Genomic DNA, 72089 nt, shown 5'->3' with positions numbered 1-72089 from the left:
CAGTTATGTACTGTGACAATAAGTCACCCAAGTGTTTGCTGCTTTCCAGTTGACTCAATATATTGCTGGCATTGCTTTCAATGATCTCTATTACACAAACAGTTCTGTAATGCCTTACCCACAGGCATTGTTAGGTGAGTACTGATAAAACAAATGGAATCCCCATTTACAGTGGTACCTCGACTTACGAAGACGATCCGTTCTGCGGCCGTCTTCGCAAGTCGAGGTTTTTGGATGTTGAAGTGCCGCTATGGCGCATGTGCGAAGCGCGATTTTGTGCTTCTGCGCATGCGCCGACTGTGCACATCACTCTGCACAGGCACAGAACATGTGCATCAGGCGCGCAGGGCAAAAGGACTTCCAGGGGTTGTCGACTTCGGAAGTTGAAACCTTCGGAAGTCGAAGCTTTCGGATGACGAGGTATGACTGTATTTTACTACTGCTCCGAGTTTACATCAAAGCCTTGGCATGGGATATTTGTGCTGCCCTAGCAACCCTCACTCTCCAGTGCCTGTCTTCATATTACAACATGTTATCAATATCACCTGGAAGTCAGGACCCAAGGTCCCTCCAAGAAACTGAATTGTGGCTTAAATTGATAGCTCCTAGAGCTGTGCGTCAAGACAACACCAGGGAGGAGAAAATAAACAATCAGAAAACCCCAACATCAGTTTACCAGCCATTTGCATGAGACCTCGGCACTGCTGGAACCTGGAGATGGTGAATTGCACTCATCAGGCAGGTGCAGAAAGAGCCATTTTCAACGCAGGGGGCTCTGCTTTGTTTTCCTCCCAGAGCTCTCATTTTCGAGCCAGAGACCATTTTGCTGCCTAAACAAACATGCTAAAAGAGAGCCTCTCTTGAAGGAGAACACTCGCAGTGAAAGCAGTGACCGCCTTCCCAAAACACTGCAAAATAAGAAGTTTGGAAGAAAGTCGGGATTGTGTTTTCTGAAAGTCACTGCAGCCACAGGAACTAATTTTGGACACCCGGTTGTGGCCTGCATATGCCAAGCCTACAGTGTCAAGACTCAACCTTGGGCAGCTGGAAGAAGAGACTTGAGCTGTGAGTCACAATGATGGAGCATGCCAGAACATGCTCAACCTAGGATGGATGCTGTTGCTCATGAAAACATGCAGCCCAAACAAGAATCCCTTCAGATGCAGAAGGGACACATGGCTAGTCTATGTGCGTGGAACCAGCCCAGACTCTGAGAACATAAGCACATAAGAAGCTGGTATTCAGAAGCTTGTCTTCAGCTCGATAGCCACGTACCCTTCTGAACAAACATCTAGGAGCCATATGGCAATGGTGGGCAGAGCTAGAAAGAAAAATGGGTGGCACAACAAATATAAATGTTGCATTTCTACAGAAGGCTACTTTCATACCTTTCAACATTTCTCTGAGGATAATAATACTAATAATACTAATACTAATACTAATACTACTACTACTACTACTAATAATAATAATAATAATAATAAATCATACGCTGCCCATTTGCCCTAACCACTCTGGGTGGCTCCCAACAGAATTAAAAACATAATAACACAATAAACATTAAAAAAAAACTTCCCTATACAGGGCTGCCTTCAGATGTCTTCTAAATGTTGTATAGTTACATATCTCTTTGGCTCGGAGGTTGCATAACTTCATACCCTCCAACATTTCTCTGATGAAAACAGGGACATCCTAAGAAAAAGCGGGATGTTCTTGGATCAAAGCAAAAACTGGGATGGCTTCTGTAAATCCAGGACTGTCCCTGGAAAATAGGGACACTTGGAGGGTCTGTACTTTCAGCACACACACCACACACACACACACACACACACACACACCTCTCTATCCTTCATTCAGGTGAGCAAGAGATCAAGGACACATTTGGCCAGACAAAAATGTTCAAGGGCTGTGTAAATCATGGCTGGTGAAGGGGACAGCTTGAGGGGAGGTAACCATGGAAAAGTCATACAAAATCTATACAGAGAGGACCAGAGAGCCACATTTGGCTCCCAGGGCTGAGGTTTCCCACTCCTGATTTCCCCTAAAAATGAATGAACATGTTTTCTTAAGTGCCGGCATTCGGGAAGGAGGGCACATGAAACAACTATACACAGGGACGTAGCGAGGCACCGTGACACCCGGGGCGGCAAATTGCCATACCCCTGGGGGGCGCAGCATCACTACGTAATGTAACATGTGTCGCTACGCAGAGGTGGATCGCAACCCCCCCCCCCCGCGAATTCAAAACAGAGCCTAAACGGAGCGTCCAGGCTCCAGGTAGATAGCCCACTGGCGCAGCGCGCCCGCCCCACCAGTAGGCTATCTACCCGCTGCACATGCGTGCTACGCAGATCGGGATCACGCCCTCCCCCGCAACTTCTAAATGGAGCCTAAATGGAGCGCCCAGGCTCAGGCACTGATCGCGGGATGGGGGCGCAGCCTGAGTGCCACCCCCCTCCAGCAGGCACCTGCCTGGCGCCCAATCGCTCAGCCGGCACACCTGCAGCTTCCCCCCCCCCCCGAGGCTGCCGTGCAGAGGTGAGAGGTGAGGGGCGGGGGCACGGCCCCGAGTGACACCCCCTCCAGCGCAGTACCAGGGGCGGACCGCCCCCAGCCCCCGCCCCCTCGCTTGCTCCACCCCTGAATATACATACTCCACTTTGCTATTGTCCTCTTGATCCAGCCCTACATTTTTAGGTAGAAGAGAAAACTCTGCTCTTTATAACATCTGAGCTACCAGTTGTTGTTTTCCCCTCAGTTAGTAATGCAAGTATGTCATTGTTTCATGACTCAGCAGCCAATGTTCTGCAGGAAATTTTAAGGGTGCTGAGAAAAATGCTTTGGAAGAAATTCATAACCTTCCTTATAACAGCTACAATTCTCAGAGAGTCTTGGTGAGGGAATAATTACGAAAGCATTTGAAGCCTGTAGTGTAGATATGCTCCTTAAGGCTCATTCATATGCCACGTGCAAATAACCCTTCAAGACCTCTGTGGTTATTTGAAGATATAAATGCAACCACAAGAAATGCTCATGCAAAATAATAAAAATAAAAATAATAATAATACATTGCTTTGCAATCTAATTTGTATACCAGGGGTCAGCAAACTTTTTCAACAGGGGCTGGTCCATGTCCCTCAGACCTTGTAGGGGGCCGGACTATATTTTTGAAAAAAAATAATGAACGAATTCCTATGCCCTACAAATCACCCAGAGATGCATTTTAAATAAAAGCACACATCCTATTCATGTAAAAATACCAGGCAGGCAGGCCCTACAAATAACCCAGAGATGCATTTTAAATAAAAGGGCACATTCTACTCATGTAAAAACATGCTGATTCCCGGACCATCCATGGGTCGGATTTAGAAGGCGTTTGAGCCGGATCCGGCCCCCAGGCCTTAGTTTGCCTACCCATGGCTGTGAATTTCTATTACAAAGCTCTCATGGAATCTCTTTGCTTCCCTGTTACTGAAACCAAAAATAGGACCATTGAGCCTACATTCACATGACAGTTAATTCCATTCCCTGACATTTCCTCAACTGTTCATTTCCACATTCTATATGAGCTTTCACATGATGTGTAGGCTAAACTTCTGGAAAACTAATGGAATATAGCACATGCTTAGTACTCATTCCCATGTTATTTGATTCCAGAAAAAAAATTTTTTTGCAGCCCCTTAACCTGGAAAATGGTTACTACTGGCAAAATGGCAAAATATGGGGCAGAATACCAGCATAAAATTCTTTCCTGCCATTTTCACGGGGGCAGAAAAGCATGCAGGCACAGAAAGGTTGGGGAATAGCAAAATTATCCAAATATATTCATTGCTGCACCATGCCCACTGTGTGACATACCCATGTATCAGTCAAAAAGCTGCTGTTTCATAATGCAGCAGGTACTGCAGTGTGGAAGTAACAACAGAAAGCAGGACATAAGTGCCAACATCATAATCGGGAAAATGAACACAATAGTCCCCATGTCTGAATGCAGCCTCTATGTACCAACAATTATGGTGGTCACTTATGCATTGCTCCCAAATTCATTTCCCCAAAAGAGGACATCAGTTTACATACCACTTGCCTATGTTAGCTTATAGACAGAGATGCAGATTTAGAAATAAAAGCTAGTGACAATCTCCCTTAGCAGGGCTTGCTTTCTCTAAGTTTTTAGTATATGTGCTGCCAAAGTGAGCACCTTTCTTTAAGTTTTTGATTGGACTGTTAGTTGTTGCCTCTGTGGATCAGTTTTGTGAACACTCATTAAACATGGCCTCAGTTCGCTTATTTGCACTTGGTATCCTTATCTGGCTGTTAGTTACTCACAATGCAAAGCAAAATCACACACACACTTAGGGAACACGGGAAGCTGCCACACACTGAGTCCAACCATTGTCCATCCTGCTTAGTATTATTTCCCAAGGAAACCTATAAACTGGAACTAGCACTGCTGAAGTATGGGATCAAAGTGAGAAAAGCTCTCTCTCTCTCTCTCTCTCTCTCTCTCTCTCTCTCTCTCTCTCTCTCTCTCTCTCTCTCTCTGTCACTTCTCACTTAAATGCCAAGACAGTCTTATATTCTGCCCAAGGAGCAAAGAAATGTTGGAAGAACAGGAAGTGGTTTTGTCGCAGGTGCCGGGGTGGCTACTTAAGAGTAATGACTCCTCACAGCTCTGCATTTTATCCTTTTATTGGTGCAATCTATTTACAGTTTCAGTATGTGCAGATAAATGAAGCATTCAAGATAGATAAAAAAATAGGATTCCAATCAGAAAAATCGAAACTAGAAACAGAATTAATAGAGACACATAGCAAGAACTTGGCCAGAATGTATAATTTGCTGTTAGAATGGCATTTGAAAGATGAGCAAACAAAATCGGTTATGAACGATTGGGCCAAGGATTTGGGCCATAATGTAATGATGTCGGATTGGGAAAAATTGTGGAAGAAGGGTATGAAGTTTATGGCATGTACTGTGTTGAAGGAGAATCTAATGAAAATGATGTATAGATGGTATCTGATGCCGGTTAAGTTAGCGAAAATGTACCACAAAAGTGATAACAAATGCTGGAAATGCAAAGAGGATGTTGGCTCATTCTATCATATGTGGTGGACATGCCCTAAGATAAAAGGCTTCTGGGAAATGATTTACAATGAAATGAAAAAGATATATAAAAATACATTTTTAAAAAAACAGAAGCCTTTTTAGTTGGAATAGTGGGGGAAGAAATCCCCAAAAACGATGTTAATTTGTTTATGTATGCCACCACAGCTGCGAGGATTTTAATTGCAAAATATTGGGAAAAAGAGGAATTGCCCTCTTTACAGGAATGGCAAATGAAAATGCTGGACTTTATGGAATTGGCAGAACTGACAGGAAGACTCCGAGATCAAGCAAGTGAAAGAGTTGAGAAAGATTGGAGGAAATTTAAAATATATTTAGGGGATTATTTTTGAAAGTAGAAAGATTGAATATCTAGGGAAATACAGAAGTTAAGGCAATAGGGAGAGAAGAGGAGTCTAAAACGTAGAAAAATTGTTATATAAATAGAAAGATGAGAATAAGAAGAATCAAAGGGATTATTATGAATGAAAGTAAAAAGGATGAAATAGAAACTGCTACAGATGTATCTAAAAAGAAAATAAGATAGTGGGGAACTGGGGAAGACAAGAAGACAATGATTTTAAAAACTTTTTGATTGAAGATGATATGTTGTTGTTTTGTTTGTTTGTATTGATGTATTTTTGTATTTTTTTTCTTTTTTGATATTTTGTGTTTTTATGTTATAAAATGTTCAATAAAAAATATTTTTTTTTTTTTAAAAAAGAGAAATGTTGGAAGAACAGGAAGTGGTTTTGTCGCAGGTGCCGGGGTGGCTACTTAAGAGTAATGACTCCTCACAGCTCTGCATTTTATGCTTTTATTGGTGCAATCTATTTACAGTGCTGAAACAGTGCTATGTACAGTCTGTCAGTACATGTTCTCAGTCTGGCGCAGAACCTCCGAATGGGGATTCCCGCGTTTTCCTCCAGCAAAGTAGCCTGGGAATACTAAATCTCCTCCCCCGGCGCTTCTTACGCAATTCCGGTGTCGCCGGGATCGGTCTCTTTCCCACGGTTTCCCTGCTTCCCCTTTCCGTTCCCAGGCGGTGCCAGGGCTCCGGTAGCCTACTTGAGCCCATGCTTCTACTTCCTGAATCCCCGCTCGAAGCATCCCCCTCCCCGCTCCCACTTCCGCTAGGCGAGGAGCTCGTGTTCAAGATGGGAGGGGGTTGTCTGTAGCTCCTGTCCCTCACAGGTTTGCTTTTCTTTCTTTCTTTTTTTCATAGAACAAAAGAATCTAGATTGCCACATCTGACAGTGCACTGTCAGAAGCAGCGATGCTTCTGAATACCAGTTGCTGGAAACAGCGGGAGGGGAGAGTGCTGCTGAGCTCAGGTCCTGCTTTTGGACATCCCATAGGCATGGGGGGGGCACTGTGACAACAGGATGCTAGACTAGATGGGCTACTGGCCTGATCCAACAGACCTATTCTTAGGGATCAGCTGCCATTATGACAAGCTGGCATCAGAGAAAGGTGATGAGGCACAACTAGCCACATCAGGGGAGCAAAGAACCTGTAGGCTTCAGCCTTTCAATCATAGTGAAGGCTTTGACATATGTCTTGCTGTCATCTTGATGAATGTGTTTTTCCCTGATCCCCAGAAATGTTTACTGCTATTCACACTGTCTCTCTGAATTTCTGGGGCTCATACTTACATGGCAGTAGGGCAGCCATCCTCTCTCTTGCCATGCCATTTTGATCAGAAACTTGAAAGCTTGTGGAATAAAGGAAGCTGTCTTACACTGAGACAGAGTGCCGGTCCATCTGGCTCAGGAGACACTGTCTACACGGAGTGGCAGTCCAGGGCGTCTTTCAGCTCTCACCTGCAGCTGTTAGGGGTCAAGCCCGAGACATTTTTACAAGGGATGTGCTCCACCACTCACCAGAAGCCTTTTGCTGAAATATAAGAAGACCCTTGGAGGATTGGACCTGTATTCTCACTTACCACAAGCAGAGCATGGAGGCTGCAGAACTCTTCTGCTGTTGCTCCCTAGCAGCTTGGTTTCAGAGGCATGTAGCTTCTGAGACTGGAGGAGCCATAGAGTCGTCATGGCTAGTACCCATCGATAGACCTGTGATGGCCTTATGGTGATAGATTTGTGTTGGAGAGAGCTGCATCTTCCAGCACACCATTTTAAAAGATCTGTATGCCTCTCTAAGCTATTTACCCAATTTAGAGAGGCCTTAAGATCTATTATACATATATATAAAACCTATTACCTGCTGCCAGGCTTGGTTGTTGAAGATTCGACCATCCCTGGTGCTGAAAAGGCAACTTCAGAAAGGGAGGTGCTGGTTGATAAATGGTAGGTTTCACACTGATGCCACTAAGGTACAACCAGCTGAGATAAATAGGCAGCCATGAACATCCAAATAGGATTTAAACACAAAAACCCCGTCAAAATCAATTGCAAATGGACTGGTAACTGGTGGAGGGAGACAGAGAGAAAAAGGAACACATTCATATTTCCTCATTGCCACCAGCTACGCAACTGTGTTTTGGAATGGCATTAGCAAATTATCGAGCAATTTCAGAGAACAAAGAATTACAATAATCAATTCCTGGAGTAATAAAAGGCTCAAGCTAAGCACTCTGCTTCAGTAATGTTCGCGCAGCCCATAATTTCAGAGATATTGTGTCAGCAAAGGAGAGGGAAAGCGGTGCTCAGTTATTTATTTGCAATTACTCCCCCCCCTTTGTGAATACATATTTATTAGATTTTATGCAAATAAACATTAGGAGCAAAAAAAGTGGGGGAAATACAGAAAAATCAATCTTGTATATAAGCCTAATAATGGATTTCCAGATGGTAAAGTGAAAAGGAAAGGACAATAGAACATTCTGTAACCTCTTAATGGTTGTGTCACCCCCCTCTCTATAATCACCCTCCCCTCTTCCAATTACACTACTTCATTGCAGAAAAGGAAAATTAATTTGCTCCATAAATTGAACTACAATAGTTTAGGGCACAGCTCCTACAAAATGCAGATCTGATCAGCAAATCAGAAGGTAGAGAAACAAACATGGTAGTTGAGTACATGAGTAAAAAAATAGTCAGTGCGCATCTGTAATAGCATGGTCTTCCCCATCCTGTTGTGTTGGACTACTGGTCCCATCAACCATGACCATTGATCATGGTGGTCAGAGCTGGTGGTTGGAGTCAACTGCACGAGCAACCCTCCAAGCTACTTGCTGGAATGGCACGGAGATAACTGATGTGACTCTGGATGGGTACCAACATTACATTAGCGTCTTCCCAGAAAAGAGATGGTTCATGAAATATGGGTCTTCCATTGTAGACAATCATTGGGAGAATGGATTCTTTCTTTCCATGCCTGCTTATATAATGTGCCCTAAACAAAAGAGCTTCATAGCATTCTTTGTCAATAGGTGTCCATGCTTTCACCAGAGACTCTTTCACTGAGGAACTAGGACTTAATGTTCATCCACTGAAGACACTTTTACACCACAACTTGCAGATTTAATAATATTAGCATGGGCAACTATGGGCCAAATGTGAGGTCTCTGATTTTACAGTATACTCCTTCACTTCTTGTCCCATTAAAGCCAGAAATCAAGACCTCATTGGCTGGAGAGAGATGATACCTTTTTTTGAAAAGGTGTTGAAGACGATATGATATTTTAAAAAGGCCTAGAGACACAGGAAACTGTCTTTTATGGAGTATCCATCCACTTAGCTCAGTATTATGTTCACCAGGTGTGACTAGGGTTTTGTCCACATCTGCTATTTGCGCTGCTTTTTCCAGTCACATGTTCACACTTTAAAACTTCATGTCCGAGTCCAGAGCTTTCCCGGGTGTGTGTGTGTGTGTGCAACAAATGACAATTCAGGATTCCTACGGATTGCTGTTTGCTTTGATTCAGCTTTAAAGAGTGGGTTTTCATGGGGAAAGCTCCGGAGGGGGGGGGGAATCAAAACAAAAAAGAGTGCTCAGACATGGAGCTTTAAAGTGTGAACCATGCTAGTAAAGCGCAGAGGAGAGTAAAGTGTGGATAAGCCCTAAGATGTGGCCCTCCAGATGTTGCTGGATGCCCATTATCCCACACCGTTGGCTATGCTGACTGGGGATGATGGATGTTTTGGTTCAGCAACATCTGGATACTCACATGTTAGCCACCCTCAGTCTAGACTGACTTAGCAGTGGCCCTCAAGGATCCAGATCAGCATCTTTCTAAGTCCTGCCCAGAGATGCTGAGGATTGAACCTTCTGCAGTCAACACTGCTTTCGGATTGTGCACTCATACTAGTGTTACTCCTCCCCTCCCCGGAACTAAAATAGTGGTGGGGAGCGGAGGGGAGCAGAACTGTTGAATGTTCAGAGGGGAGAGAACTGAAGTCCTCCAGCCTTGGCAAATGTGGTCTCAAGCTGAATGGCATGACAGTATATAGAAAACAGAAAAATGTTTTACAATCATGGCCATTTCATTAGAGTTTAACTAAGGCATTTTAATTGAAGATAGCTACATGGACGTAATTTGCAGAGCTCTGTTAATGGACTTTTGGAATGTATTCCTCTCCCCCCCCCCAAGGAATTTGAACTGCCGACCTTCTGATCAGCAAGCCCAAGAGGCTCAGTGGTTTAGTCCTGTGTACATGCTAGTGGAAAGGTAAAGCTGACATCAATTTGACTGCTGAAAGTGCAACTTGCTGCATCCAAGGCAATGCTCCCTTTATCCTCATGACTTGGCCTTTCAGACAGCCAAACTGGCAGATTTGAAAGCAGTGTGAGATCTGAATTAGAGGGATTTTATAAATAAACACCTGCACATCATTTACACTGGGCACCAATCTTTTCCCTCTCTTTTTGCATTTGCATACACATTCACAGAAGGGGGTTATTAAACAATTAGCCCAACATTTGGCCACGACTGACCCTGTAAGGTCCCAGAGGCGATAACCAGCGAAGCTGAATGACTTAAATTACACACCAAAGTAGAAGCAGCTGATAGCAATCAAGGAATGCTTTTTGATGCCCACAGGCTGCACAATCAATTAGATCAATGCAAGGGAGAGTTTCACAAGGGAGAGAGAATCGCCCCCACTGAAGACTGCTCAGTGCCTGAACTGATAATCAGCTGTCAAGGGTGGTTTTGATATTGAGCTGAGAGGCATCCTGCCACCAAGTTGGCAGGGCCAGAGTTGACAAGCTGAGTGTTGTTTTGCAAAGTGGTCGCTTCCCCTAATTTGGCATCTGCATTAGGTTCACCTTGCAGAATGAGCCATGCCATGTGAGTTTATTATCTGAGAAGGAAGTTCCAAATAGCCCCCAGGCTTAACAGTCATTGGACACAACAGCTGAAGAGTTACTCCATGAAGCTGCTTGCACCATGCGATTGTCATAGCTGCCAAGTTATCCCTTTTTTAAAGGGATTTTCCCTTATGCTGAATAGGCTTCCTCGCGAGAAAAGGGAAAACTTGGCAGCTATGGTGATTGTCAGCTACCTAATGCAGAGGGAAACCATGGGAAAACATAGAGAGACCTAAATTGATAGTATCCTCCATCCTTATATCCCGTACCTAAGTGCTATGGGATTAAAATTGGCCACAACTTTATTAAGTTTCAGGTGTAGGGAGACATTGGCTCAGGCATTGGGTGTTTATCCTTCCCAGTCCCCAGCTGGGGATCTGGGAGACATCAGGGTTATCCAGAATGTGTGGGGATTGGGTTGGCTCTGGAGAACATATGTTCAAGCAGAGAGCCCACCCCCCGTTTTGCCACCATCACAGGGGAGAGCAATGTCAACATCTTGGCGTATGGCCAATGACTCCCCTCAAGAATCCTTTAACGGGGAACCCTGGGATCACCACCGCAAGGGGTGTGTGGGTCACCGCTTCACGCCCCCCCCCTGCCCATTTAGGAAGATAGAGTAAAGGATTCCACCCAAGGCCTGAAACCACCACCCAAGGCCGCAAAATTGCGGTCTCGCTTCCAAGACTACCTACACCTGAAAAGGCCCTTCGCCATCCAGCATCCATTCCAAAAGGCCATGCCTAATGTCGCTCAGCCAATAATCATTACCAATGGCTGAGAGGTGCACTCCATCGGGCCTGAGGAGTTCCTTCCTGTAGATTTTGATGCTGGGATGCTTCACAACGCGGCCCCCGATGCGTGAGGTTGCCGAGCGCAATGCCCTATCCAGCCTGGGGAGGGTGAAGCCAGCCCAAACTACTGGGAGCCACACTGGGATCCAGGGGGCTGTGCGCGACCATGCAAGAGGTGCCCCCCATTTGATGTGGGGAGCAGTCATTATCCCCAGAGCCCTCTCTGATCTCCTGTCACCATAATGTAGGTAAACCATTGCAAATGTTTGTACATTGTACTTTGTACTTACTGGTATGGAAACCATACACATAAGAAGAGCCTGCTGGATCAGGCCAGTGACCCATCTAGTCCAGCATCCTGTTCTCTCACAGTGGCCATCCAGATGCCTGCGAGAAACCTACAAGCAGGATTGGAGCACCAGAGCCTTCTCCCCTCCTGTGGTTTCCAGCAACTGGTATTCAAATCAAAATCAAATCAAGCTTTATTGTACTAGCCAAAAGCCATGACAAAACCATAAGAACACTGTCATGGAAATAAATATCTATATAACTATATAGCTGTATATAAAAATCAGAGCCACTGCCCGAACCATCAAGATCATAAAATGCAAATGTACGTGTAGGTTGGGGACTCCACACAGCATACAATATTGAACTGTTATTCAGAAGCATTACTGTCTACAATAGGGGTCAGCAAGGTTTACCTCGCCTGGGCCGGTTCACTCTAGCGGAGATCCCTCCGTGGGTTAGATTGTACGGCCGCGTGAGCGCACGAGCCTGCGATTTCCGGCATCTGCGTAGACACCATTTCAGGCATCTGCGTCTGTGCAGATGTGATTTCTGGCATCTGTGCATGCACAATTTCCGGTGCCGCGGAAGAGAGTACCTGTGCCACGCAGGGACTTGCTGAGCAGGCGGCTCGGTTCAGGGGTGGCTCGTGGGCCAGTTAAACAACCCGCTGGGCCGCTTGTGGCCCATGGGCCTTAGGTTGCCAACCCCTGTTCTACCACCATGGCAAATGAATTATCTTTTCCAAGTCCTAAGGGGTGGACTTCCGTAGACAATCTGTATACCTATCTGAATTTCATCCATGTTCACCAACATCCCTTCATTATTGTCATTTACTTGCTTCTTTTATTCCCGCCCGCCCCCAATACATGTGCTTGCACACTCACAGGCACAGTGAATGCTTCATGTACTGTTTTTTTGTCTTAAATGAACTTAAATGAAATGTGTGTGTGTGTGTGTGTGTGTGTGTGTGTGTGTGTATCTGCCCTTTTCCCTTAAGATTGACCCTGATACTGAAGATTGGTTGAGATTATAGGAGACAGCTGAATGAGAAAAGAAGTAATATATTGCCAGGAGGCAGCTAGTTTGACATGAAGTCTTAAAATATTTAAAATGCTGTTATCTCAATATTTTATTTTATTTTATTTAAAAAAATACTTTTTGATGTAAGTTTGACAATAAAAAATTTCCAAAGATGGGCGTGTGAGAATGCATCAGAAACACAGAACATTTTTTGGTATGGCCACCAGAAATTTTGAAGGAAAAATCCTTGCCAATTTCAGTGGAAAATAAAGTGTTGCCTAGAATGACTGCCAACTTGAATGACTGGAGGCTGCTTTCCAAATACCATTCCAAACCCCCCCCCCCTCTTCCTTGTCCATTTTTATCAGCAGTAAACATTAAGGCGTAGAGTCCATGGAGCTGGAAATATGAACACAGTAATGGCTTTTTCATATGTAGTCCTGATGCAATCCCTAATTTAATAACTAACAATGTGAAATGTTTGGCTGGTTCGGAAGCAGAACTTGTTTAATGCTTTAATTGGTACTTATTCTAAACAGTTCATTAGAAAGGCTGCTCCTTCTGCCGGCTTTTATAGCTGAGCTGACCTGACAAGCAGGAGGCCAGCAACTCTGATCAAGCAAAGATGCTAATTAACAAGCCTGGGGTCAGGCATGTGTTTGTGAACACATTAGGTGCTCTGGGGAGGTCAGGAGTGGGGAACAGACACAGATGTCAAAATATGGTAGAAGCATATCAGGCTGTTGGGTGGTTCCCCCCCCCCCCCAACATATCAGGCTGTTGGGTGGTTCCCCCCCCCCAATCCACTTTTTCTGGCAGTGTAACACACAGGATTGATAGCATAGGACACTACCTCTGACATCCCTGGAATGGATTCCATTTGGCTACAGGCCAGGACTTGGAATTTTAACTGGCAAATAAGAGATCTTGTGCTTTTGCTCAAATGTAAGCAAGAGATGGGGAACCTTTCCAGATGTTGATGGACTCCAGCTCCCATCTGCCCCAAGCAGCATAGCCAATGATAGAGATGATGGCAATTGTAGTCCAGCAACGTTTTAGGGCCAAACATGTTCCCTGCCTCCATGCTTCTATAATATGGCTGGTTTGCACTATCATCAGTATGGTATAACGTTTGCTTTGTGCATGCAAGGTCCCAGGTTCAAATCCTAGAACATCAAGGTGCAGCTAAGAAAGTGATGTTTCTGTGTCCCAGACCTTCCAATTGTCCCTATTTTCCAGGGACTGTCCCAGATTTACAGAAGCAGTCCAGGTTTCTAATTTGATCCCAGAATGTCCCACTTTTTCTTAGGATGTCCATTTTCATTGGAGAAATTTTGGAAGTCATGGAGTTATGCAACTCTCGAGCTAAGGAGAGAAGAGCAGAGACATCACCTTGCCAACAAAGGTCCGTATAGTTAAAGCTATGGTTTTCCCAGTAGTGATGTATGGAAGTGAGAGCTGGACCTTAAAGAAGGCTGGTCGCTGAAGGATTGATGCTTTTGAATTATGGTGCTGGGGGAGACTCTTGAGAGTCCCATGGACTGCAAGAAGATCAAACCTATCCATTCTGAAGGAAATCAGCCCCGAGTGCTCACTGGAAGGACAGAAGCTAAGGCTCCAATACTTTGGCCACCTCATGAGAAGAGAAGAATCCTTGGAAAAGACCCTGATGTTGGGAAAGATTGAGGGCACAAGAAGAAGGGGACGACAGAGGACATGATGGTTGGACCGTGTTCTCGAAGCTACCAACATGAGTTTGACCAAACTGCGGGAGGCAGTGGAAGACAGGAGTGTCTGGCATGCTGTGGTCCATGGGGTCACGAAGAGTGGGACACGACTAAATGACTAAACAACAACACCAAGGAGAGAAGGAACTATACAACCTTTAGAAGACATCTGAAGGCATCCCTGTATAGGAAAAAGTTCTAACAGCAAGAGCTGTTCAGCAGTGGAACAGACTCCCACGAGAGGTGGTGGACTCTTCCTCCTTGAAGGTTTTTAAACAGAGGTTAAAAATGATGTTGGATGGCCATCTGTCATGAATGCTTTAGCTGAGATTCCTGCATTGCAGGGAGGTGGACTAGATGCCCCTTGGGTGCCTTGCAACTCTAAGCATCTATATGAGAACAGGATGCTGGACTAGATGGGCCATTGGCCTGATCCAGCAGGCTCTTCTTATGTTCTTAGGACATGCACCAACAACAGCATTTCACAAATGGGGAACTGAATGTATTCCCAATATCATAACAGCTATACTTGGTACTAAATAAATAAATAACTGCGATTATTTGTAAATTTGGAGAAGTATCCATCATATAAAGAGTAGGTGAATTAGTGTATTCTCCATACATTACACTTTTTCATTTGTCCCTTCATAGGTTTTTTATATAAAAATGTTTAGGGGTACTCTCATTTTGACTTGAGAAAACCACCATTTTATAGTTCAAATAGGGAAAAATAAATACAGTAAATGGACAAAAGTACAAAGATTCACAAAATGTTTAGGGGTATGCATACCCCTGCCCTCCCCTGAAAAAAGCACTACAAGTGTGTGATTTTTTTTAAAATTTGAGCACTGCTTTGCAACAATTGGGAAGTGGATAACTTAAGTTCAGATAATAAATTCATCGGGGATGTACAGTTAAATAACTCGAATTTGAAACATTCAAGTCAGTTTGTATATATTTGGGAGCCAGGGGTAAAAGGGAGGGGAGGGTTTCTAGAGCCTTTGAGTTGTAGCCAGCATTAGCCATACTCAGGCTTGACCCACTGAAATTAGTGGACATGACTAACTTAAGTCTGTTAATTTTCCTAGGTCAATGCGGAGTAGACCTTAGTTGGCTGCAACCTTGTGGCATTGCATCTAGCTCAGTGGCATAACATCTCCTTTGCATGTAGAAGGCCCCTGGCTCAGTCCCTGGCATCTCCAGGTAAAGTTTCCTACTTGTGGGCTTCCCATAACGGGCATCTGGTTGGCCCCTGTGGGGAGAGGATGCTGTATTAGCTGGACCACTGGAAGATCCAGCAGGTTCTTCTTATGTTCTTAGGATTGGGAGAGAGCCCTGTCTGAAATCCTGGACAGCTTCTGTTGAACAGTGGCAACAGCATTGAGCTAGAATTGGACCAATGGTCCTACTACGCTATAAGGCTGCTTCTCACTTGGGGGGATTTTATCATTACAGATGCGATGATAGCTCTACTTGGGCTCTGACACCCTACCATTATTTTTAATGTCTGGAGTACAAAGAGCGGAATGAATCATGGCAGCCTGTCGCCTTGGTATCTGAATCCCATAGCTCATCTTGTACAGGTGGGCTAAACCCTTTCATTACCACTTGTCATGGTTCCACAGGCCAAGTTGCTGAGAGATGGGGCATCACACTGAAAAACTAAGAAGAGATTTGCCTCCTGAGATAAGGATGAAGGACTGCCAAGCAGATGGCCCTAGATGGAAATAAATGCAACAGGGATGCCAGCCCGTTCATCTCACACCATATCAAACTCTCCAGTGTGCATCTGTGATTAGGCCTTAAAAAATGCGTCCGCCACCTATTGCCAAGTGACAAACGCCACTCAGAGGTGATGTGTAGATACAGATCAATCTTGCACTGTGCAGGGCTTGTAGGACTACGCTTGCAATGACAGCACAGATACTAAAACTGCAATGATGCAGATAGGATCAGCACGGCCCTCTCGCCGGGATGCCATGCACATCCAATAAACATTCCATATTTTCATAGCTCAGTGGCAGAACATCTGCTTTGCTCCTGGTTAAATCCCTGGCATCTTCAGGTAGGGCTAGAAAAATTCAGGCAGCCATCGTATAAGACTCCTCCGGGAGCAAAGCCCATTGAAATCAATGGGGCTTATATATGCCTCAGAAACAGAAAGGAGGAAGAGTGTGGATTTGGGAAGGGATGTAGCTTATCTGCTGAGCTTTTGCTTTGCATACAGAAGGTCCCAGGTCCTATCCCCAGTGACACCTCGAGAAACAATTAGGACAGGATCCCAGCAGGAAACCATGGAAGACCACTAGCAGTCAGAGTAGACAACACTGAGCTAGAAGGACATGTGGCACTGTCTCAGTATAAGGTACCCATTTTTCCATGGCTATGCTTTTAAAACTGTGAAAGAGGAGGGATATGTGCTCAAATCGTCCTTGTTGTGAAAAAAACAAACCTAGGACAATGAGTCAAAAATTAAGCCACTTGCAGACATTGTATGAATGAGTGGAGAGGCGGGGGGAGGAGATGTGTGGCTTATCTTCATTGTAAGGTCTGATAAAAGCTCTCTATGTGTTGCATTGTACAGTTCAAGGGCTGTATGCTAGCAGGAAGTATTTAAACCAGCAGCTGGCAGAGGAAGGAGCTGGAGAAGGGAGTGTGTATGGTGTCTGCCCCTAGCAATTTGCTCCATCCCTGGGGAACAGAATAAATCCTCCCCACACACATCAGATATGTGGCCCATCAATGAGGCTGTGAAAATGGAGAGGGAGTTTTAACATAGCCCTGTCTGTTGCATTTTCCCAATATTTCTTTAATCAAGGAACAAGCAACCTCTAGAGTTTGAAAGAATCAGAAGGCAAGTTAGAGCAGGGTAAACAAATCCAGGGCATGGAAAGTGGAGCGGAACCTTCTCCCCTGCATAGGGATGGGCAAATATATCCATTTCAGTTTCTTATAGATGTGAGTTGAGATCTAACAACATCTGGAGGGCACCAGGTTGGGGAAGGTTGTTCAGGCCTAGGGGCTAGATGTGGCCCTCCAGGTGCCTCTCTATGACCTCTGAAACTACAACTAATCCAGAGTGCAGTAGCTGACTGGGAGTGGCCACCAAGACCACATAACACCAGTCTTGAAAGACTACATTGGCTCCCAGTACATTTTCAAGCACAATCAAAAGTGTTGGTGCTGACCTTTAAAGCCCTAAACGGCCTCAGGCCAGAATACCCGAAAGAGCATCTCCACCCCCATCATTCAAACTGTACACTAAGGTCCAGTGCCGAGGGCCTTCTGGCAGTTCCCTCACTGCGAGAAGTGAAGTTACAGGGAACCAGGCAGAGGGCCTTCTCGGTAGTGGTGCCTACCCTGTGGAACGCTCTCTCATCAGATGTCAAAGAAATAAACAACTATCTGATGTTTAGAAGACATCTGAAGGCAGCCCTGTTTAGGGAAGTTTTTTATGACTTATGTTTTAATGTATTTTAATTTTTTTGTTGGAAGCTGCCCAGAGTGGCTGGGGAAACCCACCCAGGTGGGCAGGGTAGAAATAATAAATTATTATTATAACTATTATTATATGTCTCTGCAGCCACACCTTTTAGCATCCCTAGCACCTTTCCGGAGTTTTGTTTTTGCCAGACTGGATTTGTCCTTAACTTCTGAGACTGCTTCTTCTTGCCTTGATGGGGTGTGTGTGTGTGTGTTTGTGTGGAAGTGGAAACTAGCTATTGTACAAAGGTAATATTTACATCTATAGCTGCACTCACTTTTGCCACTGGCCACATCTCTCACTAGCATGTAGCCGCTAGAAGGTTGCCTGGGAGGGATATTACTTTCATCATCATCATCATCATCATCATCATCATCATTTCTACCCCACTTGTCAAGCAAGAAGTCTTCTAGATTGGCTTACACATTATCAGGAGGGTCCCCCATGGAGCTGGGCCTCCAGCAAAGCTGATGGAATGAGCCTCTTGCTTCCTCTCTCCCCCACTGAGGCAGCCAGAGAAAATGGCTGCCCCCATACGACAGTTGAGGGGAGAGGAGGCCTGATGGAGAATGCAGCCCTCAGGCTGAATAAAGTTCCTCACCCTTTGTCTACACATAAATGAAATCCCAGCGAAGGTGTAGAATGTCTCATCAAGATGAGAGAAACTGTGATTAGTGCTCAATAACTTGTTCTAATTTGGGCTGCCTCTTGTTGCCGTGCATTTTCAAGGTGAAAGGGGAGACCATTCTTCCTTGATTCCAAACATCCTCATCCATATGAAAACTGCTAATATTAATGTCCTGAAAGGTGGGGAAATTCTGCTCATCATTGTCTAAGTTCCTTTCTTTGATATCTTTAATACTGCCATATTTCAAACTCATAAAATCCATGACAGGAGAAATTAAACCTATTCATACTTAATACAATATACCCACAGATTAATTTCCTGTTTAATCAATTATAACCATGTTTCAAAAATGATTTCCCCCTTCCTCTTAAATAAAATAAAATAAAAAAAAGAAAGAATGGCAAGGAGCTGAAAAGGTTTTCCAAACAGTTGTCAAATCTTTATTTGGCAACTCTCTGTTTTTAATATATGTTTAAGAAGCAAAATCTTTTGATTGAGAAATTGCATGTTATGGTGAGATTGAATATCTATTATAAATGATTGTATCAGACACTGCACACTTGTTCTACATTTATTTTGTGTTATATTTAATTAAATTGTGATATATATATATATATATATATATATATATATATATATATATATCCATACAGGGTGATAAATCCACTACAATCCACAGGCGCACATACTGTGTAACATAGGGAGGCACTGTTGTCAAGAGTGGAAACTAACATCTTCCGTAATATGTACTGGTAGCTCCTTTGTAACATGACATTGGAGACTGGTACATTAGGGCAAATAAATTACTGCCCCACCTACCTTAGTCCACTGCCACTTGACTGCATTCTTACAACCAATCCGGGGATGGCTCTGTCCAGGGGCGGATTTACGGCTGTGCGAATGATGCACATGCACTAGGTGCTGAGCCCAGGGGGCACTGTCTCAAAGCCTGGTAAGTGAGGTGGGAAGGAGGTGTGAGGCTCTGGCAGCGTCCTAGAGTCCTCCCTTTTCCTTCCCAAAGCCTAGCTAGTGTTTTCCCAGCTTTGGTAAGGAGGTAGGGCTCTAGGACCCTGCCCAAGCCCTTCCAACTGCTTCCCAAAGCGGGGGTCCTCCTTACCCACCTTTGGGAAGGCAGCACAAGGGCTGGGAAGGGGCGTGTCAAATTTTGGCCTTGCACAGGATGCCATAGTACCTAATTCCACCACTCCCCTGTCTCTCATTGGCTCTGGCCCACCCACTGTTGCTTGACCTGTCAGGGCCATCTTAAGCACCTCTGGCGCCCTGGTGCAACGGATCCCTCCGGAGCCCCCCCCCGTTTCCCAGCGCAGCGGGTGGGCGGGCAGGGCCAGCGGGAGGGATTGGGGAAATTGTGGCCATCCAAGTATTTTAGGACTACAGCACCCATTATCCCTCACCACTGGCCATGCTGGCCGGGGCTGATTGGATTTGGGATCCAACAACAGCAGGGGGCTACATTTCCCATCTCCTGCTCCCCTAGTAACTATCTCAGAAATTAATAATCTTATCTCTAAGCTCTAAAGAGGCTGAAGTATTTAAATCCATCGCCCGCTCTAGAAACATTTTACAGATGAAAACAGGGGCTCCTATCTGTATGAACTATCTGTATGTAGGACCACTGCCTGAATCCTACTTTCATTAGTACGGTACATGTGTGGTTGAAAGCCCTAGTCTACTTGCAGAAAATGTCATGCTGTTTACTCTACAACAGCTTGTCCTATGAAAAATTCAAAAGGAAAGCAGGTGGTTGCTCTGAAATCAAGGCACACTAGGAAAACACAGTCTTTGGACTATATATTATTAACAGTTCAAAATATACCTCTGCAGCTTCTATGTGTTTAATCACAGGCTGTGCATTGGATGGTTCAGTCCTTGGGCATCTTTCTGTGTGTGTGTGTGTGCACTAAAGATAAGATGCATTCATCTCCGGAGATTTAGCTTCTGTAGACCCAGGGGATGCATCTAACACATGAAGAATGACAACTAATTCTGGCAACTCACTGAAACAAAGAATTAACAAGGCATTTCCAAAGGACAGGGAACAGGGACCAAAAATAGAGGTGGGAAATGACATAACTGAGATAATTAAAGCAGAGGTTCCACACAAGCACTTAACAGAGCATAATATCACCTAGCAATACCTTTCCCTGTGGCCAAGGTGGTTCTTAATGTCTGCTCACGGGTAAATTCCATTTAGCCTGTAATCCAAACCCCCTTAACTGAGAATAAGCCCTTTTCGGATTCATGAGTAGACATGGTTAGGGTTGCACTGTTAACAAACATCCTTTCTGCTGTTAATTGAAAGCTTCCTGTTAGCAGGACTGGCCCATTTCATTGGTTTCATGGTCAGCTCAAAGCTGACTAAGTAAGCAATCAATCACTCACTCATTCTCCAGAGCAAGAAACCAACAAAATGGACTAAACTTACAAACCAGAAGCTTTCAATTTAAAAGAACAGTTGCCTTAAAATACCTCAATTATGCACAGTCTGTCTACAATGAACAAGCTGATGTAGAAGGGTTTTTAAGCCCCTACATAACCACAGATCAGGTATGATAAAATTGCAATGATATTATGGGTTTCTATGTAAAAAGTGAGTGGAAGGGACTTGGAAACTAAGCCTTAAGAGGAACAGTTGAAGGAGCCGAGTATGTTTAGCCTGGAAAAGAGGAAACTGAGAGGAGATATCATAGCCATCTTCAAATATCTTAAGGGCTGCCACATGGAAGATGCAGCAAGCTTATTTTCTCCTGCACTGGAGGGTAGGACCTGAACCAATTGTTTCAAGTTACAGGAAAGGAGATTCTGACTAAACACATGGGCGTAGGCAGGGGGGCAGGAGGGGGCAATTGCCCCCCCTAGAAGCAGGGCCACTGGCCAGCCTGCCCCACTGCCCGCCCGGTGCCGTCTCCCTTCTCCCTGGCTGGCTGTGGGGTGGGCGGAGGGAAAGTCAGGCAACCGCTTTGCGCGGCTCTGGGGCTTTCCCTCCACCTGCCCCAGCGATTGCAGAGGGGGAGGAGGGGATCGGAGCAGCCCGATTTCGGGCTGATCCTGGCTCCCCCTCGTCCCTTCCGATCGCGGAGGGGGAGGAGGGAGTCGGAGCAGCCTGATTTCGGGCTGATCCTGGCTCCCCCTCGTCCCTTCCTATCGCGGAGGGGGAGGAGGGAGTCGGAGCAGCCCGATTTCGGGCTGATCCTGGCTCCCCCTCGTCCCTTCCTATCGCGGAGGGGGAGGAGGGAGTCGGAGCAGCCCGATTTCGGGCTGATCCTGGCTCCCCCTCGTCCGTTCCTATCGCGGAGGGGGAGGAGGGAGTCGGAGCAGCCCGATTTCGGGCTGATCCTGGCTCCCCCTCATCCCTTCCTATCGCGGAGGGGGAGGAGGGAGTCGGAGCAGCCCGATTTCGGGCTGATCCTGGCTCCCCCTCGTCCCTTCCTATCGCGGAGGGGAAGGAGGGAGTCGGAGCAGCCCGATTTTGGGCTGCTCCGATGTGGCCCCGCCCCCGCCCCTTGGCCCCGCCCCTTGCTCCCCGCCACTTGCCCCCCCTGATTTTCATCCTGGCTACGCCCCTGACTAAACAACAGAAAAAAACTTTCTGATGGTAAGACTTGTTCAACAATGGTACAGTCTCCCTCAGGAGGTTGTGGATTCTCCTTTCTTGGAGGTTTTTATGCAGAGGTTGGATGGCCATCTGTCATGGATGCTTTAGCTGAGATTCCTACATTGCAGGGAGTTGGAGTAGATGGCCCTTGGGGGTCCCTTCCAACTCTACAATTCTATGATTCCGTGATTAAAGAATGGCAGTTTCAGAACAGAGACCTAGTGTGGACACTTGGAGCAAATGGCAGAGCGAGCCTAGGTGATACTCAAGCTAGCTAACGTCAGTGACTAGATGAAGAGGCCTAACCGGCCTGTCATCACACCTTTTCACACATCCAAAGGAAGCACAAGATTTTCTCTTCATGTTTTCTAAAGCTCCTTTTCAAGCCCAAACTGCACCACTTGTTGAGAAGTTCTTTGCTAAATTATGTTAGGAATTGTGTTGACCCAATCACTTCTATGGCTGGAAGTAATTCATAAGTGTGATAGTTTCATTATCGGATACCTCACACTACATGCTCAGCGAAGAACGCTGTTTGCACATGATAAATAGGAGGCGCTTGTGAATGAATAATGCAACATTACGGGCAGAGGGTGGCTGTGAAATCAACCAGATGCCAAAGTCATTGAATGTTGCTGCAGGTGCTGCCTTTCTGCTCTCCCTCCAGGAGGCAGACAAGAAGAAAGATTAGAGGAAGATGAAAACATAAATCCCTAGCTTTCGGGCAGCAAGTTTTAGGGAGGCCTGCCTACGGTCAGAGATCAAAAACAATAAACTCTGCAAAACAGTATTACTGTACATCTCATTATGTCTCTGGCGACTCACTGCAAAGATTTAACAATGAACAATGCCCAGGAATGCTTAGCAAAAAACAAGGCCCCATTTACACTAAACATTTAAAGCTGTATCATACCACAGCGCTTCAGATATTTGAAGGTGGCTACCATATCACCTCTCAATCATCTCTAGACTAAACATACCCTACTCTCTCAACCATTCCTCATGAGGCTTGGTTTCCAGACCTTTGATCGTATTGATTGCCTTCCTCTTCACATGTTCCAGCTGGACAATATACTTCTTAGATTGTGGTGCCCAGAACTGGACACAATACTGCAGGTGAGGTTTGACCAAAGCAGAATAGGGTGGTCCTATTATTTCTCTGGATTCAGTGAAAAGCAACCTATAAATACTGCAAATAAACATAAACACAAGCTGGGCATCCTCTTTCTTGAATCATAGAATAGTTGGAAGGAACCACAAGGATCATCTAGACCAGGGGTGGCCAACTCCCAAGAGAATGTGATCTACTCACAGAGTTAAAAAAACTGGCAGTGATCTACCCCCTTTTTGGGGTTCGGGTCAAAGTTGTTGAGTTTTTTCAGGGAGGAGGTAAAATGTTGAGCTTTTTTTAGGGGAGCCACAGTTATTCAGCTTCTTTGGGGGGAGCCAATGATCTACCAGTGATCTACCACAGACGTCCAGTGATCTACCAGTAGATCACAATCTACCTGTTGGACATGCCTGATCTAGACCAATCTTTCACCCATATGGTGAAATGACCCTGGGATTAAGAGTCTCATGTTCTACCAACAGAGCTATCCCTCTACCAACTGAGCTATCCCTACAGGTGCTCCCTTGAACTCAGCTCCATCAAGACTTCTGTTTTGTTCTTGGAAGGGAATTTCTTTCATATGTGGGGGACGTGTCCTAAGATTAAAGCCTACTGGGATATGATATATAATGAATTGAAAAAGATTTTCAAAAATATCTTTAGTAAAAAAAAACAGAGTCCTTTTTATTAGGGATAAGAGGTGAAGAAATTCCCCCCAAAAGGCATAAATATATTTATGTATTCTACCACTGCAGCAATGATACTTTTAGCCCAGAAATGGAAGCAGCAGGAACTTCCAATGTTGGAAGAATGGCAGATGAAGACGATTGAATATGCCGAACTGGCGAGACTGACGGGGAAAATCTGAAACCAGGGTGACGAACTGTTTGAAAAGGACTGGAGTAAACTTGTACAATATGTGAAGGAACATTGTAAACATTTGAAAACATTTGCAGGATTGATTTAAAATATTTTGTTAAGTTATGATTTAATACCTGTTTATAAATATTATAAGTAAGTTTTTTAAGTATGGATATAAGGTAAATAGGGTGATTTAGAAATGCTAAAATAAAAGTGATTACATATGGAAGTCAGGGAGGAAGTCAAAGCTCAATTTGAGCAAAGATATATGTGATGAAGAAATTTTATTTGGTTGTTATAAAGGAATATATTTATATTATATTCTTTTTTTAAAAAAGACTTCTGTTTTGTTCTTTCCTGGGATTATGCCCCCTGCCACTTTTCAGCCATTTTCTTTGAGAACGAAGCAAAGAAGCCAGACAACCCCCTAACTTGGTTTCATCATCAAGTCACTTTTGGCCCAGTCACTTTATATTGGCCTGGGCCACTTGCACCATGAAGGTGCTGGAATTTTCCCAGTAGAGCAGACTCCGATTCTACCGGTGACTGTGCAATAGGATCCTTGGTCTTTGGATGCTTGCTTTTTGCAAAGCCACTAATTTGCATCAGGGATAAAGGACCCATATTATTGAAATGAGGACAAATTCCTACACATCAGCCAGCGAGAAGGCAACGTTTTCTCATTCCATCCTAATAGCCTTGTACTGTCTATTGTTAGCAGTGGAATTTAGAACACACGGCTGTAATTCATCCAAGAACTGGTCACTTTTATGTGGTGCAACCAGACATGGGCTGTGAAAAACAGACAGAAAACACATATTCTTTGAAAGTTAGCAATAAAGCAGAAAATGGCTGCAACGAAACCCTGCTTGATGAAAGCCAGCAGATTTGTTTAATGTCAATAATTCAGGTGCATTTGTAATTTGAGCAGGGCTGGATTCAGGAATGTTGGGGGGCCTTCTTGTGACATGCACTGGAGTTGTTCATCTCTGGTTCATAAAATGTGATGTTCTGCAAGTCTGGGTGTGAGAGAGACCGTGCATTGCATTTAAATGAATCCACATCTCCAGGTAAAGAAATTGTGATCCTTTGCAACAGAGCTTTTGGGCGAGATGGTGGTGCAGAATAATCCATTCCTTGGGCTAGTGTATCTTGTGAGGAACTTGTGGCCTTCTAACTATTGTTGGACTACAACACCCATCATTCTTAGCCATTGGACATACTGGCTGTGGTGGGTCGACTTCACATCCCATTTCCCATGGTGTCCACCCCTCCTTGCTGCACCCTATCTTCTTTATGACAGTTTTTCCAAGACTTCCTCTCTTTTATGAAGAAGAAGAAAAGTCTCCTGTAACAAAATAACTGAAGACTGGTTTCGAGGAATGGGGGCATGCCAAGGAAGGATTATTGCAATACTTGAATTCCTGGGGTCTGGGTTCTAATGACATTGTGATGTGATCATTTCTTTAAAAAGGCATCAATAAGTGCTCTGGGTGGAATTCAGTGTAGCACTGAGTGGGGTACAGTGGTGCCTCGACTTATGAATTTAATCCGTTCCGAAGGCACCTCCGTAGGTCGAAAAATCCGTAAGTTGAAAAGCGCCATTGGAAACGCGATTTCCCATAGGAATGCATTGGAAACGGAAAAATTCGTAAGTCGAAGCAACCCCATCTAAAAATTCATAAGTCAAAAAAACCCTATCTAAAACCGCCGCGGTTTCCGTTCAAATGTTGAGTAATTCGTAAGCGTGCGGCCATTTGCCCCATTCGTAATGCCCCCATTCGTAATGCCCTCCACCTGTTCTTAGAGTTTCCTCAACCCTCCAGAGCAGATGTAGGTGGTGTAGTAGGAGGAGAGAGGGGAAGTCCCAGTGCACAAGCAGACCATTTTCTACTCACACAACAAATGAACTGAACCCTGCTCTCCGTTGAGACCCATTGTGATATAATGGTTAAAGTGCTGGCCTAGGACTTGAAAGACTATGGTTCAAATCCCCACTCATCAATGAATCCCATTGGATAACCTTGGGCTAATCACCATCTTTTAGCCTAACCTACCACACAGGATTGTTGTGAGGATAAAACGAAGAGAGAGAGTATTATGTATACCACCTTGAGCTCATTGGAGAAAATATAAATGTAACAACAACAACAACAACAACAACAACAACAACAACAACTCACTGTATTCTAGTTTTCAAACATTATTTTCATTTATTGTATGGCATTTAATTACACAAATAAACATGTTTAACCCCCCCCCCAAAAAAAATCAGTGTGGTTTTGAAACGTATAGCCTACCATTTGAAAGGTTCAGTCTGCCTATGCATATTGAACAGATGAACTCCTTTCCAAAAGGTAAGTTTTTTAAAACCCAGTCCTGAGTAAGAGCATCAGAATTCACTGTGCAGAGGCCACCATGGCAGGGGCTCCTTCCATTGTCCCATTTTGTTCTGAGCTTGTCCCTTGGCCTTTGGTGCAATTTCGGGCAATCCTACATATCTGCCTGAGTTTGTTCTGAAGCCATTTCTTTTGATGTCAAAAGCACAAGAAAGCAATCTCTTACCGGTCTGAGCACTCGCCTCTACGTGCCAGCACAAGAGATGCACTTGGCGCTCTCTCTCTCCCTGTGTGTGTGTCTCTCTCTGTGTGTATGAATTGCTTTGGCCTTTTAAGTTTAATGACTTCTCAAACCGCCGATACTGGACTCCTTTTGAAATTGTTCCCCTTTAAACGCACAATTTGAAAAAGAAAAGAAAAGCTTGTTTGATTGAACCCATCCCTAGCTGTGCATAAACAGCATGGGAAGACAGGCAGAGAGAACTCCAGTAAGTAAGTAAGATAATAATAATAATAATAATAATAATAATAATAATAATAATAATAATAATTTATTATTTATACCCCGCCCATCTGGCTGGGGAATTCCCCAGCCACTCTGGGATGCTTCCAACCAAATATTAAAAACAGTACAGCATCAAACATTAAAAACTTCCCTAAACAGGGCCGCCTTCAGTTGTCTTCTAAAAGTAAAATAGTTACTTATTGCCTTGACATCTGCTGGGAGGGCGTTCCACAGGATGGGTGCCACTACCGAGAAGGCCCTCTGTCTGGTTCCCTGTAACCTCACTTCTCACAATAAAACACAGTAATCTATTAAACATTAAAAGCCTCCCTGAACAGGGCTGCCTTCAGAAGTCTTCTAAAAGTCTGGTAGTTGTTTTCCTCTTTGACATCTGTTGGGAGGGCGTTCCACAGGGCAGGCGCCACCACCAAGAAGGCCCTCTGCCTAGTTCCCTGCAACTCGGCTTCTCGCAACGAGGGAACCGCCAGAAGGCCCTCGGTGCTGGACCTCAGTGTCTGGGCAGAATGATGGATGTGGAGACGCTCCTTCAGGTATACTGGATCAAGGCCATTTAGGGCTTTAAAGGTCAGTACCAACACTTTGAATTGTGCTCGGAAACGTACTGGGAGCCGGTGTAGATCTCTCAGGACCGGTGTTATGTGGTCCCGGCGGCCACTCCCAGTCACTAGTCTAGCTGCCGCATTCTGGATTAATTTCAGTTTCCGGGTCACCTTCAAAGGTAGCCCCACGTAGAGCGCATTGCAGTAGTCCAAGCGGGAGATAACCAGAGCATGCACCACTCTGGCGAGACAGTCTGCGGGCAGGTAGGGTCTCAGCCTGCGTACCAGATGGAGCTGGTAGACAGCCACCCTGGACACAGAATTAACCTGTGCCTCCATGGACAGCTGTGAGTCCAAAATGACTCCCAGGCTGCGCACCTGGTCCTTCAGGGGCACAGTTACCCCATTCAGGACCAGGGAGTCCCCTACACCTGCCCGCCTCCTGTCCCCCACAAACAGTACTTCTGTGTTGTCAGGATTCAACCTCAATCTGTTAGCCGCCATCCATCCTCCAACCACCTCCAAGCACTCACACAGGACCTTCACCGCCTTCAATGGTTCTGATTTGAAAGAGAGGTAGAGCTGGGTATCATCCACATACTGATGAACACCCAGCCCAAACCCCCTGATGATCTCTCCCAGCAGCTGCATGTAGATGTTAAAAAGCATGGGGGAAGAGGACGGGTTTTGGGTGCGGAATCAAATGTCAATATGTCAAAGGACTAAATTCTGCAGAGTGCCAATGGATCATACTTAATGTCAGATCCACAGATTTCATTTTCATTGTCCTGTGGGAATACCAGGATTGCAGCTCTGCACTCCACTGGGATAGGTGGGTCTGCTTTCATCTACAAAGGCAGCACCTGGTTCTAGGAGGCAAAGCTGCATCCTCCTGCTCAGACTCCTGCTTCCCTCTTTGACCCCCTAACTGGTCAAAGTCCTTCCCAGCCTTCACTGAAGAGGCTTTGCACTTCACAGGCAGGTCAGAGGAGAGAGACAACATCCCTGCTACCCCCTCACCCCCACCCCGTGACTGAAGTAGGGTGATCTCCCTCCTCCAACCCAGTTTCCACACTTCAACCCCCTTCTCTGCTTCACCCTCCTATTCCAACAGAGCCTGCCATGCCAATCCCAATCCCAACAGCACAGCAGGGCTCATTACACAGGGAAACGTATTTCACAATCTTTTCCAACACAAGAGGACTTGATAGTGCTCTGGACACCCCTTCAGAGGGATCTGCTGTAACAGCAGAACCAAGGTCCCAGAGGATGCAAGCAATTTTATCCTCTAAATGTGTCACAAACAAGTCACAGTGAGTGAGCTACCATCGGTTCTGCCACCTCCTTCAGGCCAGAGTGTGAAAGGCCTAACACTACATTCACTGCCACAAGGTAAGCTCAGTGATGAGCCCTTACCAGTGATTTCATATTTTTCTTGAATTTTCCTCTACATTCAATCAGTACCCCAGCTTGTTTCCTCACCATACCTGCCAAGTCCCTGCCTGAGAAATAAGGGACTGGACCGGAAGTAGCAGACTGGAAGTAGCGCTGCCGCCATTTTGGAACTGGGCGGAGCATGCTCAGAAGCGACTTTTGATGCTGCTCTGCCTTATTCCAAAATGGCCATCGCATCAGAAGTCGCGCTGCAGCCATTTTGGAACTGGGCAGAGCAGCATCAAAAGTCGCTTCTGAGCATGCTCCGCCCAGTTCCAAAATGGCCACCGTGCCAGAATAAACTGGGGAAAAGCAAAAAAAAATCCGTTTTTTTTGGCTGGGAACAGCTGGAAAAACGGGGGTTTCCCGGGGAATACGGGAGACTTGGCAGCTATGTTCCTCACCCTAAGCTATGGAGTATACCAGGAAGACAAGCAAGCTCCATGAACAAGGAAAAGGTGCCACGGACACCAGTTTGACAGGATCACCAGTCATATCAGCTGGGAAATCTCCCAGGAAAATCTGGAAACCAACTGGATCCTTCACCCCTGAGGACAGACCATCCTCATAGGCCCCACACCTTTGCAGAGGGGAAAAGGTGCTGAGAGCCTAAAACTCAACAGGAAGTGATCTGACCATGACAAGGGACTGGTGTGAATATCCCCCATTTTCAGATCATCCTCTTCCTACCCAGCTGGGAAAAAACAAGGTCCAGAGTGTGACCTGCCACAGAGAAGCTGAATAAGGTTATAGCTAAGCTACCCTCAGTTGTTTCTCTCTGCTCTTTACAAGTATGTTGCTTTGAATGTGGAAGTCAGTCAAAATTTATCTGCTTCCTGGCAGCACATCAGCACTAGGCTCTGTTCATAGGAGGGGTTTCTCTCCGGCCAAAACTCCCAATGGAGTTGCTGCAGTAAGTATCCTTCCCCTCCCAGCCACTAGAATGTTTGCGAATATTCTGCGACATCTCATCAGCTCAGCCCATGGTAGGGAGCAGGGGCTTGTTGACAAGTGATCAATTTGTTGTGGTATCTAACTTAATTCTATTAACACCCTTGCATTTTATACATGACTTTCCCCATGAGGCGTCAGACAATTTAGCAACACTAATTACCACCTATCTAATGCTGTAGGGTTTTCAAAAAGCTTCTCCTACATTCCCTCGTGAAACCCATTTAACAATCCCGTATCATGTCCATATTGCAAATGAGAAACCATGGATTCTTAAGAACCCCTAGAGAGTTTATGGCAGAGATGAGGCTTGGTTCAACAAACAGCTGCCTCATTCACAGCCTAGTCTCTTACCTGCTACACTCTGCCATTTATCCCTTTGTTTGATACAACCAAGCCTGGTCTCTTCCATGATGATGGCGTGCATCTTTCAAATCAAGGAAACGACATCTGGCTAGCTGATATCACACGAAGCATTAGGGCTTGGTTACAGCAGTGAGGGTATTGGCGGCGAGCCTTTTGGCTCGGGTGGTGGTAGGCATTGGAATATGGAGTTGTCTGGGGTGTTCGAGGACTGGTTGTGGCCATCATCCAACCCTCCTCTTATAGGGGTATCCCCTTAAGGGATCCGGCGGTCGTGGATCCCGTCCGATGCCCTGCTGGTGGCTAGGGCCATGGCACGACCCCCGGTGACACCAGGGGGAGCTTTCAGTTGTATTTGCATCAACAGGCTCCTTCCTTGGGGTGTTAACCTGATATGACCCCCCCCCCCGGCTGAGCGGGGTGGAGTCACGCTTGCTAGTGAGTCCAATGTCTAAGCCAATACCTCTCACTTGCTCTAACCAATAAAGTTGTGGCCTTATTCTACCCATTAACTCTAATACCATGTGTCACTGTGTCTTTATTTCTCGCGGGGGGGGCGGGTCCTCAAACCGCAAACAGCTGCCTCATTTACAGCCTGCTCTCTTACCTGCTACACTCTGCCATTTATCCCTTTGTTTGATACAACCAAGCCTGCATTGCTGTCTGATTTCTAACCATCACCCTGAAATGTATATTCATATCACCCAGCAAAAATTACACACACACACACACACACACACACACACACACACACACACGTGCCTCTTGAGGAATTGCTGTACCATTTCCCCCTACTGTGGTTCTTGTAACATCCTTCTTCACAATGAAGTATCTCTTTGTTGTGTTTAATGTTTATTGTGCTTAATATTCAGATCGGATGGTGCTTTCAGGAAATATTCCCTACTAACAGCATGTAGATTTATGCAGCCCTGGTGCCTGTTTGCACGGTGAAGCTTCCTCTACGCCCACCAAGTTCGCTTGCTTTACTGTAATTCCTCTGGTGTTTATTTTGTCTTAATATTACTGCAAGGTTTAAAAAGCAACTGCCACTGGGACATTCGTTATTAATTTCTCCTAAGTGTTGCCAATTAATTAATTTCTTGGAGCTGAAACTTGAACTTTTATGTTGCTTCTTATGGACTGGAAGCAAACTTTTGATTAATGGAGGGATCAAAATTGTGAGAGTTCAAAACCACCCCATTTGAAAAATTTCCTTGCTTGGTTGGTGTGGACAGAAAGAATAGCACAATAGATTGGTGATATTTGCAATATTGCTCCCCACACTGACTTCTGCCTCAGCTCTGGGAATGGCGATGCATCTCTCTGCAGGCTGCCTCCTCCCCACAGGGAGAGATGAGCACAGGATGAAATAAGCCAGCCAGTCAGTCAGTCAATCAGTCAATCAATCAATCATTTATCGGGCAGTCACAGACCTGCTGGGAAGCAATTCTCTGCATTTTGCGTAACTAGTTTCATTGCCTCAGGACTTCCTATCAAGGGGCCAACCGTGGGTGGCAATTGCTCTTGGCAACATATTCTGCTAGCTAAATAGGTGGCATATTGTCATTATTAACAAGACCAGCTTCTGCGTCCTGGTAATACAAATCCTGTACAAAGAATTCTGTAATCTGTATAAATGATGCAATTTGGGGATATTAGCCAGGCATCTCAATGTTATGCAGAATTCTGCATTTCTTATTTTGCACAAATTAATCTGGCTTTGCTCATCATAGGAAGGAACAACAGTTGGTTACAGTGTGGTTACGGTTTTAATCCCTGTATGAGTACATATTCCTGCATTGCAGGGGGTTGGACTAGATGGTCCATAGGATCCCTTCCAACTCTCTGTGATTCTATGAAGGGCATTGGAAGCAAAATTCAGCCATTGTCAGGGAGAATTCGGAGGAGCAAGTGACAGAAGAGGGGGAGCTCGGGGATGCTGTGGAGCCCTTCAACCGTCCAGAGGCAGATGAAGTGGAAGAGAGGGCGGAGATTAGCCATGAGGAGGAAGGGCTCATGGATGCTGCAGAGCCCTTCAACCACCCAGAGGTCTGGGAAGGGAGCTCAGACTCTGGAAGGGAGGGGGCTTTCAAATCAGCACAGACAAGGAGGGAAATGAAACATAAGGGTCAAAGACGTCTCGCACAATTCCCACGCCTACTTTGTTGGTGCGGGAATCGAAGGAAGCCACTCCCCAAATCTGACTCAACGGGTTCGGATGCATAATCCTGAACTGTAGCTGTTTCTTGTACATATGTAATAAAGACTGTAAATATCAAGCTGACTGTGCCGGGGTGTTAATGCAAAGGGGAGACACCACTTTTACAGCCATTCTGGAGATCCAGAATTCAGAAATTCATGGGTTGCTTGTGCACAAGCTATAATGACTAGAAACTTACATTTTTTAAAATAATGTCAAGCAGTTGAATTCTGTGCCCAGTGCCAAATTATATAATTTTTTGTGTTCTGTGCACATGCATAGCTCTGGCCATTATGTACCTACATAGCAGATGCTGTCAACTTGCACGCATAGTGAGAAAACAACCACTGCACTCATTAAATACAACTTTGCATTAGTGCAGCAGATGCATGGACAAAATGTTTGCCTCTTTGCATGTACTGACTTACCTTTCATCAGATGCTGGCAGTCTGATCTTCCATATCACTGGGAAGATTGCATTCACAAACTGCCCACCTTCTTCAAGACTTAGCTGTTCCTTTCATTCAGGGTGGGGAGATTGACACTGTGGGATCCACCCAAACAGACAGGGCTGGCTTGGGGCTGGCTTCAGTGCTCAGTTAGTGTTGCCATATTTCAAAGAGTAAAAACCAGGACACCCCAAAAGTTTCTGAGCCTTTCAAAATTTCCCCCCGGATGTCAAGTCCACCTTTGAAATCCCGGTAATGTCTGGGAAAAGCCAGGTGTATGGTAGCCTTGGCTCAGTCACTTCAGGAATGAGAACACGAGAAGAGCCTACTGGATCAGGTCAATGGCCTATCTAGTCTAGCATCCTCTTATCACAGTAGGCAACATGATGCCTGTAGGAAACCCACAAGCAGGACTCAAGTACAAGAGCACACTCCCCTCCTGTGGTTTCCAGCAACTGGTATTCAGAAGCACTGTTGCCACCTCACCCCAAGACTAAGAATACACAAGAGGAACAAATAATTTCTTGTGTCCTGTTCTTCTCCCCACCTCAATTAGCCTGGAGAAGCGAGCTGTTTGCTTCTGCCTTTTCCTCCTGCCATTCCAAAGGTTGCAAGAGCATCCAGGCGAACTGTGATCGATTGCAGCTTCAAAATGGCTTTTCAAGGTGTAATTAACTGGGCTAGCAACATTCTGAAATGGCTGTTCGTTTCGCTGCAGTTTGGATAAGTCTTCAGGACATAGTTGCAAAGCAATCAAGGAGATCAGCCTCATGAGAGCAGCCTTTTCAAACAATCTGAGCTAACCAACCTCCCTTGTCCTCAGAAAGGCAAAACCACAATCCTGGAAGGAAGACTTTGCAAGCTGGAAGATTCATAGTATTGTAATCTCAAACCCAGAGGCGAAAGCTTTTTCTAAGCTAAATGGAACACAAACGTAAAAAGACTGGGCTAAATGGAAGAGCACCATAAATGAGGGCAGAATACTATTGTTCTCTTTTCGCTGAATTAAAAAGGAGTGTCCTTCCTCAGATCCATTGTGGGGCAAGATGGTCATTGATGAAGGAAGATCACGGTCACTGTGAGAAAGTGTTAGCAAAAACTGTTTAAATTAGAGAGAGAACCTAGGTCTCTCCAGATGCTGGACTACACATTTCATTGCTCTTGACCATTGCCTATAGTGGTTGGGATGATGGGAGTTGTAGTCCATCAACAACAGGGGAGCTACAAGTTCCCCATCCCTGGTTTAAAGCAAGAAAGAAGAGGGGGAGTTTAAGAAGAAAATCTATGGTATAACTGCATTCGAAATGCTGTGTATAGTTCTGCTCACTGCACCTCAAAAAGGAGACAAAAGAAGTTCAGAAAAGGGCAATTAAAATGATCGAGGGGATGGCATGACTCCCCTGTGAAGAACAGTCGCAGAGTTTGGAACTTTTTAGAGAAAAGGTAATCAAGAAGTAAGATGGCAGAAGTTATGCATGGCATGGAAAAAGTGGATAGAAGAGAGTTTTTCACCCTCTCTCATATAATTCATACATACATACATAATTTTATTTGTATGCCACTTGAAAAAAATTAGCAATTGCAAACATAAAAGTAGGTAAAGGTAAAGGTAAAGGTAAAGGGACCCCTGACCATTAGGTCCAGTCGTGACCGACTCTGGGGTTGCGCGCTCATCTCGCATTATTGGCCGAGGGAGCCGGCGTATAGCTTCCAGGTCATGTGGCCAGCATGACAAAGCCGCTTCTGGCAAACCAGAGCAGCACATGGAAATGCCGTTTACCTTCCCGCTGTAGCGGTTCCTATTTATCTACTCGCATTTTGACGTGCTTTCGAACTGCTAGGTTGTCAGGAGCTGGGACCGAGCAACGGGAGCTCACCCCGTCACAGGGATTCGAACCGCCGACCTTCTGATCAGCAAGCCCTAGGCTCAGTGGTTTAACCACAGCGCCACCTGGGTCCCAAAACTAGTTATAAACAATAAATAAAGCATCAGAAAGTACACAACCAAACTAAACAACTTCCACATAAATCATAGCAAGATATAAATATACAAAAAATAATATCAATAACAGCAACAACCCCCACAACAGAAACCCTGAACAATACCCCAACCCAAAGGTCTGTTCAGCAGCCTCAGTTTTTTGTAGCTGAATCAGTCAGGCCTTGCCCTCCCAGCATAGCTGCCAAGTCTCCCGCTGAAAAATACGGGATCAGCAGCGGGGCGGCACCGGAAGTCGCTTCTACGTATGTCTGGTCATGCGTAGGAGCAACTTGTGGTGCCTGCGCCACCCGATTTCCAGTGCCCATACATGGGTAGTGCGGCACCGGAAGTTGCTTCTACGCATTGCTTCTACGCATGTCCAGACATGCGTAGAAGCAACTTCCGGTGCCGCTCTGCCCGATTTTCGGTGCCCAGGCATGGGCGGAGCGGCAGCAGAAGTCGCTTCTACGCATGTCCGGACACGTGTAGAAGCGACTTCCGGTGCTGCGCTACCCATGTTTGGGCACCGGAAATTGGGCGGCACCAGGACCCAAAATGTGCCTCCCTGGCAGGTAAGAAATCTGGGGGATTTACGGGATTTCCCCCAATCCGGGCTGCCAGCGAAAAATGGGAGACTTGGCAGCTATGCCTTCCAGGCTAGGTGGAAACTAGAGTTGCCATATTTTAAGAATTAAAAATCCGGATACCCCCAAAGTTGCTGAGCTTTTAAAAGGAAAATATGAAAGTTTACTTTCTGCAGATCCAGGACAAACCACCACCTTCCCCTCAGACATGACTTCTGCCTTTGAAATCCCAGTAAAGTATGGCAGCCAAAGAAAAGGCCTGCAAGGCAAGGAGCAGATATTTCAGCACTCATAGCCAAGATGGACTCTGGATCAAATATCATTACAGGCTGGATACCTCTACAGTTACCTTCTTTCCCTTTCTTTGCCAGCCAACCCTAGGGCTATATATGACCCCCAAATTGGTTCAGGGCCTGGATTAAGTTGAGCACAGAGTGACTCGACCTGAATCGGGGCCCCGGCAGAAGCACTAAAACAGACCTTTGTGTTCATGTATTTCCTCCCTGAGCTACCTGCACCAAACACTATAATCTCGGGGGAGGGGAGGGGTGAGAAAAAGAAAGGACCTTCCTAAACTTTTCATATCATGTTATGTTGGGATCTCTGTAATGCTCTGGTGAAGGAGGGTTGCTAGGCAACATCTTAGGTTCCCCCCTTTTTTTGCAACAAAAGCAAAATGGGAAGAGAAATTTGTTCTAATGGCGATTCTAAAGAGTAGCCACTGCAAGAGAATAATATCCCCTCAGGGGATAATGGGTTGGTTCTTTGTATTGTAGGGTTTCTTTTATCCTGACAGAGAGATGTTATCCTGTTCCTACCCAAGTTGTCCCAGTCACTGTTATCTCCAGATGCTTCAGAGCCCGATAATGGCTTGCTAAATGCTGGAAACTATAGTAACAAAGAGATTTGGAAGACCACGCAGGGATCAGACTCATCAATTAGCGGCAGTCTGCAAAGTAGGTTATCGCTGTGTGTAGTATGAAGTAGAAACATTGCCAATGGTATACACCACTCTGGTAAATTTAAATTGGCTTTCAGGATCTTGGGAGACTAGAAAAGTCCAAGTACACCCCCCCCCAAGGGCAGAGTGATGATTAAAGATGCTCAGAATGGCCCTGGGACGTTTTGCAAGCGTCAAATTCCTGAGCTTATTGCCTAAGTCAGTGGCAGAGAGCCAGTGGTCCTCCATTAGCTGTGCTAGCTGTGGCTGATGAGAGTAGGAGTCCAGCAACATTTGTAGGGCCACATGATTTCCTGCCCTAGTTTATGTCAACTGCATAAAAGTCATGGCACTGGGGAAGCAATGCAGGGCATTCTAAATCTGCTGCTACTCTTTCTTTCTTGTATATGCTTATATTTTGGCATCATCTGATGACACACTTCAAAAGTATAGCAGAGCTTTACTTATCAGAAAACATTTTTTTTGACAAATTTTTGAAAAAAGTTATTTTTCAGCATCTTCTTGTACTCCAGTCCTCCGCAGGAGAATACTAGATAAAATCTCATCCCTGGATTTTCCATATATGAATTTTGGGTGAGACTGTAGATGCAGAACTTATCAAGTTTAATCATAGAATTATAGAGTTGGAAGGGTCCCTGCAATGCAGGAATATTGGCAGCTGTCCCAAACAAGGATCAAACCTGCAACTTTGAGATTATCAGCGCCATCCTCTAACCAACTGAGCTATCCATCCACTAATGGTTAAGGAAGAGCCGTAGCTCAGTAGTTGAGCATCTGCTGTGCAGGCAGAAGGCCCCGGGTTCAATCCTTGGCATTTACAAGTAGGCCTAAAAATGTTTCCTGTCTGGAACCCTGGAGAGCTGCTGTCAGCCTGGCATTGGAGGACCATGGGTTCCCGTTTGTTTGTTTGTTTGTTTGGGTGTTTCCCACCATTTTCCCTGATGGCACTCAAGGCAGTTCATCCCTGTTCTAGGAGCCTTTCACGGATGAAAACAGGGGAGAGCACCTCAAGTGGAGATGACTCTGACATACACCAGTAGATACCTTCCTGATAATGTACCATTTCAGACAGGAGGCAGGAGAAATTGCATGGGACCATAGCTGTCAAGTTCACCCTTTTTTAAAAAAGGGAAATTCCCTTATGCTGAATAGGCTTCCTCGTGAGAAAAGGGAAAACTTGACAGCTATGCATGGGGCCATGGTGGATAGATCATTTAAAATACCGACTCTGTGTGCACCAGCTGTGAAAAGGGCCAATTCCATACAAAGCATTTATTAGAGAAGGCATTGAAGATAAGTCAGAGTGTAAACTAATAACCTTTTGCAAATCTATGTTAGCTTTATAAATAAGCCTGCAACAGCTACAAGACTGCAAAAACAAAAAATTACTAGCATACCAGGAGCTGACAAAGGAGAAACAGAAAGCTCAATTTCTACATTGGGTATGGAAGAAAGGGATCCCCTCCTCTAGCAACCCACTTGATTTCCATGCTGGATGCAGAGAAGTGTAGAGTGATCCATGCAGCCTCTACCAAACCACTCACTTGCCTGCATGCAGGGCTGTCCTTTGCCTGTGTGGGTGTTTCACGCTGCTGCTGCCAAAGCAAGGAAAGGGGGCTGCTGTGGCTTCCAGGTTCCAGCAAGTTCTCATGAGAGCCCCACAAGATCATTTGAGAGCCCCACGAGATCATGCTGTGCATCAAATGGCTTCATCCTAGGAATCCTTGGAGGCAGTCATGGCAATTAATTTGGTTTAAAAGAGGCAAACTGGTTGTAACACCATTACATCCCCATTAAGTTCATAGCAGGCTGGGAATGGGAAATGTTGGAAAGCACAGTAGAGGCAAGTGGGAAAGGACATCTCAACCTATTTGCACTTCCCTCTAAACCAGGGGTTCCCAGACTGTGGCCCAGGGACTCTCCATTGGAATTAAAATTGTAAGGCAACAAAATACAATGTACAATATAAGAAAGCAAAGAAGCAATTAAAAACAATTTAAAAGCACGCGGCATTCAGCATAGTACATTGCAAATTGCTACAATGGGGGGGGGGAATCATGAAGTGGTCCACCAGGATTCGCAGCAATTTTGAGAGCCTGTGTGATGTAGTGCATTAGAGTTGAACTACCCAGGGTTCAAATCCCCATTCAGCCACGAAGCTCATGGTGTGACCTTGGCCAGTCACTGTCTCTTAGCCTAACCCACAGGGTTGATGTGGGTATTAATTGAGGAGGGGGAGAACCATGTCTACACCACCTTAAGCTCCTTGCAGAAAATGCAATGAATAAAGCAACACCTTCCTATCTCTTCTGTTGTTGATGTTGTTTAGTCGTTTCGTCATGTCCGACTCTTCGTGACCCCATGGACCATGAACTCTTCTAATGACCCTTTATCTTTGAGCCAGACTTAAAGCAGACAAGGTGAAGATTCCTTCAATTAGAGGAATGTCCTCTGTGAGTAGGACACATGGCCACCCTAATGTCAGCAGGAGTTTATAGAACCAAGGGGACAGTGGCCCCAAAACATTTGGGAACCACTGCTCTACAAGATGGCTTATGCAGCAACAGAGCTCCATTTTCCACCCACTTGGGGTCCATGCAGAGAGCAACCCCTCATCAGCACTTTGGACAGCTCATTTGGACTTGGCAGATAGAGAGCTGAGTTTGAAACTCATTTATCCTTGTTGGCAGCATTGACTTGTCCATAACTTTTGATGGTGGCAGAGAATGAAGTGGGAAACTTGACCCTGGAAGCAATTTGCACTTGATCAAGTTCCATGTAAGAGACTTAATTCCAGCACCAGTCCTGATTTGATCTGTCAATAACCCCATTCCTGTTTCCCATCTCTGCTTTCTGCTAGGCCCTGTAGCCACCTGGGTGCCGAGATGCTGACAGGAGCTGACAGTAGTGCGGACAGGAGACTGGACTGCAGCAATCGAGCTCTCAGCCTTAATCACACCCTGCTGGACACGCACTGCTCACTTCACATTATAGGGGAGAAAAAGGTGGACTTCTAGTCAGGCAAGGGAACAACAATGGAAAATTATGCAGGGTAATCTGGTGCAAAAGGCAAAACGGAAGGCCTTTTGCAAACTTTCTGGAGAGGATCCCCAGCCTAGATCCATTGCCTGTCATTGCTTCAGGGACTGTGCTCAGACTGACAGCAGTTATTCCGGGAAGAGTTTTTGCACCAACTGGGCAAAAGAATTGTTGAAGTCACTCATGTTGTCGCAATATTGCCAAGACAGAATGGTTCTGTCAATTTTGATTTCTGATTTCGCCAAGTTCACTTTGCCCCATTTTTATATCAATTGTGTTTTTTTAAGTATTATTTTTATGCATATTTCCCCTATGTATGTTTGCACACAGTTCTGCCATATGGATATTATATGCATATAGTGGCAATATTCCCTAATATAATGCATTTTTGTACATTCTTTTACCAATATAGACGTATTGGTAAACAATATAAACATGCTCACAAGTTTTGTTCTCTTGGATATTAACTTTCACCCCAACATATCTACCTTGTTCATCAGAAAATACCAGTTTTGGGCAAAATTAGGAATGTATATATAGAACAACTCCATTATTTTCTTCATTCCTGCAGAGATAAATTCCTCACCTATTTTTTTAAAAAATCAAATCAAAACATTTATATTCTTTTCCCTAATATGTGTTGCTTGTAAACAAATTAGTTCCAATTTCAGTTTTTTTCAAATAACGAATATCTTTCTTTCCCTATTGAGCAGAATATGCTCCATTTGTATTCCATGTTAATCCATAGCTGGGGCGATTATTTTGCCAAACCCGTACCTACAGCTCCCAATTTTGTTTCTTCAGTCTCATCCTTTTGCATTTCTTCCATTTCCAATTAGAATTTCACCGTAGAGTCTCTTGCTTTCTGTACTGAATCCAGTAAAACTCTTTGTTGCTTCAATGTAAAAATAACTCCCCCCTGGTCTGTCCTATCTAAATTGGATTGTTTTCTGCTTAAATTTACTTGTCAAAAAGGAGTACTGTAGTCTTTTCTTTTACACAGTACCTCAGTGTGATTTCTTTCTATACAATCTCGCTGCTGATTGGCCTGATGGACCACCTGACCCTTCCTCCCGTCTTCCCCAGGGCAAAACCATTTTGAGTCTTCTTCCCAGGGGAGTTAGAATGTGGCAATTCTCACCCACTCAGGGTTGGGAACTGCAATTCCCCAGGATATGTACTTTTTCATGCTTACCCTTGCTGGAGAACTGTATTGCAAAATCAACCAGCCAAGGTGTGGATTGTCAAGGATAGATGAATATTGCTTTGCATATCAGGTTATGGAGTGCAAATTTGTTAGGTTTGCATTAAAATGCAAACCAAACCACAATTCCTCCAACATTTCAACTTCTGGTGTTAAATAAGTAGTAAATGGAAATAGTGCTAAACCAAAACGGAAACATTGTAAAGTTGGTTTGAAACCAGTTAGGCAACAGCCAAACATGTGGCAACCAAATCCTGGTCATGAACTGGAATAAGTTGTGGTTGTGCAGAAATGATGTGAGGATACAATCTTGGTACAGTCTGCATGGATCATTTGGACTCAATTGCCCCAATATTGTTTTGCCTAAGTGCTTCTAGGATGCTGACCAGATGAAAAGCACTTTTCCAAATCCTGCTTGTAGCTGGCCAAAAAAACCCCACTCAAAATAAAGGAACACTCCCACTTTTTCCCATTAGGTTCTCCATTCTCCAGGTCTCAGTATTTCATAGAAAATAGCAAAATCTCACCCTTTTGTGAAACTTCTGTTGAGACTCACTAGGTTTCCCTTCGGTTTGCAGAAGATACTCCTTGAAATTCACCTTGCATTTTATATGGGGTGAAAACCCATGGAAACCTAAAGATATCTGAGAGGTTTCCCAGGTGTTATCACATTGCTTTTGATTTTCCCTTAAAAGTTGTCAGATATTTTGGCTATTCTCTGTCTCCATGGTCAGAAGAAGTAATGCTTCTGAAGACCAGTTGGTTAAACCACAGGAGATGAGAGCGCTGCTTGCATGTTTCCCACAGGCATCCAGTTGGCCACTTTGAGAACAAGATGCTGGACCAGATAGGCCACTGGTCATATTCAGCAAGTCTCTTCTTATGTTCTTATTAGGAAAGGAATCGATAATTTTGCCTGAGCAGTAACCTCTGGATTCTCCTTGGCTTTTGCTTTAGGTAAAATTCAATGTCAGCTCTAGTAATTACCCATTCCTGATATAAACAGCTAAGCACATTGCTAACCTTCCCATTGCTGGGCTCAATACCTTTTCAAGCTAAACCATCATGGGGGAAATGATGGGTTTTGACTTCCATTGACCTTGCCTGCATCTCACTAATGATGCAAAGAGGTGGGTGGTTGTGGGAGGGAAAGCTCCCCTGGTGGCTTTGAGTGATGCGCCCATGCCCTGTGATGACCCTCAGCCCATCACATGCAACTACTGATATCATTAGAGATTGTAATGAGTGACCCATCACTGTTTAAAATCCTGCCTCCATCTATGACCCCATGAACCCATCTGGTGCTATGTTCCATGCAGATTTACAACATACTGCAGGGGTCTCTCTAAATTTTGCTCATGCAAGGGGACAAGCTGCTTTGTGGCAGGGGGGGCGGGGGCGCAGGTGGACACATCCCATTAGAGGAGAACTCTTGAGATTGATCTCAGTTAAAATAAGGTCACTTACTATCCAGTTTCTGGGCTTGTTCATAGTTTGCTGCTTCAACGGGACACTTCTTTATGCATTTTGTCTGTTTCTCTTTACCCCTCAGAGTGTTGAAAGCTGACTGTCTCCTTGACGTAGCCAATAGTTCTGAACCTTCCATTTTTAGCAAGTATTCTCAGTGAAGCTCTAGGAAGAGGCTGTTGTGGTTCAAGGTGGTGAGGAGCCCTTCTCTGGTGCCATGGTCAATGGAGAAGGGAGTCAGCGAGTGAAGCCAGCATTGACTTGCATGGCAAGGCCCAGGACCCACCCCCAGCTCCCCAAAATAAATGTACCAACACAAGTATATTGGGTTAATGGGATAAATAAGGCCACACTTTATTGGTTACAGATGTGAGGGGTTTGGCTTAGGCAATTCATAGAATCATAGACTTGGAAGAGACCACAAGGGCCATCCAGTCCAACCCCCTGCCAAGCAGGAAACACCATCAAACCATTCCTGACAGATGGCTGTCAAACCTCTGCTTAAAGACCTCCAAATTTATTTATTTTATTATTTATTTTTGCCCAAGTGTAGTACTTTACATTTCTCCTTGTTAAAATTAATCTTGTTTGCTTTGGCCCAGTTGTCTAATCTGTTAAGGTCATTTCGAAGTGTGATTCTGTCCTCTGGGGTATTAGCCACCAGAAGCTAGACTATAACCTGAACCCTGCCTGTCTGCAGGAAGTCTCTATAAGGGTCAACCACTGGAAAGCGGGGAGCCCTATGATGTACATCAATTGAGCCCCCACCCAGGCCCTAGCCCATGTACAGGCTTCAAGCAGGAACCACACACCTGGATCCCTTTAACGGGATCCATTAAAACCTGGCTGTCTGGCTCGGGGTGTGACGCGGCCAAGGATGCAGCTGATGTGGGCTGTGTTCCTCCACCCACTACCAGGTTGCTGAGAGGACCCAGTTTCCCACCCGCAAAGCAGCCCCCCAAAAAGGGAGATGTGATTTCTCCGCACTTGCTCAGTTGGAAATGTTGTTTCATGAACTGCTAATGCCCTCAGCTAATCCACATCTCAAGCTAAACTAGCAAGGGAAATGCTTGTCTCTTTTCATTCGAAGCCCATGTTGGCAAAGGTACATTTTCTAATTGCTTTGCTACAGATCTCTCTCCTGCACAGGTTGCAAGGCCACCGACGATATGAACTACTTTTGCAAAAGGCTAATGCAACTGCTGCCTGTTTCTGCCTCCCTCTCTGCCTCATTTTTTAAAAGTTGGTATTGTGCACCTTTGAATTAACAAGAAATGTAAGGCCTTCCATTTTCTTGCAATCCAGCTCCCTCTTCCTGCATGTGGCCTTGATGGAAGCATGAAAAAAGAATTGGCCATTAATAACCTTTACAGGTAATGAAATGGAAGAGAAGATAGCTGGGGGGGGGGAATAACACTCCCTGGCAGGGGTGGGTATGCAGAGGACATAATAATGTATTATTACTGGAGAAGCATCAAGGCTCAGTGGCTGATCAGAATGTGATCACTTTGTTTGCTTTTAAATGCCCCTCTACTCTTTCATCTGCACAAAGCCTTCCACCGAAATGGGAGGAATGGGTGCCTAAAGTTCTGCATAGTGGTGGGCAGGGAGAGGTCTCATTCCTTTTTGTTGCAGACAAAACTAAGTCTTCTCTTCTCTTCTCTTCTCTTCTCTTCTCTTCTCTTCTCTTCTCTTACCACTCCCCCCCACCAGAGCCACCCAGCCACCTGAAGAGGTGACTTTGCTTGTGTTGCATATTGAAAGGAAGATGGACAGCTTCTATCCTGACAAGTCAGTGGCTCCTGACAGTTCTCCATCAAGCTGCAAGATGGAGAAGCAGCGTTAGTGTACAGAAGACATGATGTGCATCTACTGAATGCAGCAGGCAGCCCTTCTTTCAATTCCAGGAAAGGAAGCCCCTGAAGCAGGAAGTGTGTGTTGTGGTGGGCTCTTACATCAAAAGTGGTGGGGAGCGGCATGCCATGGAAGGGAAGGGAAGGAGCATGGCCTCCCCAAGGGCCTCCTGACATTCTACTTCATTTCTAGAAAATCTTCTTGCATCCTGCAGAATTTCACAGATGAAGTTGTAACATCTCAATTGTTGCTCCAAGGATCGCTAGCCAAGCTTCCCACCCCTTGCCCCGGTTACATCTTGCAGAAGACTTTCCTCAGTCTCCTGCATTCACTTCCTCCATGGATCTCGGAGTCAAATGTGGCCCTCCAAGCCTCTCTGTCTGGCACTTGAGGGTCTCCCTATGCCACCATCCCATCTTCCTTGACCACACCCCACTGGCCTTGCTGTGCACACCCTCCTCCAGTTCTTCTACCTGTCTTCATACCTGAATTGGAATGATGCCTCTTGCTTGCCTGGGTGGACGGATGTATGTGTAGAAACCTCCAGCCTTTGCATGGCTAAACTGTAGCCTATGGCACAAGGATTAAGAGTTGCACCCATTTTCCAATTCATCACTGGCATGTGGCCCCTAGAAGGTTGCCCACATGAGAATGTGGCCCTTGAACTAAAAAGGTTCCCTATCCCTCATTCATTCCCACTGCAACAGCCTGTCCTTTGCTGATTTTCTTTTAAAAGCTGGTTCTTAAGGTTTAAGATATGTTAAGGAATGGGATGGCCCTGAAATGCATTATCCTTCTGGTCCTAATTTCTGACTTCCAATTCAAGCTGGTCAACCAACCATCTGTCCCTCCCTGGATCCACCCCCGAAGCGATTCAAGGTCTCCCAAGTCCTAGTCCAACACTCTGACCATGACAGCCACACTGAAGACTGATTTACCAGGGACAGAGAGAAGAAAACTGGAACTATCCCCAGTAATCATGGCAAGTTGGAAAGCATGTTATTGATGCTTTGGGGGAGATTAGCTTTTAAAGGAAACTTTCCTTAATATCTGCCATCTCTAGCAGATTCTCTTGCATTATGCATAACTCCATACGTCTGCTTAAGAAACATCCCTTTTAGAGGTTTATAAAAACCCTAAATTGTGGCCTGCTGGGTGACTTCAGCATTCAAATATAGCAGGGGGATCAGGTTGCTGAAAATGCATTAAAATATCTGAGTCCCTCTGCAAATCACAGAATCAGCCCAAGACAAGCTCAGTCTGTAATGCAGAAAAGCAATCAGCAGATGATTGACCAATCAATAAGGAACAGCACAAGGGGTTGAGTGATTGGCAGGTGGATCCTCTGAGATAATAATTCTATAGTTTGAAGAAGGCACATTCCTGGGAGTTGAGTGTGATTACTGTTCGGGACCACAATCCTCCATAAAGTTTTCTCCTCAACATGCTGTGTTTCAACTGGGCCCAAGACTTTCTCATACACATGCCCAAACACACACCTTGTGTAAAATACAAGCCTGTATTCTTAGGGGTTTGCCTGCAGATATATATCTCAACAAGTGAGCCCCAGGGTTTATTTAAGGGTTTGTTGCATGCAGCTGCATTAGGGCTCCAGTTAAGAGATGATATGCATGAACCAGAATCGCACAGTGTTGTTTTTCCTGGATTGCATCACTTAAGGCTGCAGGGAGGGGATGGCATGCACAAATGCTCCTCTAATCAGCCATATAAAATAAACAGACATAGAAAATAAACATAGAAAATAAACACCACTGTTATTTCTGCTTGAAATAGAATGCTGCCACCCCTTTCTCATTCCTGGATTGTGTCCTAGCACAGCTGGCAACAGCAGGGCCCTGATGGATCTGCTCTGGCTCTTCATCCTTGACCCCCTCCCTCTCTTCCTCCCCAAAAACTGCCACATATGGCTCTTTGTAGGTGTGCTTGTACAACATGCATGTACGACTACTGGTTCTCAGGGGTCCTATTTAAGACAGCCAGCATCCTGTCCTGGCTGTGAATGGGAGTCCATAGAGAAGAACTGATAGGCTCCTGCTCAGACTGCAGGACCTTGGATAGCTCAAAGCAGACAACTTGGGCCATAAATTTAAAGCAGTATCACTTTAAGCCAGGGGTAGGCAACCTAAGGCCCTTGGGCCGGATGCGGCCCAATCGCCTTCTCAATGCGGCCCACGGACAGTCTGGGAATCACCGTGTTTTTACATGAGTAGAATGTGTCCTTTTATTTAAAATCCATCTCTGGGTTATGTGTGGGGTATAGGAATTCGTTCACCCCCCCCCCAAAAAAAAATAGTCCGGCCCACCACATGGTCTGAGGGACGGTGGACCAGCCCATGGCTGAAAAAGGTTGCTGACCCCTGCTTTAAGCAGACGCAGCTTCTCCAAGGAATCCTGGGAACTGTAGTTTGTTAAGGGTGTTGAGAGTTGCTACGAGATCCCCTATTCCTGTGGCAGAGGTATAATGACCAGGATTCACCAGGAAGAGGAATGGCTGTTAAACCACTCTGGAAATTTATCATTGATTGCACTGCATTTTTACCCAACATTTTTCTCCAGTGGGCTCAACGGAGCTCACATAGTTCTCCCCCTCCTCATTTAATATACGCAGCAGCAACCCTGTGAAGTCAGTTAGGCTGGGAGGCAGTGTCTGGCTCAAGCCTCATAGCTAAATGGAATTTGAAACCTGGTCTCCTAGGTCCTAGCCTGACACTCTAACCACAGGTTCTCAAAGTCCACACTGAAATTATAGGTCTGTGTGGGGAATAGGGGTCTCCTAGCGGCTCTCAGCACCTTTAACAAACTACACTTCCTAAGATTCTTTGGGGGGAGCCATAGCTATTCAAAGTGGCACGATATTGCTTTCAGTGTATAGTGCAGATGGGGCCTCGCACTCATACACCTGTTGGCTCCCCCAGTGAAATCTGAAACCATTTCCTGAGAATATACTTCATGGTGTACTACAACCTTCCCCAGTTTGGTGCTCTTCAGATGTTTGGGGCTATAAATTCCAACTTCTCAAACAAATGCAGCTGTTCTGATTGAAGTTCTAATCCAAAACACCTGCAAGGCACCCAGTTGGCATAAGCTGCCGTCCTTCCATAGCCACTTATCTGGGGATTGGGTTGCTTCCATACAAGTAGAGACAGCTCCTGCTCTTGCAGAAGACCAGAAATCAAGAGTCTGCACCGTAACATGACTGTTCATATTGTCCTTATGATTCATGAACCTATCCTTTAGTGCCTTCCTCCCCTCACCCACATTTTGACACAGAAATTGCTCAACTGTTTTGAAATAACTGCAAAATGTTTATTTATGAGCTTTTAATGATGCTCAATAAAAATAATTGTTACCATCTTAATTAAGACAAGTCATATTTATGAATATTTGAGACACATTTCTGGACAGATAAATAATGCCAGCTAATGTCGCATTGACACAACATTAAGCCTCCTATTAACATCCTGTGAGGACAGAGTTCATAAAAGTCCCAGGAAGAATTACAATGATGCTCAGTGCTGAAACATAAAAGAAACCACTCTGCAATTTATTTATTTTTTGGCCTGACTTGATACCGAGACTTCTGACAATATTATTATATTACTCGTGATATATTTCACCAGCAAAGTGAACACTTGCCACTGCCTGTGTTTGACAGCTGGAGTATTTCTCTCTCTCTCTCTCTCTCTCTCTCTCACACACACACACACACACACACACCTAGCTTAAGAAGTGCCCAAATGAAGTATGTCCCATATAAAGCCGTGACAACCCCTATACTCCTACCCTATCCAACACATATACAGTCATACCTCAGTTTAAGTACTCTATGGACCTGTCTGGAACGGATTAATCCACTTTCCATTACTTTCAATGGGAAAGTTCACTTCAGGTTAAGTACGCTTCAGGTTAAGTACAGACTTCCGGAACCAATTGTGTTTGTAAACCGAGGTACCACTGTACTCTATCCTTTAGGATAGCGGTGATGAACTCAGCCAGCTACACACCTCTAGCAAGTCCTTACATAGATCACCTGTCCCCTACACCAGAAACTCTGCTTCAGGATATGTCCGCAATAATAATAGGGTACAGAGTGCCTCGGGGCATGTACAAAGCACAATCCTTCATCATGGACTAACTACTTCTCATATTTAGGTGACTAGAGTATTGGAGCTGCAGGGCAGTGCCACACAATCTATACTAACCTGCAGCACCTGCCCTGTGCAATTGCCTCTCTGCGGGCATTAAGCACTGCATTTTTATGCCTGCTGAATACTCAGATAAGAAATAAATAGACAAGTCTTGTAAAAGGATTGGTACCAGCCACGCATATTGCTCATTTATGTGAACTGCAGAAGTGTATGCTGCTATTTTTAATTGTTATATGTTGCTTTGAAATTTCCCAAAGATACGGTGATTTGCAAGAGAGGACAATGGGGAGAAAACCAGAAATAGCCACTCTGGGCAGCTTCCAACAAAAGATTTAAAATACATTAAAATATCAGTCATTAAAAACTTCACTAAACAGGGCTGCCTTCAGATGTCTTCTAAAAATGTCCCTTTCTCCAGCATCCCCCTTGGGTACTTTGCCAGGTCTCGTGGCTATAAGCTACCCTTTCCTGGTTCCTTTTGAACACTCCCAATGAAAAGTGTTCAACATGCCCTGGTGGGGATATGAAGAATGTTCCATCTGCAGTGGCCATTCTGTGATGGCTCATTCACATTCAAAAGTCACCCCTTGAGAGTGTAGCTATCAAATGATAGCAGGCAGGCATGAACTGAGGCTTTACTTTATCAGCTCTACTTTGCCTATCTGTTGCTATGATATCCAAAGTGAGAGTAGGAATCATGGTTATTAGAGACTTCAATTGATGCCATTTATAGCTCAGAGCAAATTTGCCAATTATCTTTTTTTTTTTTTTGAGGAGATGGGGGGACCTGTACAGATCTGCATAAATAAACTATGTACACTATTTGCCGTTGAATCTCTTTAGTCTATAGACAGAATCTATAAGCTCTCTAAAGGCCCTTGACAATTCTTCTCCTAATGTTCCATTCAATAGTCTTGGTTCACAAGTAGGAAATCCCTGGGCTAATGAATCAATTTAGTCATGCTTGTTATCTTATTAAATGCTCTTGGCTTTAACAAAAATAATTGTGTGTTCAAGAAAGTGAGAGCAGATAATGCCAGCCAGAGATGGCTCTAATGCAGGCTTGTTAGCTACGGGCTTCACAAAATTATCTTGGATTCGATCACAAAACAAATGCTGGCTTCTTAAGACGTGGCTATATCACTCTAATCAGAAGCACTTTTTTTTTTTTTGAGTGAATGTGATCGCTGCAGCACACACAGGGACTGTTGAACCAAAACGGTTTACTTTGCTTACATTTGCCTCTGTGATATGTCAAAATGTACCTCCTAATTTCAGCGATTTCCTGCTATCCTTGTATCAGTGATTCCCCCCCCCCCAACTGCTTTTCTTGGCATCCTTTTCCTTTTCCATTGCCCTTGCCAGGATCCCCCCCCTCCTGATCAACGAAACCTCTTCTGAAGAAGAGGTGTGGGACCCCCTTGAAGAAACCCAGTACAACTGAGGACCTGGAGAAACTGCAAGTCCCGAGGCAGTCTGAAGTGCCCCATCTCAGGGATGTCTCACCAAGGTTTCCTGATAGCTCCCTCAACCACATCCCAAGTGGTGCCTTGACCCCCCCGTTTCCACATTTTTAAAAAAAATATTTTTATTAAAGATTTCTTGAATTACAAAGGTGTGTGCAGTGTCACTCATATTTTAACATGTATCATTTTTGCAAATCAGTTTCATTTGTTAAGACACTAAGAAGAAAAAGGGAAACGAGGTAGATAGGGGGTGGGAGGGTGGATGGGGGTGAGAGTAGGTGATGGTGTTTCTGTTTTGCTTAATATATGTAGGGCTTGATGTCAGCTTTGTTTGTGTTGGTACTCCTTTATTCGCTTGTGTTCTTTTGGTGGTGAGAGAGATTTGGGTTGGCCAAGTGTGTAGTTGTTCATTTGTGATTGACTATGATGGTCTTTGTTTTCATGTGTGAGTGGGGTGGGTGGGTATTTTTGGGTCAGGTTAGCCATACTGATTTGTATGCTGGTGGTAAATTTTTGTCATTATCTTGTTGGGCTGTGTGTGTGATAAAGGGGAACCATACCGGGGTGAAGGCATCCTCTTCTATTTGTCCCCGTGCCAGTTTCAGCTTGTTGGTTAGTTTTTCTAGTAAGGCTGCTTCCCATACTACTTGGTACCATTGGTCCATGCCTACTCCTGACAGGTCTCTCCAATGTCTGGTTATGACATTCCTGGTTGCTGAAAGTAGGTGGGTTATGAGGTCTTTGTGGTCTAAATGGGCATTATTATCTTGAAAGATGTTTAGTAGGGCCAATTCTGGGGTAATTTCTATTACTTGTCCAGTTATTTTACATATTTATTGTATGGTTGTTGCCCAGAATAATTGGATTTGGGGGCATTCCCACCACATGTGAAGGTATGTACCTGCAGAAGTGCATCCTCTCCAGCATTTTAGTGAGGTTCCTGGGAGTATCAGTGCTAGCTTTCTTGGTTTCCCCATTTTGTCCCACAAGAGCAAAGGTGGTAGCAAACTTGATGGGAAGCTCTATCCACAGGGGTCTCCTCGTGGGAAAAGGAAGAAGACGATCCAGTTGTTGAAATGGAGAAAATGGATAGGGAGACATATTTGTGTCTCTCTCATTATAGGCTGGGTATGGGGGGGGGTTATATATGCTATATGTGTCCCTTCCAAACCTGTGATTCTGTTTCAAGGAGGCTTAGAATCTTTCAGAAGAGGCAGCTGAAGTGGTCAGACAAATTCCTTTGTGAATAGTCAGTTAAGTACCCTGTTTCTGTAGAGACAAATGTGTGGGCCTTTTCCCACTTCACCTGACTGGATGTCATGTCATCTTAGGAAGAAGAACCATAAACTAGGCAAGTTTGGTTTGGTGTGTATTTTGGCTGTTGCTCGAAGCTGGAGACACAGAGGTTTGTCTTGCTCTGTGACCCAGAGCTGTGGCTTCCATGGAAACCTAATGGAGAGGCAAGATCTATTGGAGTGTTGATGTTGTGAGCCCTTCCATCCTATGCTCATGTTGTGTGTGTGTGTGTGTGTGTGTGTGTGTGTGTGTGTGTGTGTGTAATAAAACCATATATTGTAAATACACCACAGTCTCCATTGACCTTCATTCCAAGGGAACCAAACCATGGGTAACTGCTGGAACCCCTTTGCTGCTCAGAGATTAGGGTGCACAAAGCATTATAACTGCAATAGTCACTTCAGAAGTAGTGACAGTGCAGAACAAAACTGCTGGCAAACAATCATCTCACTGAATATTCATGTTCTTTTAATGCTGTTCTGGAGCTTATCGTGCCCTCTGGATGCTGATGCTGCTTCTTGGCACCATTCTTCTTCTTTTCCTCAGCTTCATTTGCCCTCTGTGCCATTTCATTCTATGGGCTATGGCAACAAATGTTCATGCAGTTATCTTGTGCAGTGTAGTGTTGTGTTGCACCACCAACAAAGCCACATGGGTTGCCAAAGGCAATAGAAATAAGGCAGCAGTGTGGGCAAATGAGGGTGAGGGCAGAGACCTCCATGGCCATCATCTAGTGTGGTAACTAGAACTTGAGCTACAGCTGAGCTAGGGAGCTGTATAGGGAGCTGTTGACCTAGCAAAGGTCTAGAGGAGACGGAAAGATGTATGCATCGTTTATGTAAGAGGCATTGCATTCTGTGCTCTTATTTCACACACGAAATGCATTGCTAGTTGTTGTTTAGTCGTGTCAGACTCCTCGTGACCCTATGGACCATAGCACGCCAGGCACTCCTGTCTTCCACTGCCTCCCACAGTTTGGTCAAACTCATGTTCGTAGCTTCGAGAACACTGTCCAGCCATCTCGTCCTCTGTCGTCCCCTTCTCCTTGTGCCCTCCATCTTTCCCAACATCAGGGTCTTTTCCAGGGAGTCTTCTCTTCTCATGAGGTGGCCTAAGTATTTTAGCATTGCTAAAATACAGATAAATGTGCAACCCAGTTGAGACTGACTTTGTGATCTAGAAAAGTACATTTGGAAGAATTGGATCAGGTTGGCCCACTGTGAAAAATGGACTGCTTCTATCTCGAGATGAACTACATGAGCCATTTGCACTATTTCAAAGTACAAATCCTGCCCCAATTGTCAGATGTAGACATAAGCAAAGCAATCACTTCTTTCCTACCCTTTCTTGCCATGTCTTCTGGGGTCTTTGAACTGGCATTTGATTTTGTTTCTCCCATAATCTACCATTGTCAGGAGGCAGAGAGGAAGAAATGCAAATGAGGGGAAAACAGCAAGTGTAGGAAGTCACTCATTTTGAGGGGAAAATAACTCATTTGGCAGAAATCATTTAGAGAACTAAATGCCGGCACAGCCAGAAGTCAAACAGTAAATAAGCCTTCCCCAATTTAGATTTGTACCAGCTTAAAACACATCCCTCATGCTAATGTGCTCTTTAAGTACTTAGGGAAATCGCCAAGAAAGTGTCAAAACAGGGGGAAGAAGTTAGGAAAATAATAGAAGATGACATACAAATATCAGGTCTGGAGAGAAAAAATATTGGAACCCAAGGCACCAGCTGCGCCAATATTTGCAGGGCCAGAAGAAAATTCCTAGGAGCTGGGTTTGCAGTGGTTTGAAACTGAATGCAAAATTCCTAGGATTTTCTTCAAAACCTCCAAATATTCTCCTTCACTCTCTCTCTTTCATTGTGCTCCCAAAACATTTGAAGTCACTTTTTGCATCAATAGAATAAATGGATGAAGCTTCCCAGTGGTGAATGTTGAGGCAAAGGGCAGGGCAACAAATGGTAAGTGGAGCCAGGACTAACAAGAGGCAGGATAATAAACCAAGCATATTTCCCATCCACAAATGCAGAAAATGGCAAGGCTCTTGCAGCTCAGTCATGCAGTAAATGGCATTTCAGTTGGTTTTGCTTGCAGGACAAGCTGCCACGTCTTCATAGCTGCTACAACCCTCTTTCAGGACTCTGAATAGTGTCGGAGGCAGCTAATGCCCAACTTTGGGCTGTCTTATGGCTAAGTCAAGTCAATACTTGGAAAGTGGCTGAACCTTTGCTTTCAGTCTCACCAGGGTCTTTGGTCCTCAAAGTCAATCTCCTCCTAAGGTGGTTCATTCCACTGTTGAACATTGTCACGGTTGAAGTAAGCCTGTCCGTCCAATCAGCTTCTCTGGATGGAATGGGGGAGGAGCATCTTGTCCTTCAACTCAAGCAGTAAAGCACCTTGGGTGAGACTTGGGGTTAGCCAAGGCTATTTCCCACCAGGTGCTACATTTCTTCATACCCTGCATCCTCCCTGCTCCCTCCCAGGTATTTTGCATCTCCATAAGCTATCCCTTGGCTTTTCTCACAGGTTATATTAGCAGCATCCTAAATCTCTCGCATGTCATGACCACCCAGCACAAGAGTGCTTGAGTACCGCATGGCTTCCATTGAATTAATATACCAGCCCAAACGTGAACATCAGGGCACTGCTGCTGACATTTCTCTAAGGCTGGTGTTCGTTCCAAAGGCTACACAATTTCTTTCTGTGCTACACAGCGCCTCCAATTTTGATTGTCCATTTACATTCATTTATTCTGATAGGTCGGAGGGAAATACGCCCTGGCATCTTATCTTATAAAACACATTTTTGTCCATGAAATATAAAGCAGTTTGGGGTCTGAGGCACATAATAAGCAGCCCAGAGACATCGTAGATGATATAATGATCTTTCCCCCCTTTTCTTGTTTTTTGAAAAGTTGCATTGCAAAGAGGTTGGAATAAGTGAAAAAGTAACAGTGATTATTCTACCCATTATAAGCAAAAGCATACTGAATGCAGCTTGTAAATAACATTTGTTTTGATTTATGCCTTGCATTACATGGAATGACAATGACAGGGTATGAGGGGTGGGGAGGGACTGAGTCCAAAATACACCCGTTGTCTAATCCTTTTCTAGAGATTCAGGAGGAGAACAAGGTTTGCATATAAGAAAACTCCAGTTCACTCAGTACCCCTTCAGTCCCTTTTGATTTCATAGAGCTGAACTTCATACAGGAACAATACAACGGCATGTAAGAGGATATTAAATTATTGCTTAGAAATTAACTTTGCCTCTGAAGACATGAGCAATCACTTTTGGAAGGGGGTTATTTTATACACTGGCAGCTGGTGCCTATTGGGGCTGGGAGGGCAGAAGGCTGGGAGACCAACCAGAGGTGGAGTCATGACAATGACAGGCAGATCCAACCCCTGATTGGCAGTAAGCAAGAAGGCAGGCAGAAGGGGGCCAAATGAGCTTGGTGGCTAGTGCCCCATTAGCTACAATGAACCATCTTCTACTGATTTCATCCATAGTAATGGAAAAAGGCTTTTCTGAACTATACATAAAATGGAGTTCACAAAAGACATTTGAAGCAGAAATTGTTTGACACACCCCTTTAGATGGAGAGAACAACTATATCCATTTCGAAAATAGCACCATTGTATAAGAATTTCCCTAGCATTCATTTTGTATCACCTTATTATTTTCAGAAACTGAGAGATAGGATGGCCTTTACTAAAGCTCAGATAAATCTGATTCCTTTGGCTGTTTTAGATTTTTAAAAAGGTACACATGTAAGCCATATTCTGAGCATACCTGTCTTTGAAGTTAAAAATAAGTTGAAGCCCTTGCACATATTATGATATGGTGCAATTTGAAAATACATATATATCCCCCCTTTCCTCCAAGGAGCTCAAGATGGCATACATGGCTTTCCCACCTCACAACAACCCTGAGCGGAGACTGGGCGATATTACCTAGTGAGATTCATGTAGAACAGTGGTGTCCAAACTTTTTTCAAAGAGGGTCAGATTTGATGAAGTGAACATGTGTGAGGGCCGGTCAAAGTTGTTGAGCTTTTTTTAGGTTTTCGCCAACACCCCAGCCAGTACAGTGCACTGACTCTCACATTACTTAAGTCTATTTAGTTCAATGTGCCTGCCTTAAATAAGACTAAAGGTAGATGGTTGCTCTGGAACCAGCTTCCTAAGCAGGGATTCTAATTAGGCCAGTAACTAATCCTGGGTTACAAACACAGACTCTGACTGGGATGCCTTGGGACTAATAGTAGTTATCAAGGGGCAAGTAGATTACTTTAGGGATGTTTTCCAGTTTTCTCCTCATCTAAAATTCTCCCCAGATTTCGGAGCTCTAAATCACCTGGTCTTTGTTTCCAAGGTGGACCCAGCACAATAGGAATTTTCTGTTGCTCTGAATTTCAATTTCCAGCTTTTGTGCAAAAACTGGTCAGGTTCAATTGGCCACACCTTCCAGTCAGCTACTTCACATGCATAGTCCTCCCCCCTCTCCCCGTGTTACCAAAGTACATTGATAAAAAAATTCAGATTTATTTTTAAGCAAACCAACATACCCAGCAATTGTGATGCATTCGTGTCTCCGATTACATCAAGATCCTTTTTGTGTTGTGCTTAATGCACAAGAGCAATAAAACACTGCACAAAAAGAATCTCGATGCAATTAAAGGCACCATCACATTGGTTCAAAAAAGCCTTGTCTATTGCCATTTCTGACATGCTAACACAATGAGTCATGAGGGGCAATGCAGACCTTGAGGACTTCGTTGCTGGCTGGTGACATTATGTGATCTCACTCAAACAGCTAATTCCAATCCACCGAAATAAGAGTCTATTTTGAGGAGCTATCTATCTCATTTTTTCTCTCCTGACTGATCAGATCCTTCCTGTATCTTTATCATTTTCTCCCTCATTATCATTCCCTCTTTTGGCTATACTCTGCCAGCCTTACAGATGATTGTTACTGATGTTTTGATTTGTAATCCCATGGAAGGCTTTAATCTTTGTTGTGATGTTAGGTGTGTGTTTGTGTTTGTGTGTGTGTGTGCGTGTGTGTGTGTGTGATTGTTTACAATAAAATATTCAAATACTGCTGCTTCTCCACTCATTGTATAATCAGTACACACAGGTGTGTTGGTAAGAAGGGAGGGAGAAGCTAAAAATTAGTGGTGCAGTGTAAATTTTGAAGTCAGGAGCTCGTTGTGACAGAACCCAAAGCAAAGCCTCCAAGGAGAATCAAATAAATGCAGACATCTATATAAAGAAATTTTACTGTTTGTCGCATTGCTGCATCAGTTTCTGGTGTGCGTGTGAGAGATATAGAACATGATAATAATAATACAGCGGAACCTCGGTTGTCGAACGTAATATGTTCCGGAAGACCTTTTGACTTCTGAAACATTCGACAACCGAGGCACAAAGGGCTGTTGGCAATTTCAATGGTGAAAATTGAGAAATGCGCCTCGGAAGACGTTTGACTTCCGAAGCACGTTCAAAATCGGAAGCAATTACTTCCAGGTTTTCGGCATTCGGGTTCTGAAACGTTCAGCTTCCAAGATGCTCAAAAACAAAGGTTCCACTGTAATGATATAAGAATTAAGGAAGAATGACTAGACTTTCAAGAAGAATTCCTGTGGCACCATAGACTAAACTTTTTTTAGAACGTAAGAAGAGTCTGTTGGATCAGGCCAGTGGCCCATCTAGTCCAACGTCCTATTCTCACAATGGCCAACCAGATGCCTATGGGAAACCTGCAAGCAGGATCCAAGCACAGGAGCACTCTCTCCTCCTGCAGTTTCCAGCAACTAGTATTCAGAAGCTTTATTTACTGCCTCTGTGGAAGCCTTCTGACTAGTAGCCATTAATTCTGTAGCATGGCTGTGCTCGACTCTGTAGCCTTCTGGCGGTAAACTCTAAATAACTCATTTGTGCTTACTCTGACTGCTTAGGTTAAACTTGCAAGCTAAAGCGAGCTTTAACAAATTATCTCCGACCAGTTCGAATGCAACCTTTTAGCTTTTTGCTGCAAATGCATCCAATGTTGCAACAAAGTGCTACCATTTAATTGACTAACATGAAGTAGGTACCCTATCAAAGAAAAGGACCTGAAAGTGACAAGGGGCCATCCATTACTCTGGTACAGCAGCTGGTGATGTCATCATTCCTGCTCTGATAAATAGTCCCAGGGCTGTTGTCTCCTGTATTAATTCCCTCCCCCTAGGTCAAACTGAGCATGCTACAATCCTGTAGTTAATTTTAGAATTGATTCTAGTTGAAACCAGAATTAGGGAGGGCAGAGCAAAGAGCAGAATGAAGCAGAGGGACAAAACACAGGAGACGTTCAGTTGTTGCTAAACTACAGCTTCCACCATCCCTGGCTATTGGCTGTGTCAACTGGGATTAGGGTTGCCAGACTCAATAGAGGACAGGACTTCTGTGCCTTTAATTGCCCTGCTCTCTTTTGAGTCTGGAAACCTTAAAGAGAAACCAGCAGACCCTTTGTTTAATCTCCAAGCAAAGGGTCTGCTGGTTTCTCTTTAAGGTTTCCAGACTCAAAAGAGAGCAGGGCAATTAAAGGCACAGAAGTCCTGTCCTCTATTGAGTCTGGCAACCCTAACTGGGATTCATGAGAGTTGGTGTCTGATAGTATCTAGAAGGCATCAGTTTGTGTACCCCATCAGTAGTGATTTATCAGAGTGAAGAAGAGTTTGTGGCAGTGTTCACATTTCTCTTGGGCACTGTTTGTGCCTATTTGGGTGGGTCCAGTTCAGAATTTATGAACCCTGGATTTCGCTTGTGATTGATTCTGGGCCAGCTCCATCTGCCCAGATGGAAAGGGCCGAGGCAACTGTTTACAGCTCCCATCTGTTGAGGTAGAGCTTATAGTACAAGCTCACAATCTCCCCATTTGTTACAAGAGAAGGGCACTCTGAGTCATGACTTTCCCTTTAGGAATGTTGCAAGGAAGATGGCGATAAAGACTTGAGGGAAGCTATATAAATGATTCATCATAGTCAGACTTGAGGGAGCAATATGCAGCTACAGCTAATCTGTTCAAAAACTGCCCAAGAATAGAAGACACAAACCAGTGGCCTGACTGCATCACCAAACTTGCTACAGCATAAAGGTAGAGGAGGCTATGTACACACTCTAGAATTCCCAGTGCTCTAAAGCAGGGGTTCCCAAACTAAGGCCCAGGGGCTGAATGCGGCCCAATCACCTTCTAAATCTGGCCCGCGGATGGTCCGGGAATCAGCATGTTTTTACATGAGTAGAATGTGTCCTTTTATTTAAAATGCATCTCTGGGTTATTTGTGGGGCCTGCCTGGTGTTTTTACATGAGTAGAATGTGTCCTTTTATTTAAAATGCATCTCTGGGTTATTTGTGGGGCATAGGAATTCGTTCTCCCCCCCCCCAAAAAAAGTCCGGCCCCACACAAGGTCTGAGGGACAGTGGATTGGCCCCCTGCTGAAAAAGTTTGCTGACCCCTGCACTAAAGAAACTACAGTAGTGGGAGGGGCTGACATTGTTGATGGGGACGTAGCTATAGATTGATGGCATACCGTATATAGGATATATTATGCACAAACCAGCCTTAGATTGATGGGAACCTTTTTGGCTGAAGAGTAAGGTGCAAATGCTCTAAACGAGCAAACAAACCTTTTTCAGCCCAAGGGCCTGACCAACCTTCAAGGGGTCACACGCTAGTGCTGGGTGGCCTTCTGCCCTCACACTTCTCTTTCTACCCTCCATTCAGGCAAGAAAGAAACATTATCAGGTTTCACAGGTACATCCTGTTGAGGACAAAATGCTTCAGAATTTTTTGAGGCAGGGCTTCTGAGGGGTGTGGTCTGGAGAGAAGGGAGTATGGCCAGGTAAGAGTCTTGAGGGCCAGACAGAGATGTCTGGAGGGCCGCACCCTGTTATACCCCCCTCAGTCGGTGACTCTCAAGTACAGGATTGCACCATGTTGTTTTGAATAAATAAGCAAACCAGATAAATGGTTCGTATCTGGAAGGGTCCTACTTTCTCCTCCTCACCTGAAGAGCAGTGGATAGATTGGCTTGGGGATTAATTGCACAGCAGCATCTAGGTTTTAATAGAGCAACTCCATGGAAACAAACAAACAAAATTCTATTAAAGGAACATAGACTGCTTGTTTTCAGCAGGAACTCTTTAATGTGGGTCTTAGGTTGCATTTCAACCCTGTGTCCTCGAGAGAAAATACTTGGTCCCTGTTGTAAGCAGATTACAAAACTGGCTGCAGCCTTGCTGGCTCCCCTTGCCATAGCGCTTTTAATCAAATGCAAATGCATGCAACTCGTTTAGATATTTGCATAATAAATGTTTCTGTAAAGTGTCTTTGCCACTAACTCCCAAATGTTTTGTTATTAATTATGTTTGCAAAGGAAAAGGAATAGGAAAAAAAATGCTCAGGGAAAAATAAAACCCTTGCTTTGAATGTTTCTGCTCTTTGTACTGAAAGGGGGAACCTGAAAAGCAAGTCTGTGATTTGGGGCAAATTATCCTCAAGGATGAATTACTGGCTATCTTTTACTAATGACACAGTAATGAAGGTTGCGGCAATGAGTTTTGATTAAAAATATGAAAGGACAGGCAGATGGCCAGGTCCCGTGTCACCCTAAAGAAGCTCCATTGAACTTGTACCATAGGCCTCCCTGATGTTGTAGTACTCTAACTCTGGCCATCCCTAACCACTGGCCAGGCTGGCTGGGGCTGGTGGGTACTGGAGTCCAACAACATCTGGAGGTCCACAGGTATCGTATACCTCTCCTGCAGGCTGATTATTCCAAGGTCTCAGCAACTCCAATACCATAAACTATGACAAAATGCTTCCAGTCTTGATTTCTCCCCAAGTTATGGTGTTCTTTGAGAGGCCCCAATTCATTATCCGCCTGCAGTTCTTCCATTTGTTTTTATTTTATTTTACTAAAAAAATCAAAATCAAACCATTTTAAAATTAAAAAAAAACAGTCTGCCAACCCGCAGAACATTAATGAAATAGGATCTGATGCTTCTGTTCACTTCCAATGAAAACCAAACCAGCTCTCCAACAATGCTTTCCTCTCCACTTGTGGCAAAGACAGGGATAATGTTTTAAGAATGAGAATGGCAGTTTGATAATACTGCTATGGGAAAGATGAGTTTTGCAGGTTTTCAGTGTGGTTCAGTTTCAGCTGGGGAAAATCTGGCTGTGGCAAGTACTGATTGGCTAGCACCCATGCCATCACCAGCAGAACTCTCACTAGACCTTGGAGCAGTTTTCCAATTGTTTTAAAATGTGTGTATATATACAAGGGTGAATGTATATTCACACACACTATTATACAGGCTTCCTCAACCTCGGCCCTCCAGATGGTTTTGGCCTACAACTCCCATGATCTCTAGCTAGCAGGACCAGTGGTCAGGGATGATGGGAATTGTAGTCTCAAAACAACTGGAGGGCCGAGGTTGAGGAAGCCTGCTATTATACATAGCATGTGACATAAAAACCAGGTCAACTTAGAAGATATCTATTTGGGCAGGTGGGCTGGCTAGTAATGTTTGTGACCTTCTTTTCTAGTCTCCTCTGTTGGCTGGACTTCTGAGAGAATTGCCTTAGAACAGGGGTCCCCAAACGAAGACCCGGGGGCCAGATGTGGCCCAATCGCCTTCTAAATCCAGCCCGCGGACGGTCCGGGAATCAGCATGTTTTTACATTAGAATGTGTCCTTTTATTTAAAATGCATCTCTGGGTTATTTGTGGGGCCTGCCTGGTGTTTTTACATGAGTAGAATGTGTCCTTTTATTTAAAATGCATCTCTGGGTTATTTGTGGGGCATAGGAATTCATTCATTTTTTTTCTTCCAAAATATAGTCCGGTCCCCCACAAGGTCTGAGGGACAGTGGACCGGCCCCCTGCTGAAAAGGTTTGCTGACCCCTGCCTTAGAATACCACCATGACTTCAATTTCCTATAGTCAAAGCAGGGGCCTCATGCTCATCACATTGCTAGCATGTTTCTTTCTTACTGGAGTCATTCAAACAACCCTTTTCACCCAGAGGAAAGTGAGGTCAAAGAAGAGCATCAGAGGGTGGGAAAAGGAAATGCCACATTTCTTGAAAACTACTTTGGACATAGCTCAGATTAGGAAACGGGGAGTTGTGGGGAAGGTGTCACATAAATATAATTAATCAGTCATTTCAGGAAAGGTTGCAGCATCTGGAACTTTTTCGTTTAGAGAAAAAGCAAGAGGTGACATACCGCAATAGAACTTTATAACATTAAGCACGGTGGATATAGAAAAGTTTTTCTCCCTCTTTCATAACACTAGAACTCATGAAGACAGCTTCACTCTGGTGTGGCTCCCCTTTATCACATACACAGCCCAACAAGACCATGACAAAAATCCACCAACAGCATACAAATCAATATGGCTAACCTGATCCAAAACACCCACCCACCCCACTCACACACAAAACAAAGACCACCACAGCCAACCACAAATGAACAACCATATCCCAGGCCAACCCCAACATCTCTCACCACCAAAGGAACACAAGCGAACAGCAGAGAACCTACACAATCGACGCTGACAAAACCCCCCACATATATTAAACAAAATAGAAACATTGTCACCCGGCCCCACCCCCTACTCACCCTCCCCCCATCTACCTCTTTTCCCCCTTTCTTCCCAATGTCTCAACAAATGAAACTGATTTGTAAAAAATGTTATGAGAGACATTGCACATACAGTATCTTTGTAAACCAAGTTACAGGTAGGTAGCCGTGTTGGTCTGAGTCGAAGCAAAATAAAAAAATTCATTCAGTAGCACCTTAAAGACCAACTAAGTTTTTATTTTGGTATGAGCTTTCGTGTGCATGCACACTTCTTCAGATACACTTGAAACAGAAGTGTCAGACCCTTATATATACAGAGGGTGGTGGGGGTGGGTGGGAATGGGTGATGGGCTGATGGGAGTGGTAAACCTGTAGATGGCTGTTAACGACTGATGATGACTGCAATTAGTCCTGCGGGGGGGGGGGGGGGGACAACATTAAGCCCTTGCTTTTCGCCCCCAGGACTAATTGCAGTCATCAGCAGTCGTTAACAGCCATCTACAGGTTTACCACTCCCATCAGCCCATCACCCATTCCCACCCACCCCTACCACCCTATGTAATTATAAGGGTCTGACACTTCTGTTTCAAGTGTATCTGAAGAAGTGTGCATGCACACGAAAGCTCATACCAAAATAAAAACTTAGTTGGTCTTTAAGGTGCTACTGAAGGATTTTTTATTTATTTTGTAAACCAAGAAAACCTTTAATAATAATAAAAACACGAGAACTCATGGACATCCAATGAAGCTGAATGTGGGGAAATTCAGGACGCATAAAAGAAAGGACTTCCACATGCAGTGCTTAAACAATGGAACTTTCTCCTGCAGGAGGCAGTGTTGGCCATCAACCTGGATGGCTTTAAAAGAGGATTAGCCTAATTCATGGAGGACAAGGCTCACACATGATAGCTATGCTCTGCCTCTACTGTGAAAGGCAATCATGCTTCAGTTGCTGGAAAATGCGGGAGAGAAGAGTGCTCTTGTGCTCAGGTCCTGCTTGGGGTTTTTTCACAGGCATCTGGGTGGCCACTGTGAGAAGAAGATGCTGGACTAGATGGGTCACTGGCCTGATCCAGTTGCCTTATCTCATGTTTGCTACGTAATCAATCAATCAATCAATCAAAAGTTGGTATTTGCACCCATCCTTCACGGAAATCAGCTCTGCCTTCTGCAAAAAGCTGCCCCAAGGACAAGAAGGTGAAGAGATGCTAAATATTAAGTTATCTTTAGTATGCTGAGTCACTCAAGACAAAACCTGGGAATGAGGCCAGTGCACCTCAAAGGTGATGAGAGGATCTATATTCAGGAGGATGAGCCAGCAGAATGGGTGAACTGACACCTCCCACCCACTCCCTGCCCATCACAAAATAGGCAGCAATCTGGCAAGAAAGACAATTCCTGAACCAAGCTCCCTAAGAATGCAAGGCTTTACCCGAGCTGTCCAAGGAAATTCAAGATCTGAAGTGTCATGAGAGAGAAAACCATGCCATATTATTTAAAAATGCTAAAGAGTCTTTCTTTGTAAAATGATGGCTTATTTCCACCAGGGAGTTTCCAGCTGCAGAGGATGATAACTGAGCTCTCTCACACAAATGCACATGCAGATGGACACTTCTGCACTTTTAATGCCTTTCTCTCCTTTGCTTTTTAACCTCTTCCACCAAGATAATGAATTATGGAAACAATGGATTGAGAAGGCCCTTTCCATATGCAAATGGGATAGGGAAGCAGGGGGAAGACTAGCTAATTAGCTAGATGTTTGTCACAAAGGAAGAACAGAGAAGTTTGCTACAGAAATGCATCTTTCTGAATTTGAAAATAGTTTACATCAGCTTTGAATGTCAGGATCCTGCTAGATCAGGGGTTCCCAACAAAATTTTCTCGAGGACCCCTCATCGAGCCACTATTGTGACAAGGACCCCCATTAATTCCTAATCCTAAAATTAAAAAGTGAGAGCCAAATTAAGAGTCTTTTTATATTTTATATTTATACGTTTTTTACAGTTACAACAGAGTACTCCATCAGTATACAGTTAGTTTTAATTTTCAGTTCTTAATGACATAAGTTAAATCTGTCCTTTGAGTCCATTATTTCTGAAATATTAGGTTCCAAACTTGAAACTTTCACTCTGAAATCCGACTGCATGTCGAGCCGATTCCTATATTTGTTTTTCATGAAACACATGGAAGAAAATGCTTGCTTTGTTTACAAACACTACTGTTTTGCAAAGAGGAAGCGCGCGCCAGGGAGGAGGGAGGGGAATGGAGAAGACAGGGTACTTGCGCAGTAGCGCACAAATGAAGCCGACGCGCGCAAAGCATCTTGGGGAGGTGAGCGTTAGTAGAATGCGCGCGCTGCCTCTTTGCAAAAGAGTAGTGTTTGTAAAGCGCCACCTAACGGCATACAGCAGAACTACTGCCTCTATCTAATTCTAGTTTTGCGTTAGACTCTGCTCATGCAGGAAGCGGCCAAAACAAAAAATCTGTTATCATACGAAATATATTTAATATATATTTTATTCTAATAGCATCTTGCGGACCCCTCTGGCATAGCTCGCGGACCCCTGGGGGTCCCCGGACCACCTGTTGGGAACCACTGTGCTAGATCATGACCCTGGGGAGACCTGCTCAGAAAAAGGGAAAAAGAAATCTTAACAGTTCTGGAAACTTGGAAGAACCCACTAGAATTCTAAGGCACCTCTAGGTATCTAGTGCTATGTGTCCTGCAGAGATGCCATGGAGAAGATGGTTAATAGGGGGAGCTCAGGAAGTTGGAGCTGGGTGAACCTGAGGAGGGGGGGTCCTAGTAGGAAAGGGGTGGTGAAATAGGGGTCCCAAGAAGTGTCTGAGCCAAGGGATAAGGCCAGGAGTCTAGGATATGGAGAGCTGGATCCAGTGTGGATAACAAGAGGATTGGGAGAGGAATGTTCCACCCCTGTTACATCAGACACCCCATTTAGATACCTTCTGCTGTAGAGCCACCCTGGCACCTCATTCTGTTGGTGAGAGACCTCCTCTTTCTGGGGAGATGACTGAGAGTAAATCGGATGCTATGCAGGTGCAAACAAACCTCGCAAACCCAACCCACACAAAGTTGCACCTGTTTGCTTGCCCAGTTAATGTACTCTAGTTCCTTGCCTTGCTAGGAGCTCTTTCCACTCCACTCCTTGGAGGAAAAATGGAATATAAACTCAATAAATAAAAAGAGTGGGCATGTTTATTTTAATGTATTTTTAATCTTTGTTGGAAGCCACCCAGAGTGGCTGGGGAAACCCAGCCAGATGGGCATGGTACAAATAATAAATTGTTGTTGTTGTTGTTGTTGTTGTTAGGGAGTGGGAAACCCTTCGCCCTCCAGATGCTGTTAGACTCCATCTCCTATCAGACCTAGGCAGCATGGCTAACAGTCAAGGATCAGGGGAGTTGTGGTCCAGAAACACCAATAATAATAATAATAATAATAATAATAATAATAATAATAATAATAATAATAATGTATTATTTATACCCCGCCCATCTGGCCGGGTTCCCCCAGCCACAGCATTAAAATACAGAAATCAAACATTAAAAGTTTCCCTAAACACATTGATCCACATGTGGTGGAACTGTAAAAAGATCAGAGAATTTTGGGTGGTGATCTATAATGAACTTAAAAAATGCTCTTTCACCAAGAAGCCCAAAGCCTTCCTGCTAGGAATAATGAGTAATGAAATCTCAAAGAAATTCGGGAGAATTTTCATGTATGCTACAGTAGCAGCCATAATTTTAATTGCAAAAGGTTGGGAAGGAGAAGCTTTCCCATCCAAATTAGACTAGCAAAACAAATTGCGAGAATATGCAGAACTAGCCAGATTATCAGCAAGGTTCCGAGATGTTACCAATGAAAAATTCAGTAGTGAGTGGGATGTATACAGAGTTTATTTAAAAGAACATTGCAAAAATATAAATCCATTGGCAGGTCTGGATTGACTTTCTGCTTGTAAGAGGAGAATCTTATAAAATTAATGTAATTGAAATAACCTAGAGGAGACAAAGTTTAGTGTGCTGCAGTTAAAGAATGTAATCTGGGAACCACAATGGGGGGGTCCGGAGGTCATGTTGAATCCAACAACAAATTGTTACATACAACAAGCAGCAACTGTGGAATGAATGTTTGTTTATTTTTTATTTTTATTTTCTGTTGATTACTTATGTTACACAGTTTTCAAAACCAATAAAGCATTAAAAAGAAACGAAAAAGAAACACCCTTGCTCAAAGCCAGCCAGCCCATGAAGTGGTGTGAGGCAGCCACCTTGGGCACCAGAATTCCATGGGACGGTGCCCCCATAGATTTGTCATATATTTAAGAGCAAAAAAGAATACCCATTTGCTGACTTCTACTTTTAACTATGGATCACTATGGCGACTCACATCTTACATAACCATGAAAAAGAGGATGTGTCCTGCCTTCCATTTTCTTCTAGTTGTGAGGGTGGGGGTGGGGGTGGGGAGGTTCCTAACAAGTAGAGTAGCCTAGGGCCTCTCTTCATCTAAATCCGGCCATGACTGCAGCCACAAACTCATGACCCCAGTAAGTGATGCTTCAGCAGCTGGGGTGGTGGCGGGGTCGGGTTGACACCTTTCCATTTTGCCACTGTCCCTGTCCTGCTTCCTATCAAAGGTTACCCAATCAGGATGCTGTCCAATTATACTGGTGTGCCTGAAGGGGGGAGGAGAGAGAATTGTATGTGGTTGGAAACACAGGGAGGTGAGGGAGGAACAATCTCCCCTGTCCTCTCCTAAGTGAAACCACACATTTAAAAAAAAAAAAACTGATGTGAAATGTAACTTTTTATCAGCCTTCTCCATTCCTCGCTTCACTGCAAATATTCACATAAGCTTCACTGGCAATGTTAGCATCTGATAAATCACTCAGCTTCCATAAGTTATGCTTACTACTGTGGGGAACAAGTGTATCAAAAATGAGCATATGTGTGATAACCCAAGAGCTGTGCGTGATCTCCCCATATTTAATTTTCTAATCCATAGCTATCATTTTTTTAAAAAAATTTTTTGCCAGTACAGGACCTGCTACCATCTCCGAAGCCAAGAATCTACCAATTTTAGGAGATGCTGGCCCCCAGAGCCATCTAAATCTTGCCCGCCTTGGCCATGACAACAAATTAATCAGCCAGCATCAAACCCATGGAGGTTCCCTGACATTTGTTTCAATGCCAGATGCTATCCCTCCATCAATATTTGCAAAGTATGTACTAGGAAATAGAAAGCATCCAATGGGCTACGCTACAAACTCCAGGTCCTGCACGCAGGTGCCATACGCATGCACGCAAAAATGTATTGCAAAATAAAAATAAAGCATCCCATGATGCAGTTCATTATGCAGTTTTATTCAGAAGGAAATCAACTGAAATGGAGCTTCATTCTCCTATCCCTTGATTGCTGAGAGTTATTCACATAGTGGTTTTATTATTTTTTAAAAAAATACTCCAAAATCTACTTATTAATCAGTGTAGCTTCACATCCATAAGAAGCTTGCAGAAAGTGAGGCAAAGGAATGTGTGGATATATACATCTTGAATAAAACATTAGGGTGGGGGGGGCAGGTAAGCACCGCCCCACATAATTGATCACATGATATGGCACATACACACCATTTGAATGGCAATGCCCATCAACTTTTGGGGGCCCCTGGTTCCCTCAAATATTTTATTGGGACCTTTGCCCCTACGATTTGGCTCCTATGGCAGTGTACAAGCGTCTCTCCCTCCCTCCCAGTGCTTTTTTCTGGGGGGGGGGCGCAGGGGTACACATCCCCCTAAACATTTTGTGAATCTAAGTTTGGCTCATTGAGAGGCAGTATTTCAATATGAGTAGGAAAATGAGAGTATCCCCTAAACATTTTTTAATAATAATGAAAGAAATCACTGCTCCCACCCATATTTTATGCTTACAACAGCTCTGCAAGATAGGCTTAGGTCAAAAGAGAGCAACTGGCTGAAGTTCACCCAATGAGCCTCATGGCTGTGTGGGGATTTGAAAGTGGGTCGTTGGGAGACAGGGCTTTTTGTTATGGTCATGCTGCACTGTGATGCACCACCTAAGAACATAAGAAGAGCCTGCTGGATCAGGCCAATGGCAGGAACCAAGCACAAGAGCCCTCTCCCCTCCTGTGGCTTCCAGGTATTCAGAAACATTACTGCCTGCAACTGCCGAGGCAGCATACAACCATCATGGCTAGTATATTCAATCAAGATACAAATTCACACTGCAAATGGCAATAACCTGAGGGCTCACAACAAAGGCGAATGAGAGTGAATCAGTTGCCCTTTAAGAGCGATCATTGCTCTTCGCACACCATCCTCATCAGCAGTGAGGCACATACACTGAGAGGACTGGAATTAGTATAAATGATCTCCATAAATAATAATGATGTTTGTTCTCCTGTTACTAATTAGCAACAATAATATAATGACTTTCCCCCCTTTGTTAACAAGGAAACAGAAGTTGCTTAAATGTGCAATTATTCCGTCAGCTATTTTCAAATCATACATATGCATTTCCTTTGAGATGCAGAGTTCAAATGGTGCTTAGGAACTGGTATGCCATATGTAAATGTGATTAGCATACTGACACACGGCATCACACTAAAGTTTCTAAAGTGATCACTGCAGCCAGGTGTTCTTTGACAATACCTAATGAGCCATTTACTTACTTACTTACTTACTTACTTACTTACTTACTTACTTACTTACTTATGCCTACCCAGAGCTGTGCATAAGTTGCCCCAGTCCTACGGAACAAGAGAAAAGTCACAGAACATGATGCTAGATCGCAGAATTCAGCCATCTTAGCTTTCTGAAATGAAAGAGCAAGTTTTCCAAATGAAAGAACAAGTTTCTAGGCCCTGTGAATGCATATCAACATCTCTCTCCCCAGTGTTCATTTATTATTGTTTGATTGCATTTATATCTTACCCTTTTCTCCAAGCAGTTCAAGGAGGTGTACATGGTTTATACATGGTTCTCCCATTTCTCATTTAATCCCCACAGGAGCCCTGTGAGGTTAAGGCCAAGAGGCAGTGACTGGCCCAAGCTCACCCAGTGAGCTTCATTGAAGTGGAGTAGCATGGGTTGCCAATGCCTGGGGAAATGCGGAGCAATGTAGGTGGGAGGGAGGGAAACGGATGGAGTACACTTGCACTTTCAACTGCCTAATGGCATCTGCATCATCCAGGAGATTGCAGCTGCAGAGATAAGAAGAGTCGTTCCATTGTCTGGAGAGGTCACTTCCTGCTTTGCATGGAGAAGCCATTTTCAACAGATCCCTGTGATGGAAGTGCACAAATGGGAAGGGCACCACTACCAAGAAGGCCCTCTGCCTGGTTCCCTGCAACTTCACTTCCCACAGTGAGGGAACCAGCAGAAGACCCTCAGAAGAAGACCTCAGTGCCCAGGTTGACTGAGCAACGGGGGTGGAGATGCTCCTTCACATTTGTGGTTTTGAGTGAGTGCTCTGGGTGCCAACCCTTCTGGACACTTCGGTAGGAATTAATCTGAGCCTTTGAAAGTCCATAGAACTGAAAGAGGAAGTGAGATGGATGTCACCCATCCATCTTCTTTCATCAGCTCAATGGAATGGTACTTTTCAATGGAAGAAAAGGTAACCACCTCATAACCAAGAGAGCAGTGATGGAGGTGGGGGAGACTTGCAAACTTATTGGGCACTAGGAGAAGACCTCTAGGGTGCTATTGTGCACACAGGCATCACAAGCAACCCATGCCCTAGATCTGGGGTCAGCAACCTTTTTCAGCTGTGGGCCAGTCCACCGTCCCTCAGACCATGTGGTGGGCTGGACTATATTTTTTTTTGGGGGGGGGAAATGAATGAATTCCTATTCCCCACAAATAACCCAGAGATGCATTTTAAATAAAAGGACACATTCTACTTATGTAAAAGCACACTGATTCCCGGACCGCTTGTGGGACGGATTGAGAAGGCAATTGGGCCGCATCTGGCCCATGGCCTACCCCTGCCCTAGATCCTTAATGAGCGCACCAACAGGGCACCTGACAGGTAAAGGGGAGAAATGGAACTTGACACCATAGAGACAATCTTCTTGCTTTCTTCTCTGTGCTAACAACACTCCATTATTCATATAGCATTATTCATATAGCATATGGCAGAGAGAGACTTGATAACAGTTTAAGTCTTTAAGTATGAAAGCACTCTAAGATTCCTGCTTGGGTCACCTTTCACTTCCCAATGCTACACAGAGTGCAAATTGTCTTCACCTATACCCTCCATATATATATATATATATATATATATATATATATATATATATATGTATATGTATATATATATATATAAATCTGATGCAAAGAGCAACCTTTGTTTTGCCCCTTAGTCCCTAGGGAGGGGCAGTTTATCCCTTGGATGACCCAGAATACATCCATTATGCCTCTGTGGATTTTAGCAAAGCCCAGCTCTTAACCTTTCAGCATGAAACAGATCTTTCTTTTAACACTGCCAATTTCCCCTCCCTGCCCAAAATGACATGCTCTCTGGGGTAATGGTATTCCTCTTGTAATGAGGAGGGTAAGGAAGATCACTGGAGGTTGAAAGGAAGAGTGATATCCAAAGATGTAGATGTTCTATGAATCTCTTTAAGGGTTAATTGCCCATAGCTGCCAAGTTTTCCCTTTTCTCACGAGGAAGCCTATTCAGCATAAGGGAAAATCCCTTAAAAAAAGGGATAACTTGGCAGCTATGTAATTGCCACAGTCAAAGCAGCTGACCATCACTGAGGCAATTCTGACCACAGAGGGGTACAATGCAGCGAATCTTCAACTGCTTCCACACCGGGGCTCTTCAGAGCTAGGGTTGCAGGCATTAGGCTTTTCCGCAATCAGACAGAAATGGACATGTCGCGGAGTGTTTGTGCATTTAAATAGTGGCCTGAAAAAATGTGGAATATGACACTATACAGGTAGGGACCTATCCTGTAGGGATATTGGTAACCACTAGAATCCCATCAGAGTGATGCCTCTGCTTAGTTAAATACAAGAGAAGAGGTTTTGAGTAAAGGAACAAGCTGTTGATTGCTCTTTCAGTGGACTCATCCAGACTGCTTTGTCCAGCTCCTTCAACCCCCACCCCACCCCAATGGATTTCCCATTGTTCTGATTTATTATTAAATAGTGAGTTTTGACTGAGAAGGTGAGGAGGGGTGGGGGAGAACTCAGAAATGGTGCCTAGAAAAAGCACAGTACAAAAGGAAGTCTGGATATGCCTGCCCCTCTCTCTTCTCGCTTCATCCCTCCCCAAACATTTTCCATCAGATAACATTCATTCTCTCTCTATGTACACAACTCCCCAGGAATTTCCTCTCAATTTGTCAATATTTCCAATGTTGTTACATATGACATTGTTTGTCACATTGCACTATCTCCATTGTATCACACTGCTGCTGAAAGCATTGCACTTGCTGCAGAGTCAGAGGCAGGGATGCTTGTGAATACTAGTTGCTAGGAACTACAGGAAGGAAGAGTTCCTCTTTTCCTCAGGTCCTGCTTGAGGGGTACCCATAGTTGACCACTGTGAGACCAGGATGCTGGACTGGATAGACCTTTGGCCTGATCCCACAGGGCTCTACTTATGTTCTCATGAAGTTCATCTGCCCTGTGAGAAGAGAGAAGAAAGGGAGGAATGCAAAGACAACATCAGGACCTTCTCAAGCTGGACGGTCTCCCTTCAGCCCTGGGTTCTTGTAAGGAAGAATTGCTGAAGTAATTGTGTGACATGTGTTGCACACACTAAGAGAGAGAGGGGAGGGAGGGAGGGAGGGAGAGAGAGAGAGAGAGAGAGAGAGAGAGAGAGAGAGAGAGAGAGAGAGAGAGAGAGAGAGATTGTCCCTTTTGCCAGAGTGTGTCCAAGAGGAAACATATCAGGATATCTCTACCTTGTGTAAATCTGGCAATCTTTAAAGAACAGACCAGCATAGTATCGTCATTTGCACATCACATTTAAGGCAGATGATTAAAGCATCCTTTTCCTCCCAGACAACATCAGAAAAAAGGCTCCATCCCAGAGAGAGAGCCAAAAGGATCTTTTGAAAAGAGCATACCACTCTGAGAAAAGCGTGGCAACCCAGCAGCTGCAGAAGTCACTTGATAGGCACTTGAGACAGAGATGAATTAACTCCATTACTCAAAATACAGCCGATGTGACATGCATACATTTCTCTTGAAACAGACAGAGATAAAAGGGGCTTGTGGGGGGAATGTTTTGTGTCTGGTGTCTCTGCATCCTTTCAGAAATTTCAACGCTTTGGGCCAGCGGGTAAAAAAGGAGACAAGGAAAAGGAGGAATAAAAATGGCAAGGAAGTGCTGTTTATCTTAGCTAAGGAAGCTGCACAGCACCTTGCAAGCCTCTTTAAAAGCAGAAGCCTGATATTCCATCAGCTCAGCAGAAAGGCTGGCTCCATCAGGTCTCCACAGAATCATAAGACTTGGAAGGTTGGAAGGAACCCCCAAATGTCATGTACTCCAATCCCCTGCAATGCATAAGTTGTCCCACCCTCACAACTAGAAGAAAATGGAAGGGTCTTATAAACAGATGGCCATCCAACCTGTGTTGAGAAACCTCCAAGGAAGGAGAGTCTACCATCTATTGAGACAGCCTATTTCACTGCTGAACAGCTCCTAACATCAGAAAG

The sequence above is a fragment of the Zootoca vivipara genome, chromosome 15 (assembly GCF_963506605.1).
Source record: "Zootoca vivipara chromosome 15, rZooViv1.1, whole genome shotgun sequence".
Lineage (NCBI taxonomy): Eukaryota > Metazoa > Chordata > Lepidosauria > Squamata > Lacertidae > Zootoca > Zootoca vivipara.
The sequence above is the reverse complement of the archived record's forward strand: the minus strand, read 5'-3'. Positions refer to the sequence as shown.